This window comes from Rattus norvegicus, chromosome 18, assembly GCF_036323735.1.
Source record: "Rattus norvegicus strain BN/NHsdMcwi chromosome 18, GRCr8, whole genome shotgun sequence".
NCBI classification, from domain to species: Eukaryota; Metazoa; Chordata; class Mammalia; order Rodentia; family Muridae; genus Rattus; species Rattus norvegicus.
The window spans coordinates 7,230,644-7,302,732 of record NC_086036.1 but is presented as its reverse complement, the minus strand read 5'-3'; the positions used below and the strand labels follow the sequence as shown (position 1 = coordinate 7,302,732).

General features: G+C 40.1%; 1 non-coding gene and 1 pseudogene across 1 annotated transcript; both read right to left on the bottom strand.

The window, feature by feature from the left end:
* Positions 1-33,739: 33,739 nt before the first annotated feature.
* Positions 33,740-33,876, bottom strand: LOC120098389 (small nucleolar RNA SNORA17). The gene has a single exon (XR_005496572.1). It is a non-coding gene; the product is annotated as a small nucleolar RNA SNORA17 (small nucleolar RNA).
* Positions 33,877-56,403: 22,527 nt separating this feature from the next.
* On the bottom strand, positions 56,404-58,365 carry Phb1-ps12 (prohibitin 1, pseudogene 12; annotated as a pseudogene).
* Positions 58,366-72,089: the final 13,724 nt, after the last annotated feature.

Below are 72,089 nucleotides of genomic sequence, written 5' to 3'. Positions count from 1 at the left end.
GTCTAAGTGATGATTTCTGTCTTTTTGGAGCGGTTGTTTTCTTCTTTGGTTTATGTTTCATTTCTGGAATTTTGGAGAATATGACTTTGGTTTTCCTATTTTATTGACCTGCTCAACTGTTCATAGAAAATTCCTGCTCTTGTTGGAGGCTGGAATGCATTGATGAGTGGAAGTGTGTTTCTTGTATGAGGCAGAATGATGGACAATGTTTTTGCATCCATTCTGTTAGCTTTAGTCTTTCTACTGTGGAATTGAGTCCGTTGATGTTGAGAAATATTAATTACCAATGATTGTTAATTCCTATTATTTTGATGTTGGTGGGCTCGCTCTCTCTCTCTCTGTCTCTCTGTCTCTCTGTCTCTCTGTCTCTGTCTCTGTCTCTCTCTCTCTCTCTCCCTCTCTCCCTCTCTCCCTGTGTGTGTGTGTGTGTGTGTGTGTGTGTGTGTGTGTGCGTGTGTGCGTGTGTGTTTCCCTCATTTTTGTTGGTATGGAATTATCTATTTCCTGTGTTTTCTTAAATGTAGTCATCTTCATTGGGTTGGAGTTTTCCTTCTAATATTTCTGTAGGACTGAATTTTGGGATAGATATTGTTTGAATTTGAATTTGTATTAAGGTCTTTGTTTTCTCCATCTACAGGGACTGAAAGTTTTGCTGGGTATTTTATTCTATGTTAGCCTCAGTAATTTTTTATAGAGGTTACAAAATATTTGTCCAGGCCATTCTAGCTTAGTGTCTGTTGAGAAGTTGGATGTAATTCTGGTAGGTCTGCCTTTGTTAATTACCTGCCTTTTTCCCCTAATGCTTCTTAATACTCTCTCTTTGTTCTGTAGGCTTTGTGTTTTGACTATAATGTGGCAGGAATATTTTCTTCTGTGGTCCAGTTAATCAGTGCAATATAAGCTTCTTTATGTGTATAAGCATCTCTTTCTTTAGGCTGGAAACATTTTCTTCTATGATTGGGAGCTGGGACTTGTCATCTTCTTCTATTCCTACTATTCTTTGGTTAAGTCATTTCATGGTATCCCAGATTTTCTTGATGTTTTGTGTCAGAAATATTTTTAGATTAAATATTATCTTTGTCCGATATATCAATTTCTCCTATTGTATCTTCTACACCTGAGATTTTCTCTTCCAGGTCCTGAATTCTGTTGATGATGCTTGCATCTGTTGTACCGGTTCCCTTCCTTGGGTATTCCATCTTTAGGATATTCTCAGTTTGTGTTTTCTTTATCACTTCTATTTCCACTTTCTGGTCCTGAACAGTTTTATTTATTTATGGCACCTGTTTAATTGTATTTTTCTCTATATCTTTAAGGGATTTACCTGTTTCCTTTTTAAAGACCTCTACCTATTTGATTGTATTTTCCTGTATTTCTTTAATGAGCTTATTCATTTTTTTCAAGACTGCTATCCTCTTTATAAGACAGGATTTAAGGTCATTTCCTTGTTCATTGGTTATGGTAGGGTACCCAGAGCTTGCTATTGTAGGGTAGCTGTGCTCTGAAGGTGTCATATTGCCCTGGCTTTTGCTGATTATGTTCTTTCAAGGGCCTTTAGTGATCTGGATGGCTTTGATCCCTGGATGTTCTTGTTGTAGTAGGTATTAGGCCAGGGGCTAGCTTTGATGTCCTGGTGTGACAGGCCTCTGATGGATAACCAATGGTTGTATGGTTTCAGATCTGCAGGTTTGTATAGCTAAGGATCTTCAGGTTTCACATGGTTCAAGATCTGCAGATCTGATGAAGGTAGGCAGGGAGGTGGTGGTTGAATGGAGTTGTGACTGTTATAGCAGTGTAGCTTGGCCTGTACAGAATACTCAGCCAGCAGTGAAGGATGGATGGAGCAATGGCGGCTTGCCTGTATGGTTTAGGCTCAGGAGGTCTGATGAAGGTGGGGTGGGGAAAAGGTGGAGGGAGAACCCAGGTCCCCATAGGCTGCTAAGAGCAGGTCTACCTGCTCCAGAGGACTCAGCAAACAGGGAAGATGTGTTTCCCTTTCTACTAGTGAGAAAGTCCTATTTGTTATACTGGAATGTTAAGTCACTCAGTTAAAGTCTCAAGTAATTAATACTTTCGTTGAAATAATAAACTGGGCATATAGATTCATCTCTTCAAACTTGCTCCTATTGAATTTTTTTAATAATCAACATACGTAAGTTAGAATGATAAAAATACATGGTAATCTCTAGAGAAACAAGAATATTGTTAAATATTGTAGGACAATATTTAAAGGATAGTAACTGTTTTAACACTTGTTTAACACCAAAAGCAGGAGAGGTAAACTTAGGCAAATTACATAATTAAAGGAGTTTTGGGAAATATGTACAAAATCTTTAATAGAATCACAAGCACCACTTTTAGAAGATTTGTATTTCATGTTGATATTAGCTAAAATACTTTACAACTACCTGTAAGTATAACAATTATCGTCAAACTTTCAAAACATAATTTAAAAAAAACCCTGGATGGATCTTAAGAATATTGTGAGTCAGGTAACCCAGTTCCAAAAGGGCAGCATCATATGTACTCACTTATAAATGGATTTTGGGCACAAAATAATATACAGCATACACATATCATACTCTACAAACCCCAAGAAAAGCTAAACAAGGAGGAAGGCATAAGTTAGGATGCTTGAATCTCACTTAGAATGAGTAATAAAATAGTCATAAGAGACCGATAGAAGGAGAAAGTTGGGAGGGAGTGGAGATAAGGTATGATGGGGGGTCAAGATCTCATATGGAGAAGGACAACAGGGATGACCAGATGGCCATCAATAGGTCTACAGCTAACAGAGGTAGGTAGGTTAAGGGCATCTCCAGGGTGAGAGAGAGACCTTGGATAAGAGAGGCATCCAAGAATCAATGGAGGTGTCCTTAGCTGTGACTCACAGCATTGAGTAAATGGAATCTGAAGAGGCCACCTCCTGTGGCCAGGTAGGAGCTGCAATGGAGCTATAGGGACACTAACCCAACTATAAAAGTTTCAACCCAAAATTTAACCTGTCTACAAGAAATGCAGGAACAGGAAATGGAGCAAAGACTAAGGGAGTGGCCAATCAATACTAGCCAAACTTTAGACATATCCCATGGGCAAGCACCAATCTTAGACTGATACTCGGTTATGCTTGCAAACAGGAGTCTAACATGTCTTCCCTATGAGAGACTCTAGCCAGCAGCTGACTCAGATAAATATGGATACCCACAGCCAAGCAGTAGATGGAGTTTGGGAACTCTTACGGAAGAATAGGAGGAAGTATTACAGCCTCTGGAGGGGATAAGAACTCTACAGGAAGACCAACAGTGTCACCTATCCTGGACCCTTGGTGCTCTCAGAGACTGAACCATCAACCAAAGAATATACACGGCTGGACCTAGCTCTCACTACACAGATGTGCAGCTTGGTGTTCCTGTCTGTCCTAAACAACTGAAGCAGGAGCTATCCCAAAAGCTGTTGCCTGCCCATGGGATATTCTCTTCTAGCTGAGTTGCTTTGTCTGACCTCAGTGGGATAGGATGCTCCTAGTCTCACAAAGCCTTGAAGTGCCAGGGTGGAGGGATCCCCAGGGGGCTCTACCCACTCAGAGGAGAAGAGGAAGGGAGATGGGAAGGGATTGTGGTAGGGGGTGACTGGGAGTGACGCAATGAGCTGTATGTAAACTGAATAAGGAAGGAATAAATAAATAAATAAATAAATAAACAAATAAATAAAGCATTTTTAAAAATCTCTTAAGCCAGGCATAGTGTTGTGGGAGGATCTATGTGAATTTGAGTTCATCCTGACGTACATAGTCAATTCCAGGTCTACATAGTGAGACCCTGTACCCCCACACACACCAAGTCCTCCCGTTAATAAAACAACTTTACTATCACTCTAGTAAAGTAATATTTAATTAGAAACTGGTTTGGGATATTTCCTTTCTCCAAAGTTAATGATAATAAGCACTAACTCAGAAAAGTTCAGTGATATTACTAAGCATGGATTTACTAAGAAAAGAACGTCTAAATATAATTCTCTTGGGAAATGAATTCAGTCATCATATACCATCCCCCATCCTTTACTTTCCTTTTTTCATTTACCCCATAGCTTTTATTTTCATCTACTCTAGAGGAAAGCAGAGATTCCCCATTTATGACTCAATTTTCTGATAGACAATATTTTATAGGGCATTATATGTTTGTAGTAAGATTCAGTGAAAAATGTATTGCTCATGTCATGCTTACACCACAGCAGCATGGTCTCTCTCAGACCCGCAGTGACGCTCTGCTCACAACATTCCTGCACCACACATGCATGGTCTGAGAGACCCACAGTGATGCTCTGGCTACCAACACTGACCTCCCTATTGATGCCAACTTGTACCTAGGTTTTTATCTTAGTTCCTTAGCAATCATTTTGTTTTGTTTTGATACGTTTTTATTATGAATTACCATGCATAATTTAAGAAAATATAATTTTCAATGTCTCATAGCTAAGTAAGGACATGTGACTCAAACATGGAGAGCAAATTGAAAGGTATTATTTTGTCCTTTCCAGGAGTTTAACTTGGGAGACACAGCACACTTGTACCATCCTTCTTCCTCTTCTTCAATCCATCTTTCTTTTTGGTCCCCAAATCCCAAAAACTCATTTCATTTTTCAAAGTCTTGCACTGTTGAGGAAGAACATGAAAGAACCTGGGTCTTTGAAAGTTTTACGAAATATACTAAACACTGCCAGCTCCAAATACATCGAAACAAAGATGTGTTTGATAATATTGAAATGAGCACTAATTTTGTAATTTGACAGAGCAAATAACTACAACAAATGAGTATAGTATTCCCTCTCCACCTTTCTAGAGAAAAATAAGCCTGAGAAATGATTAAACAAGTACATGTCCCACAGATGTTATAGAGTTCAAAAAAAATTAAGAAAAATCAAAACAGGAGGCTGCAGAGATAGCTCTGGGGATAAGAACACTTGTTCATGCAGAGGACCTTTTCAAAGGGTGACTCATCACCATCTGTAATTCCATGTCCAGGGCCCTGGACCTCCTCTTCCTACCTCCATTGGCATCAGGCCCATACATGATGGACAGACATGTATTCAGGCAAAATACTCTCATGTATAAAAGAAAAGCAAATAAAATTTCAAAATTAAGTAAAAAGAAAAGAATGACTTCAAAGATGGGATGATAAATGTTTTATGTCCATTGGTGATTTGAGAAAGAAAAGAATTCAATATTTGCCAAAGATGGTGAATTACCACACAGCCAAAGGAGGGTATTGGAGAGAACACAAAGTGACCTGCTTTGACCAGACAGGCATGGAAAATGAGCAGTACCGAGACGTCTTAAAGAAAGCAATATTAGGCAAACAAATGTGGATTTAGTATTTAAAAATTAGGATTCATTTAAATTTAAATTAGAAAAAGTAACTTGCTCTATTCCCAGAGAAGGCAGACAACAGGCAATGAAAAGGACTGAATAGTGTCTCCCTGGCTTCAGCATGACAGGATAAAAGGGGACAAAGGAAAGAAGGATGAGAAGATGTGGGAAAAGAACCATTTCTCAGTCTTGGCAGACTACATAAGGAATGTGAAGGAGGTGAGAGATAAATAGAATATTCCAGATTTTCAACCATATGATAGCTCCTGGTTTGGTCCATTAGCTGAAAGTGGCAGTTGGAGACAGGAAGCTGTCTGATGGAATGAGTGTGCTAAATCCTGCCGGATGCACACTGAAAGATGCTTGAGGAGGGTGGGCACGTGGAACAGTTAGAAATGGGAACCTTGGGATAGGAGACAGCTCCCCACTAAAACTGCTCATTCCATGCTCATTCCAGAGGAAGAAAAGCATAGCACAGAGCAAATGGGTTAGAGACAATGAGGAGGAGAAAAGTAAAGATTAAGATTGGATCTTGAATCATCATTCCCTAGTGGGTAAGGAAAGGTTAGCCCAGGAGTTACTGTAGACATGAGAGAGGCTTCCAGAAAGTGTGATGGAGAAAAGGACTCTGAGCCCAAAGTGGAGATTAAGAATGCAGAATGGTTTTGTGAAGTAAAATATCATAAATGCTAATGAAAGTCTCTTCCTATGCTAATAAGCAGTGCATAAATGTTCAGGATGCTTGTAATGATTTTAGGAACAAAAGCAATTACTTTGGTTGGAAGAAATGGGGGTAGTACAGGAGCCCAAAGCTATGTGTGAGCTGTTTGTTCTAACCCACAGAAAGCATGATTAAAGACACACGGGGACAGATGCAGGATTTCTGAAAGGAAAAAAATAAATTTAAAATGATGATCTATGTTTATATTCATCAGATTCTCTTTTCCTTTTTGGTTTGTAAACTTCAGACTTTTATCATTAAGAACGCCCTGCGATTACGCACGGAAACTTGAGCTGCTCACCTGGGCAGTTCTGCTCCAGTGTGTGTGCATGCGTGTGTGCATGCATGTGTGTTCATGCCATGGTGTGTAGAGGCCAGAAAACCTCCCTGCTTTTTTCACATCGTTTAAAATAGGGTCCATCTCGTCTTGGTTGCTGCTGTGTACACGAGCCTGCCTAGGCTCGTAGTTTCTAGGAAATTTTCATGTCTCCACCTCCCACTTTACCTGGTATCTCATGGGAACCCTGGGATTGCATCTCCAAACTGCACAACCGCAGCTAGATATGCATGGGTTTTGGGGGCTTTCACATGATCTGTGTTTTACCCACTGAGTCACGGAGTTGTTATCTTCTCAGTGGTCATGGCATGGAAGAGTAGTAGAGAAAAGGGGAAAAATCGTGTGGAATGGTGTTTGCGGGCAGGGAAGTCCTTCCAGAATGATAGTAACATTCTAAAGTTAAACACACTGGAGATTTCATAACTCAGGAAAATATAGTAAGGACCACTGGAATTCACAGTTGGAAAGGACTGATGCCCTAATAAGTGAATTAGAAAAGGAAAAATATTTTGTCTTTTAAATAACTAAACTATGTGACACAGACTTGGAACTCTAATACTTCAGTTGACTCATTTCTGAAACATAGCAAAGATTTCTCTTTAACTTTCCATTTGCACCTCAGAGACTTGGTGCAACTTTGAGTAACCGACATACCCCCCCCACTTCTGCATTTGTTTGCCTTTATAGTTTAGTGAGTTTCATTTTAAAATGTCAACAAGTTCATCTGGGGAGATGGCTCAGCTGTTAAGAGTAGTTTTTGCTCTGGCGAAGAACCAAGGGTCATTTCTCAGTACCCACAGGGCAGCCCACAACTGTCTGATTTCAGTTGATCTGTTCCAAGTGATCATACTTTTTATTCAGGCAGTAGGGCATTGGACACATACCATGAACAGACATATACATGTAGACAAAACACTGATCCACATGTAAATACATAAATCTTCTTAAAAACTCAACAAAGTAAAATTGATTTGCAATTTTAATTAACATTACTTTGTTAGCAAAACTGGTGAGAAAGTGCCTCAGTGGTTAAGAATTTTACTATGCAAGTGTGAGGACCAGAGTCTGGATCTCAGCACATACACATAAATGCCATGTAGACATGGCAGCCGCCTATACCTGTACGACTAAGAAGGCACAGACAAGAGATTCCAAAGCTAGCCAGATAGTAACGCTAGCAGAAACCAGGAGCTTCACATTCAGAAAAAGACCTTGTCTCAATAGATAATGTGGAGAGTGATTGAGGAAGTCTTCTGATGTCAATTTTGACTTTCAATATATATGAGCACACGTGTACATGTATACCCAAACACATACCTGCACCTATATATGTGAAAACTCATACAAACATGAGCACATACCATACCCCTACACGTGAGTGAGAAAAATGTGTTAGTTGAGTGTGATTTCGACAGGTCTCCTTGTCTTGGAGTCATTGTCCTCTTCCACAAATGGCATACAGTCATAACACAGGCAGCCCTTGAACAGCACAACATAAGGAATTTGCTATTGACATGTCTGCAATAAGAAACACACATTCCAAACATCTTCTTGGGCTGAGGTTTTTATTTCCACAGAATGTGAAAGATGCCATTCAAAAGAATTTGTACCTAAAAGTGGAATAAAATGACTTTTACAGACACTACCAAGTAAGACGGGGGGGCTTCAAATTGATCAAGTGTAGAGAAAACTTCTGGAATAGGCAAGGCGGGTGATGAAGACTGAAGGTTGAGAAACTGAGAACACGTGCAGAATACCAGCAGCTACCTTGAAGGCTATAGTGAACATTCTCTTGTTTCTGCTGAAACACACTGGCAGAAGGCTTGGGGCCTGGGAATTACAGTTCTCTTAAAAAGGAAAAATCCAGTCAGACTGTGCTGGTCCCATATTTCAGAATGTCTGCCTGCATATGTCTGTGTATACGTGAGTGTGTGCGTGAGAGAGACAGAAGCAGAGTGATAGTGTGTGTGTATGTACACGTAGTTTAAAATTGAGCCTTTGTTCTAAAATAAATGCTCTTCTTAAAAGTGCCCCTCCCCACAGTAGAACAGGACAGACAGCATCTGAGCTCCTGTCATATCAGAGGACTAAGGAACCTTCGTGAAGTCACCAGCTGGTTCACTCTTTGAGATCCTTCAGTCCTAGGCTACCTCCCTGTTCTCATGCACCTTTAATAATTCCAGCCACCCTCCTCAGATAATCCCAAGGACCCACAATTCCAATTTATGCAATCTTAATTTCTTGTTGCCACTCAGAAAGAATGTATAAGTGTCCTCATTACACTGACTCCTCAAAGATTCTTCTAAAATGATCTGCACATAGCTGAACTTCCACACAAAACTTATTCCTTATTTTCCACCATTTAATCACATGACACATTTTATTTCACATGTATCTTTGACTCCTCTGGTCATCTTAGTTTTGCATGCTAACTGTTTCTAAAATCTTTCTTTTCTTTCGTCCATAGGCCATGGCATCACCCACTGCCATCCCCATAAGAATTCTCAGAATGGCTCCTGACTGGTTTAATCTCTTCTGCCTTTACTTTCGGCCATACTCCTCTGAGAAATGCAGCCTGAGTATTCCTGTTAAAAAATCCAGGTCTGGTCGTGTCATGTCTCCCTCGTAATAAGTATTTCCCAATAGTTTTCCACCATGTGGGGATAGAAAGGACACACAATACGTAATTCATCCCTTGGGGGTCTGTACTTGAGGCGGCCTCCCACGTGTTTAGCTTTAGCTTGAGCTCGCCTGCACTTCAGTATTATGGGCCTTAAAAGGCTCCTCTGATGGGTCATTCTCTCATTCTTACACCAGGCCCGGTGTACACACTGTCATATAATTTTCCCTCCCTCCCATTTACCCAGCCCTTACTTATCTAATACCTCTTTTATGGTCAACACAAATTTCATTTCCTCGGGGAAGTATTTCTGGCCTCCACAGTGCAATTTCCTCCTTCCATGCTTCCACAGAACATTTCTTCTACTCACAACCCAATAAAATTGTTTGATGACTCTCTTCCCAACCAGGCTGCAATCTGTCTTGTTCAGCGCTGTGTATCTAGCAACTGGCAAAACAAAATGTGAACGAGGGGAGAAATGCTTTGAGGGAAACGATCACTGGCTTCAGTTAAAATTTCAAAACCACACTTTTCCCTTCTGGCAGAGCAATGATTATCAACTACCTCAACTTAAATATGTCTACCGGATTAGCCAAAGGAAAGCTTAAAGGGGGAGGAACAGCAGCAAATGCCACATGCCTGGAAAGTGAAATACAAAAGAATGCTCTGAGCAGAGAGCAGAAAAGAGAAAAAAAAGTTGATACTGTCTTAGAAATAACATGGGCTTTAGACATAGAAAGGCCTTCATCCAAATCACAGCCCTGCCGTTCATCAGCTGATGGTGACTTTTATGCAGTACTGCATAGAACGAGTGTGAAGAAACCTTTTTCAGTGGGATGAAATTCTTCCCCAACGTGATCCCTTAGTTTCCTCTTATGTTAAGGGGGTGTACTTTCTTCTTCCATTTGTTTTCCACTCCATTTGTCTAGCAAGAAAATTTGTGGTAGATAAACTGAATGCAAATTACGTATCAATCAGAATGCAGCCCAGAGTGTGCGAGCCATACCCATAGTTTCAGAATGCTTTGTTACACAAGGAATCCTTCAAAATGATAATGAGTCATTCAAAATAGTTAACCATCCATATGCTACATTTGGAGTCTGCATTTGGAGCGTTAACAAGTCCCAGATCACAACTATTCAAGGAAAAAATATGCTTCTTTGTTGAGCATATACATATGATTTCTTATTATTCTCTAAACAATATAGCATAAAAGCTACTTGCATAACATTAGTGTGGTATTATGTATCATGAGTCATGTAGAAATGATTTAAAATAGTGAGAGAATGTAAATAGGTCATATGCAAGTTCCACATAATTTTATATAAGATCTGTGAGTTTCTATATTCATGAGGGACCCTTGAGCCAGTCATTATTTTATATCAATATAAATTATAAACAAGGTTTAGGGGGTAGTTTTTCCAGTCCAGACAAACTGAAATCATCTGGGAGGAGCCTCAACTTTAGAATTTTACCTCCATCATATCCTGGGGGCATGTCTGTGTGACATTCTCTTGATTGTTAATTGAAGTGTGAGTGCTCAGTCCACTGTGGGTGGGTACATCCCCTAGGCCGGTAGCCCTGGGAGTTATAAGACTCAGCTGAACATGAAGCTGTGAGCAGTCCAGTAAACTGAATTGCTCTATGGTCTCAGCTTCAGTTCCCTCAGTGATGGACTGTAACCTGTAAGATGCAATAAATGCTTTCATTACCAAGTTTGTTTTGGTCCTAGTATTTTATCACAGCAAAAAGGAAGCAAAACAATGCACTGTGTATGGTGATACGCATCTATAATTCCAGAACCATAGAGGCTAAGGCTGGGAGATCACAAGTTAGAAGACAGTCACAGGTTGGAACTCAGTGCAGTCCACACAGAAAAGTGAACTAAAAAGGAGAGGACAGGAGCTGCTGCTGCAAATTTTAGGCTAGAGTAGTAGTTCCCAACCTTCCTAAGGCTGCGGCCCTTTAACACAGGTCTACATGTTGTGCTGACCGCAACCACAAAATTAGTTTTTTTTTCTACTTCATAAATGTAACTTTGCTACTTTTATGAATTGTAATGTAAATATCTTTGTTTTTGATGGTCTTAAGCAACCCTGAAGTGGTCAAGACCCACAGGTTGAGAACCTTTAGGCTAGAGATGGAAGGAAGCAAGGAACAGCCTTGGATCAGAGTTACAAGGGCAGAAGAAGAAGAGCTGGAGTGCATAGCAGGAGAGTGGCTGATAGAAGGGCTGCCACTATTGCAAGAAGAGAAGGGGAGTCAAAACTACCCTGACTTCTCTCTTCCTCCTTTCTTTTAAATCCTCCTATGGACCACACTCATCTAGAAGCCAATGTGCAAAGTCTTCTGGGAAGTGTAGTTTCCAGACTCAGTCATAAACAGCAAAGCCAGCAAGGGCAGGGTTTATAGAAACACAAATGTCTAGCACAAAGAAGGGTAATTGCGGTGATTTGGGGGAACTCCTGTGAGACCCTGCTCCATCAGAACAACAGAGGGAAGATTGCAGTTAATATCAGCTCTTTCCTGTGTTTTACAAAGCATTTTCAAAGGGTAACAGAACATAGTGGGAAAAAAGTAGCATGGAAGGAAGAAAACCACCTAGATGTATAAACAAATTTGTACCAAGTAGATATCAACAAAGAAAGAAAACTACTATAATCTATTCGTTCACACCCCCCTCCAGATAATCACTATTATTGAACCAATCAAAGTCTTCTAGGAAGCATGGAATGTGTCAGATCTAGAGCTGTCTGGCAGTATCTCTTTGCTCCTGGGGTTCCCAGATATTAAGCTGAAGATTCTCCATCAGTATTAGCATAGACCCTAAGAGCATCCCACCACATGTTTTCACTCATCTCTTGATGACTTACAACATTGAGTACAATGTAAATGCAATGCATATAGTCATACTGAACTGTTCAGGGACAGACGCTAAGAAGTCTTCGTGTGCAGGCCAAGAAGAGAGCAGCACCTTCTTCAGTCATCATTAGATAAGCTTCCTCCTGCAGCAGAGACTCTCAGTGAGACCATATACAGGGAGTGACAGCCTTTGGCACACTCACTCCTAAACAAGAGGTCTCCATCAAATCTCTCCCCTCAAGGCTCAGGTGACCCTGAGTGTGAAGCCAGAGGAGATAGAAGACACCAAAATAAATAAGACCTTCTAAACACAGCAGGACCAACGAGCTTATAAGCCAGAGTGTGGCAGCATGCACGGGCTATGAGCCAGATGGTATTCTAGAGCTGAAAGGGGACGTGGACTCCATCCCTAGCCCAGAAGCTATCTGCAATTGATAAACACTTGCTGATGAAAATGTATTTTCTTCCACCAAGTGTGTCTCACTGGGGAAACAAGCTACTCTTAAGGGTAGGCTGCATGCCCAATAGTAAATGCCCATTAGAAAACCAATGGCATGTTTGGAAGATTTTTGTCTTAGAATGTCATGTCAAGAATCTTTCTTCCTTTCTTTCCTTCCTTCTTTCTTTTCTTGTTCTTCCTTCTCCCCCTCATTCTCCTCCTCTTTGTTCTCTCTCTCCCCTTACCCAGGTCCTTTGTGTATCTATATATGGCTTCCAGTTCTGCATTTTTATAGGATCTCTAAAAATGTATTTGAACAAGTGGGTCACTGAATCTCTATCTTTTTCTTGCATCTTTTCTTAGACTACTTTCTTACGTTTGCTTGTTTGTTTTTGTCCTATTTCAACTTGCTTGTTTTTGTTTATTTAATTTTAGTATTAAATCCTGAGATGCCTCTTTACTCTCTCTCTCTCTATCTCTCTCTTTCTCTCTCCCTCCCTCCCCCCTCTCTCTCCTCTCTCTCTCTTCTCTCTCTCTCCTCTCTCTCTCTCTCTCTCTCTCTCTCTCTCTCTCTCTCTCTCTCTCTCTCTCTCTCTCTCTCTCTCTCTCTCTCTCTCTCTCCCTCTCTCCCTAAGGAAAAAAATGTTATATCCAGAGAAGTCACACCTTGAATATGAATAGCCAGGACCAACATTACTCTACAAAGAAAGCATCTATTGTGTATTTAATATTTGTTTACTTTCTAAGAAGAGGCAGAAAGGTGGTAGGACCAGGCTGGGAGGGGAGATTGGAATGAACTGGAAGGAGTAAAAGGGAAGGAAACCATAATCAGAATATATTATATGAAAACCTAGTTGTGATTAAAAAAGTCTTTACACACTCAGGATAGAATTAGGGTTACTATATAGCAAACTTTGGAACTATGTGAACAAAGCTCAAACTGAAATACTAACCGTGGGCTGATGATATCAAACAGCAGGGAGCTAAAACGGGGTGTGCTGTGCCTTCACATCCTCTCCATGAGTGAATGCTTTTCATGCTTCAGAGCCTGTAGATATGAGGGGTTCAGTATAGAAATATACAGTGTATGTGAAGTCACAAAGTGCCACAAATAGTGTTTTGAAAATTTTCTCCACTGCAGAGTACATCTTCCATAATCTTTCCATATCATATTTGAACTTCGCAGTGTTGATGTTGTAGAATATACTACTGTATATTCAGATCAGAACTCATTTAAGCAATTCTCTATGTGGAGTCCTTTGTACTATCCCTAAATTCTTTTTTTTTCTTTTTTTTTTCTTCTTCTTTTTTTTTTATTAACTTGAGTATTTCTTATATACATTTCGAGTGTTATTCCCTTTCCCGGTTTCCGGGCAAACATCCCCCTCCCCCCTCCCCTTCCTTATGGGTGTTCCCCTCCCAACCCTCCCCCCATTGCCGCCCTCCCCCCATAGACTAGTTCACTGGGGGTTCAGTCTTAGCAGGACCCAGGGCTTCCCCTTCCACTGGTGCTCTTACTAGGATATTCATTGCTACCTATGGGGTCAGAGTCCAGGGTCAGTCCATGTATAGTCTTTAGGTAGTGGCTTAGTCCCTGGAAGCTCTGGTTGCTTGGCATTGTTGTACATATGGGGTCTCGAGCCCCTTCAAGCTCTTCCAGTTCTTTCTCTGATTCCTTCTATCCCTAAATTCTTAATGCCACAAATAGGGTTGGAAGAAATAATAGTTATATGATTACCTGCAGGGAAAAGTTCTAAAAATAAAATTGCTAGATCAGGGAGTAATGTCATGTATTTTAATATACATAATTCAAAGCCATTGTAAAATTTATTTCAAATATGCTTATTATTATACCCTTGAGAAGACATGAGGTTTCTACATATTTGAACACAAAGCAGCCATAAAAATTCATTTCAGATTGTAATTAATTTTTTTGTTTACTGGTTAGTATTATATCTATGAGTTGACAGAACCCATCCTTCATGTCCTAAGCCGGTTTTTACTGAGGAATTTAAAAACATTATTATCCATATCTACAATGCCAATGAGAAATATTACAATAATTTCTTTACTTGTCTTTGACATCAGGGATTTTAAATAATTTGTCACTTACGAAGCTTAGGAGCCTAAGAGAACTCTCTGGCCAACAACTCCAAAAGGAGTGAACCGTTTCCCTTGTTAGTTGGTCTCTTAGTGGTAGCATCACCCAGTATAAGGTAATTCAAACACTTTTCGGTGGTTGTTGTTTTGCTTTTGGCCAGATGCGGTAAATTTTATTGATGGTACTAAAATCAGTAGGGCTCCCTAAACCACTACTCCTCTTCTTGGGTCTGCAATGGAAACCATGCAGGAAGATGCTCAATTGATGCTGAGTTGGGACAGGGACGCCTCAGCATCTAAGGGCCTCTTTCTTTCTCTTGTTCTTGTAGGGCATCTTACTCTTGGAGGCCATGTAGGCCAGGAGGTCCCCCATCCTGTTGCTGTAGCCATTTTCACTGTCATACCAGAAATAAAAAATTGAGGGAAATGCCAGTCCTACCATCAAAAGTTGAAGAGTAGGCATCACTGTTAAAGTAGCAGGAGACAACCTGGTCCTCAGTGTGGTGTAGGATGTGCTTTAGTGGGCCCTCGGGTGCCCGCTTTACCACATTCTCAATGTCATCATGCTTGGCAGCTTTCTCCAGGTGGCATGTCAGATTCATGACAGGCATGGTCAGGGTGGGAGCAGACCATGCCATTGTGGGCTTCCTGTTCAGCTCTGGCATGACATTGTTTACACAGCCCTGCCAGTGGCAGGGGGTAAATTCTTATGACTGGAAACTACAAGAGGTTATGAACCACTCAACATAGGTGCTGAGAACCAAACTTGGTTCCTCTGCAAGAGCAATATGCTCTTAATGACAGCGTTCTCTCTTCAGTCCCATTTATTTATTAATTTATTTGTGCTTATTCAGTAGTGTGGTTGCTCTCTACCCCATGTTGCCTCACCCTTTTGTGCCTTCCTTTTTCCACCTCATCTTATCACTTACATTTGCAGAGTCCTGGTATTTGATCTATTATCTTTGCATGCTTTCCAGGGGCTTGGCCCTCCTGGTTTCTGATTGTTTTATGGATTCATTTGGCTTTCTCTGGCTCTTCCATATCAATTTTCACAATCCCCCTAATCTTGCTTTGAGGCCAGGGCACCATCCAAGCATGCAGTCTCTGTGCCGATCATTTGCTCCTCAATTCCTAGAGCCTGCCTCACATTTGATTACATATCTGAGAGAGTCCTAGACTCATATAATGCAGATGATGTCCATGCATGATGTCCATAAAGGTTAAAAGTAACATTAGCTTTAAAATTTAGAAATTCAGATTGTGCAAGAATCATTTGATGCATATGAGTTCGCTATGTAGAAAGGTTTGCAAATATATTTTGCTTCTGAATATTTTTAATTTTGTTATTTTTAAATATGTTTACAATTAAAATAGAATTGCATTACTCACCCCTTCACTTGGCTTCCTCTAGACCTGCCCTTGTCCCCTAACTTCAACCCCTCCCAAGCATCCATTTCAAAATGATAAGATCATTTACCTTGATTATTATTGTTACACACACATTCACATGCACACATATGCACAACTGTATAAAATATAGCAGGATGACTCCATTTTTACTGTCTGTATGCACTATGTGGCTTCAATACTAACCATACCACTTTGTATTGGAAAGCCAATCAGTGTTCTCATGCCTGGGAGAGGTAATAATCTTTTTCTCAGTAATCATTATTTTCTATAGTGTTTTCATTTTGTTTTATTTTGGTTTTGTTGTTTGCCTTTTCCTGGAAACACTTAAGAGATTTCCCAGTTCTGGGTGTGCTTGCCTATTGATAGTGTCTTTGTTCAGGCCTTGGTTATGCAGCCATTTCTAAGTGAGGCACTCACACAGGAGACTTCCTGGTCTTCCTTTAGCTCTTACAATCCTTTATCCCCCCAAGGCTTTGTGATGCAACATATATTTCCTGGGGCTTAGGTCTTCAGAATCCGTAGATATCTGAGTTGTATCCAGTTGTTTTTCCTGTAAAGATACTTTTTATTCTAGCTTCTTTGATGAAGGGTGAGAATTGTACTTATCTGTGGGTTTAAGAATAAAGTTTAGAATTTATTAAGGAGTTATGTTGACCCAGTAAAGTCTGTTCTAAACTTTACAAGACTGGGTACTATCTGTACTGGAAGAATCAAATTTCTGAATAAATTATGTCATGTTTACAGCAGTCTTCTTCAAAATATAATACATGAGATAGTCACAGATAGTAGATTAAAAAAACTAGAATTATGTCTGCAGAATTTTGAGTAATGCTGAAAGCTATCAAAGTTAGGCAGATTTCTTTTATGTAGTTTCTCTGAGCCTTTTATATGTTAATTAAATTATGAGTCTTTATGATAAGAAGTAAAGTTTTCAGAAAATCCTTAATAAATTTACTGCAGATCCCTTTTATTTATGCAACATTTCTCATATCTCACTGAATCCTAAGATTCTATAGAACATAATTTTCATAGAAATATTGCAAGATAGGCTTTCAGGAAACATTTCAATGATAAAGTGTACAGATCAAAATAGCTTTTTCTCAGAAAGAGAACTCTATCTCATTCTAGCTAGAGTTAATATGAATATGTGAGCCTGAGATAGGAACTCAGCAGGAGAGTTTGATACAGTCTTGAGAACTATAAAAGGCAGTAGAACCAACTGGGCGTTATGACAGCTTCCCAGTGGAGATGCCCACTACAGACAACCTTTCCTTCCCATTTCAAAGGCACAATGCATCCCAGAACCCTCTCTTCACTTACTGCTTTATTATAACACGAACCACTCAGGGAAACTATCCCCTTCCCACCTTTCCCTGAAGGTCCATGTGAGACTGTTTATAGATTTGCAGTTTTGCTGTTAATATATGCAATTTAAAAATTAAACATGTTAAAAGCTCAGGAACAAACTGAGGGGCCCTGGTATAAAGCCTTCAATGATTGCCAATCACAAAAACATAACACCAAATCCTTATAATAAATATGGATTAAACAATAGCTTTGCATTTTATGGAAGGAAATACTGCCTAAAAGATCACAGAGAACAGAATATCTCTTTGTCTGCAGTAGCCTTAAGGAAGTGAACAAGGAAGGGGGCAAATAAATAAAATTCTTATATTTTGGATACATTCCCTACATCAAAACTAAACAAAATCTGGTATTTTTATTTTATTACTACCAGAATTATTATTATTGTGAGGGGCGTACACACACACACCACTGTGAATATGTGGAAGTCATAGAATAACTTTGTGGAGTTGATTTTCTTTTTCCACTTTTATGTGAGTTTTAAGGATTGAACTCAAATTATTGGATATAAACAAGTATTTTACCTGCTGGAGCCCTTTCACAAAACCTGGAATTAGGCATATCTTGAAAACTAGCTCAAAGTCCTGACAATTTTGACCACAGAAAAAGAAAGAGTCCAATAGAATATGGAACAAAACAGAAGACTGTTTTGTGAGCAGAAGTCTTCTGGGTCAAGGACAAAATATTCCAAAAGTGATTAATTGCTCAGATTGGCATGAGTATCTAGGAACTGCCTCATAGGTAGATGATAGATAGATAGATAGATAGATAGATAGATAGATAGATAGATAGATAGATAGATAGATATGGATGAATAACATGTGTTACTACAGTCTTTCAGGGAAGGATTATATGTTTTCAATATTTAAATTTCATTTTAGTTAGACTGAAGAAATGATTATGAGTACTGATTGCTCTTCCAGGGAACCTGGGTTTGATTCCCAGCATTCACATGATGGCACAGAACTGTGGATAACTGCAGTTTCTGGAATCAGATGCTGTCTTCTGTCCTCCATAAGCACCTTGTATCAATGTGGTGCACAGAAATACTTGTAGGCAACACACACACAAACACACACACACACACACACACACATAAATAAAATAAATTTATATTTTTTTACTTCAAATCATTTGTAAATTTTTAAATCTCTGGCTATGTTTTTTAAACCTACTACACATATTTTTCAACTGAGGCTTCTCCAAAGACTCACTGAGATGAACCAAGGTGGAGTTTGGTTATTGCTTATATTACGTTAATTGGGTTCCCATATTACACAGGAATTTGCACATCTGCATGTAAGATGCTGTGGGGGTCCCTTCTCCCAGTTGGCTCTAATTGGTAAATAAAATTGCTGGCAACCAACAGCTGTGTAGGGAGACAGAGGCAGGACTTTAGAAAACCAAGAGAAGAAGAAAAGTATTCCAGGGTGGGGAATCAGGAGGATCAGGCTTGGGAGCTCAGGAAAGAAAGCGTACAGTCACGTAAGAGATGGGGAATAGCAGCCCCAGGGGACCCCCTGTCCCCATTTGGGTCTGGGCTAGCAAAGATGGAATATGGATTTTAGTAAGTGATAATTCAGGAGTATTGGAGGGGAGGAGTTAGCGACGTGGAAGTTTGGGAGTGCTCCAGTCATTAAGCTGCTTAGGTCATATTAAAACTAAGGTATGTATATATGAGTGTGTGTGTGCGTGTGTGTGTGCGTGTGTGTGTGTGTGTGTGTGTGTGTGTGTGTGTGTGTGTGTGTGTTTCATTCAAGAATCCACAATATTGGTGCACTGTGTAGCTACTGGTGGGGAGTTTGTGATGGTTTGTATTTGCTTGGTCCAGCTATTGACCCTATTTGATGGTGTGGCCTTGTTGAAGTAGATGTGGCCTAGTTGGAGTAGGTGCGTCACTGTGGGAGTGGGCTTTAATACCCTAATCCTGGCTGCCTGGAAGTCAGAATTCTGCTAGTAGCCTTCAGATGAAGATGTAGAACTCTCAGCTCCTTCTGCACCATACCTACCTGGATGCCACCATGTTCCCACCTTAATGTTAATGCACTGAACCTCTGAACCTGTAAGCCAGCCCCAATTAAATGTTGTCCATATAAGAGTTGCTTTGGTCATGGTGTCTGTTCACAGCAGTAAAACCCTAACTAAGACAGAGCAGATTGACTCTACCATTTCAACGCAGTATGTACTTTTATCAACAGAGATATTCTAAAGACAATAACTGTATAACAGGCTAGTTGCTTCCTTTTTCATTGGTTCTTGATGTACCTTGTCGGCCTTTGAATAAAAGTCATTATGGTCTTCAATTTAGAGCCCTAGGGTTGAATATCTTATATTACTATGGAAAACGCTTAAAGTCTATATGAAGTCATTGCTGTGAAGCATGTACTCTCAAATACACCTGATTTTTGTTCCCCTTCTTGCCTTTAAAATGGAAAGACTTTGAATCAACGAAACCTTGGCATGATCTCTTTAAGTGTTTGTGTCTGTGAGCATTTCTATTTTACTAGAGCAACTGAAAACCCCAGGGTATGTGAGATGAAACCTTTCATCTGGTGGCTTATGTCCTGAACATCCCCATATATTTTACATTTGCTTATTTAGTCCATCAATTTTCACTGATAATACTTCTTTCATGCCACGGGTATCTTTTCTTAAATGAAGATGAGAAACTACAAAAATACTATTTAAATGCCAATTTGATATTTTTGGAAGCTATCTGTTCTCAATGCACTCAAATATCCTGGGGTCTTTATCAGGACTTATACTTATTCATAAAGTTTAATTGAATGAATTTGTATATAATAAATAAATTTTATGTATGGATAAATTCCAGGCTGTTGTCTTATGCAAATGAGGAGCTGAATGGAAGATAATGCTATAAGATGTACTTAAAGAATGCCCATCACCCTTCCTTCCTTGTTTGGCCCTTCAAACTCACAGTGATTGGGGATCTTTGCCATTCAGTAAATACATCAACTTGAAACAGATTTGAAAAAGACTTTGGAAACCTAACTTTGGGTCCATGTTAACCACAACCTGTAGAAGTTAATTCTTTCCTTTTATTTATTTGATTCCCAAGGATTGAACTCTGACTCTCTATTCTCTAAACCAGGATTTGAATTTCTAAAACAACACAACAGTTTCTCCATAGTATATTCAGGAAGCTTCATTATTTTAATTTTTGGAAAAGATGAGCTTTTTAAGATCCATCATACCCCTTTAGAGAGTTATGTATTTCAAATACCATGGAGAAATGTGAAAAATGCAAATGATTTGGAAGGTTTTATGGGAAGTCATATATCACTACAAATCCTCTCAAAACATACGTATGAAAACTATAGTTACTTTTTTGATGAGTAAATTATTAAGGGGAAGCTACATATAATTCACTCATTTAAATCTTTAGATTCTACCACTTCTTTGAGAGCTTTATATAATGTATTTTGATCATATTCATACCCCCCTCCAACTCCTCCCAGACCTGTGACCCTCTTTTTATATTGGATTTTTAAATTTACATTTCAAATGTTTTCCCCTTTCCCAGTTTCCCACCCATAGACAACTTATCACATTCCCCTTTCCCTTCTTCTATGAGGGTGTTCCCCACTCAACTACCCACCCTTTCTTGCCTCTCCACCCTGATATTTCCCTACACTGGGGGGTCCAGCCTTGGCAGGACCAAGCGCTTCTCCTCCCAATGGTGCCCAACAATGCCATCATCTGCTACATATGCAGCTGGAGTCCTGAATCTGTCCATGTGTACTCTTTGGATGGTGGTTGAGTCCCTGGGAGCTCTAGTTGGTTGGTATTGTTGTTCTTATGGGGGTTACAAACCCCTTCAGCTCCTTCAATTCTTTCTCTAACTCCTCCAATGGGGACCCCATTCTCAGTTCAAAGGTTGGCTATAAGTATTTGCCTCTGTATTTGACGTGCTCTGGCAAAGCCACTCAGGAGACAGCTACATTAGGTTCCTGTCAGCATGCACTTCTTGGCATCAGCAATATTGTCTCGGTTTCGTGGCTGTATGTATATGGGCTGGATTCCCAGGTAGGGCAGGCTCTGAACAGCCATTCTTTCAGGCTCTGCTCCAAACTTTGTCATATCTCTTCCTATTAATACTTTTGTTTCCCCTTCTAAGAAGGACTGAAGCATCTGCACTTTGGCCGTCCTTCTTGAGCTTCATGTGGTCTGTGAATTGTATGTTGGGTAATCCAAACTTTTGAGCTAATATCCACTTACCAGTGAGTTCATACCATGTGTGTTTTTCTGTGACTGGGTTACCTCACTCAGGATGATATTTTCTAGTTCCATCTATTGGTCTATGGATTTCATGAAGTCATTGTTTTTAATTTGAGTAGTATGCCATTGTGTAGATGTACCACATTTTCTGTACCCATTCCTCTGTTGAAGACATCTGGGTTCTTTCCCGCTTCTTGCTATTATATATAAGGCTGCTATAAACATCGTGGAGCATGTGTCCTTGATGTATGTTGGAGCATCTTCTTTACCCAGCCAAATTTGAGCTGTCTGTTTTGTTTTTTGTTTTATATACCATTATGTCCACTATGTGTCGCCCATATACTCTTAGATATGTGACTTTCCTGAGGCATGGAAGACTTACCAGGGTCCAAGCTATAAAAAACAACTAACTCTTCCTCTCTCAGCTCTAAATCTAATCAGAAAGAGGTTGGTTAGTACCATGATGTTCATAATACTATTGCATCAGCAAATATATCTTGCTAGAATAATCACTCATAATTCACTAGGTTCACAGATTGGTAAGATTATGATAACTTTTCTTCTAGTAGTATTCAAAGTACCTATCATAATTAGGCTTTCTATTGCTGTGATAAAATACCATGACCAAATGTGTGTGTAGAGGATATGGTTTATTTGGCTTACACTTCTACACTGTAGTCTTTCATTGAAGGAAGACAGAACAGAAACTCAAACAGGGTAGGAACCTGGAGGCAGGAGCTGATACTGAGGTCATAAAAAGATGATTCTCTCTGACTTGGTCATCATGGCTTACTCTGCCTGCTTTCTTGAAGAACCTAGAACTACCAGCCCAGGAATAGCACCAACCACAATGGGTTGGGCCATCCCCCATCAATCAGTAATTTAAAAAGTGCTCAATGGTTGGATCGTATGGAGACAGTTTCTCAGTTGGAGGCTCCCTTCTTCCAGATAACTCTGGGTTGTGTCAAGTTGAAATAAAACTGTCTAGAATAGTACCTTCCAGCATAATAAAAGCTGACCAGTAGGAATCTAGCTTTCAGGTCAGTACCAGTTTGATTATCTTTGTGTTCTATAATTTAAGTATGCCGTGTCTTCAGCAATAGTCTTACTTTAAGTTCTGAAAGATAACCAAAACAATGTCCATAACCTGTAATGTTTTCATAATCAGAATGACAAAGGTTAAAATCAAATTATGACAAAAGCTGACATAGATGTGGGGAAAGGAGAACAATTATTCACTCTTGGTGGACTGCACAAACTGGTGCAACAACTATGGAAATCAGTTTGAAGGTTGCTCAAAATACTAGAAACAGATAACCCACATAATCAGCTATACAACTTTGTATATTACTATAGAGATACCTGGTTACAATCACTAGGAGATAGAAATAACCTCAATGTATATCAACCAATAGATGAATAATGAAAATGTGACATATTTACACACCGGAATTAAGAAAAAAATTAACTATGAAATTCACAGATAAATCTGGAAACAGCTATTTTGAATAAGGTAAGATACCCAGAAAGACAGATATTGTGGTTTTTTTTCTTCCATACATTAATATTAGCTTTGAATCTTTGGATGTGTGTTTTACATGGAATACCAAGAGAGGTCAAGAAAGTAAGGTGAGATTTTGGGGAGGTATTGATTCAACTGGGGAAACATAGAATCCAGTGGCATAAAGGCTTAAATGGAAAGAGTTTAGGCTCTCTGTTCCAGAGACAGCCACATCTTCTAGCTCAGAGGCAGTCTCATCTTTGAGACATGCTGGTGGAGGTCAGAGTGAATAGATTAGGCTATATTGGGCACCTGCTTACCAGGGATGCTTTCATGTCTGGCAAAGTGAATAATATTGCTACCAATAATCCCTTCAATGACCTCAACTACACAGACTACATGTTCTAGTATGTCTTTACGCATGACAAGTTCCACTGCACAGTCAAGGATAAGAATGGATATAAACCATGAGAAGTATGGCAACTCACTAAATCATTAACACTTAGCCCCACCTGGCCAAAGTCACACACGACAACTTTGTTATTGTGGAAGGACACATTTTGTGATTTCACATAATTCCATAACACCACTGTCACCCAAAAGACAGTTGATCAGCCTCTGAGAAGCTTTAGTGTGATAGCTTTGGAGCCTCCTAGTACATTATTCTGCCATGGGCACCTGCACCCATGTTCAAATACCCTCACATGAACACATGCATAAAATAATTTTACAAACTAAATAAATACTTTAAAACCTAAGCAATGCTAGAGAGATAATTCAGATAGAAATTCTTGTTGTCAAGCCTGATGACCTAAATTTGACTCCTGAGATCTACATGGTAGAAAGAGCAGACTTTCAGAGAACAGTTCTCCTCTGACCTCCCCCTAGGCACCACAGTGGATGCATCTACACAATAAGTAGTGTATTTTAATTTTTTTTAAATAGTATGAAACAAGTAATTGCAGCCTTGCTTTCCAAAGTTTAAACTCTGGTTAATGAGTGATTCATCTAGACACAGAAGGGAAAGAATGAAGACAAAGGCAACAGTTATTTGATGGTTATTTGAGTCACCTCAGTGTTTACCTGAATTTAGACAAAGACAATTTGACTAATTTATGGAACAGTCATCATTTGAGTCGTGTGTATAATAGTTACCTAGTTTTAACTTTGTATTTATGTAAAAATTCATAAGATATATTCATATGATACAAATATTGATCTCATCACATTGTCTATGCTGCATTGAGGGACAGATTACCATCCTTATTTTCCACCTTCCAAATTTTAGTGGAGTGCTACTCATTGTCAAACCCGAGCCCAGGGTCATGTAAGGAAAGGGACTCTGGGGAAGACGATGTTTGCTCAAGAATAACATGTTAGTGCACCAAACATCAGCAGAGTTAAACAAATGAAGATACTATAAAGAAAAAATAAAATACTTTGAATTTTTAACACACAGAAGACAGGCAATGATAGCCAAGGAAGTCACAAAGTCACTGACTCCTTGTAAAATCAGACTAATATTTTTAACTATTCTCTGTAAAATTCTGTTTGCAGATAATTCAACCACTGATCACAAGAGCAGCAAACAACCTCAGTATTGTAGCCCGTATGCTACCTGATGTTATAACTACTTGGTGGACCTGAGCATCACTTAGAAGGATACTGCTGATCTCTTTGCACTGAGCTCCAGGCCACAGTTTAGGTCCAGATCTGTACCATGTGAATCCATTGTAAAGAGCTATATGTGTAGGTGTAACTGACTCCCTTTTCCTCCAGAGAACATGTTCTCTGCCAGAAACTGGAAATGGGCATGATAGTGCCATGGCATAGAAGAATCAAGTTTGCGGAGAAAACGAAGGTGCCTACTAAGTAAAATTTAATCATTCTTCTAGATTATCTAGAAGCTGGTAGGAGAGGAGACAGAGATAGAACCATAATGAAAACCAGAGAAAGACAAAAATAAGACTGGGTCTGATGTTGCTGGCCTCAAAAGTACACCAGGGCACCATGTGCTATGGAGTATGAGAATCCTGTAGAAATAGGAAGGGCAAGTAAGTTTCTTCTGAGATTATCTCTAGGGCCTTCAGAAGGAGTGCAGTTTCCTGATTTGAGCATGTCCTATTTGAAACTCTGATCCAGAGGATGGTGAAGAATATGTTGCCATTGTTTTAGACCATAAAGTCTGTGATAATTTGTTATGGCAATTTCAGTCTAGTAGAAAGCACAACATGCTACCTATAGCTTATTATCCTTCTTGATTGTGACTAAGGAATGGGCTGAAACAATGAGCAAACACTCCGCATACATCATCTGTTCATCTCATCATCAAAGGAGTGAAAAAAATGGATGATACTGTTTGTGGTAGGGGATTTGAAGCTGTATGCTACAGGTATAGGTATAGGAAAGGCCACATTAAAGCAGTATGCTACAGTGAGCATCCCACTACACTGACATGGATCCAAACTTTTCTGAAGGGAAATTAACTACCACGTACCTGATAACTGGAACTGGAATTTAATTCTCCCACATTGCATACTTGGTGTGGGAAAAATCACAAATTGTTGGATTTTTTTTCAAAGGAAAGGCAGAAATGAGTATTTTAGGAAGATTTATACCAGTAGAGCCATTCCAAGGAGGAGTTTGGTGAGGCTTACCTGAAAATTTCAAAGTCTATGCTTTCTTTCCATAAGGATAAAGCAAAACAGATCCAGGTCAGAGAATATCTATGAGAGTACAGTTTAGTATTTCAGAGCACCCTCTGGTGGGAGAATAAAATATAAAATGTAACAAATGACACATACTATGCCGTAGTCAAAGGCAAAATTGGTATAAACATGGAGACAGATTATAATGTTACATTAGGTTGGGAAAAGAGCATTAGATATCTCACAGTACGAAATTATCTATACAGCAGCTAATATCTTAAGTATTGTGTGTTTTCACACACTTTTAATTACTCAAATAAACATAAAAAGAAAAATCCAAAGGTAAAAATGGTATCTATATATTAGACATGGAGGTTAGAAAGGGGAATTGGGGAAAATCAGACAGAAAGCATGAGAGTTTTAAATAGACCTAAAGAAATGGTGATCATAGAGATGGTCACAGAAGCAGGACTAGTTGACTATACATTTACACATCCAATTCTTAGCAAGTACAAGACAGAAAAGAGAGGTGGACAAACGAAAGAGAGAGAGAGAAATTTAGAGAAAGTGTAAGATTTCTCAGAGAACGTGTTTGCCCATCAAGCAAAAGCTTCATAAAGCAACAGAGTTTTTTGGGGTTTTTTTTTTTGGTTTTTTTTTATCACAGCATTTTTTTCCATTAAGTTTTATGTCTTCCAAAGGAGACAAATAGTTTCTAGCCCATCTTAATAGCTCTCCCTATATTCCTTCTACTTATAAATATATAGGACATAGGATGTTTTCATACACACATACCCACATGCATACCACACATTACACACACACCACGTATACACACATACACATACACATGCATCATATACATACCACACACCACAAACACATATACCACACACATCACACACATATAACACACACAGGAACAGTAGTTTGAAAATACTCTGTACATACCTACCCACACACATATACACACTCATTTGAGGATAATAGTTCAGTTTCACAGGCTGAAGTTACAATTTTAAAACAATTTGTTTTGTCAAGAGTAGCCCCACAAAAGTTCTAGGTTCCTGAGGTTTCTGACAATGACACCCTTGCACTGTGCTGTCTATGTGAGGCACCAGGGTTCTTTTCCAGGTTAAAGGCTAGAGAGTCTAGCTCTGTTCCCTGTGCTCAGAAGACTGAATTTATTACTCAGTTATGTCATATCTTGCATTCAGGGTAAACAGCCTCATTAAAAGCATGCAAAGGCTATTCGAACTGTCCCAACAGGGTCACAGCGGTCGCTAAGGAAACGGGGAGGCAGTCAGTGCACCGGGCCTCTGACTCCCAGTCGCATCTTTCTTGTCTCACCAACTGTCTACACACTTCTTCATTTAAGAATGGTATCATCCAAGAAAGGAGAAAAGGTTAGGTTCCAAATTCAAAGGTGAGGAGCCAAAAGTCTCTCCAGAGGTTTCGATCAGTGGTGACGTGAATGAAACTCGGTAGCAGACAGCCAGTTAAGAAACCGAAAAGCAAAAATAGCAGCCTCTTCCATGAAGAGTGAACAGTCTTTTCTAAGCCGGACCTGACCTGAGACACAGTATGGAGACAAGTCTTTTACCTGGAACACGATTTGTTTCTTTACTCATACCATTAACTCCTACCTGGAATGCTTCAGACTCAAATTTTCTGCAGAAGCATCGTATTCAAAGACCCCTTGATGTTCTCAGGCCCCTTTGGGCATTGTCTTTACCTTATGATCCTGCAGAACAGGCGCCTGCTTTAGGAAAGCAGCGGTGTATTTTTTTCCTGGCTCCCCTTCCAGGTCTTTCACTGTTTTCTTCCTAGCAGCAGAGACTCAGCTCTGCTTCTGAGCTACAGGGAGAAGCCCAGGAGAACACAGCCCACAGAAACACCTGTCTTTGCCCTCCATCAAAGATAAGAACCCAGGGGTAAATTCCTGGAAACAGCTGTTCCTTGGTGACTTGCTCTCACACTAGAATGTGTGTGTGTGTGTGTGTGTGTGTGTGTGTGTGTGTGTGTGTGTGTGTGTGTTTGTGTGGTTTTATTGTTCTTGGTATTGAATTAAGACATTGCATATGCTAGACAAATGTGGTACCATTGAGTTGCACTCCCTACTCCTACAAGGATAGAGTCATAGATATTTTAGGACGAATGAATTAGTCACATTCACAAAGGTGAACATGAACATATCTGGAGAATATGAAAAAAGAAGAAAAAGAAGGAAAAAGAAAACATGTTGAAGACTTTCTGTGTTGTGAATCACTCTTTTAGGCAAGAAGACAGCATTTCAAATGTTTTGAGTTATTAGTGGGTGTTAAAGATGGTACTGTCCTCTCCATGCCCACACAGCAGGATAATACCACCTTTCTCTTAGAAAGGAGTATGCAGTGAGTTAGGTCATAAATCTCTAACACACCAAGACTTGGGGTGATAACACTTGCTTTACTAATTGGGCAGTAGTGATATATAATGGTGCTGGGAGAAGTCTCAGGACTAGATAACTTTACTCAACTGTCTTTGTGAGTCTGCTTCAAATAACTCTGATTGCTAATATTATAAAAAAAGGGGGGGATGATCTCACATTTGCCCACTGTTAGCAACTATAATGGGGTGAGATTTTACAGAAAAGTTAGTTTGTGTAAAGATGAGGGATCATGAAATGTCACTATTAAGGAGGACATGTACACACCAGTTTCACCTCTGCTGTAGAAGCATGGCACTGAAACTAAAACATTCGTCAGTATCTACCAATCTCTCTCTCTCTCTCTCTCTCTCTCTCTCTCTCTCTCTCTCTCTCTCTCTCCCCTCTCCTCTCTCTCCTCTCTCTCTCCTTTTTCTCCTTTCTCTTCTCTCTCTCTCCTCTCTCTCTCCTTTCTCTCCTCTCTCTCTCCTTTTTCTCCTTTCTCTTCTCTCTCTCTCCTCTCTCTCCTCTCTCCTCTCTCTCTCCTCTCTCTCTCCTCTCTCTCTCTCTTTCTCTCTCTCTATCTCCCCCCCATCTATCTATTGGTGTCTATGTGTTCACACATTTTGAACTTGGTTCCCAGTAAGGCCATCTTCCTGCACATATATATTACAGTCGATCATATGCTGTACTCTCCCATGCCACATGTATCTCCCTTCTGTTCCTCAGCTTTGGTTCTACTGCCCCGTCTTCTGCAAATATATGACTTTGTACATTAAAAAGAACAACTAAACCACGCAGTCAAGAGCATTAATTAATCTTTCCACATATGATCATTTAGTTATTTTATAGTATAGAATTTGATCACATATTCCTAGAATGTTATGAATAAAATGTGTGGTAAATGCAGAAATAAAAATGAGGCAAGAAGATCAACATAGGATGGCCACTGGCCATATATGATTCTGAAGCCCTACTAGCCTAGCAAGCATTGACTGACTTTCATCCTAACTAGGTACCAATGAGTCATCCTTAACTTGTTCTGTAGGGAGATGAAAAGCAAGGGACAAAGAAAGAACATGATGATGAGAGAGAGAGGAAAATCTCCCTGCACCTGACAGCAAGCTGCTCAACTAACTACAAAGACAATGGTTAAAGGCTAGTGTGATGTACAGTGAGCTCAATAGCCAAAAAGAATAGGCAGGTGGTCTTCCCCACCAGCTCTCTCTAGCACTTCCATTGGTACTTGGCCCATTAGCACCAGCTATTCTGAATCTGCCTTTTCAGCATCCTAAGCACTGTCAATTCCTGTGGCTGTCACCTTTCCCATGCCTTATACAGAATTAGCTTTAGCTCTGGCCACGTGACAATGAGGCTGCATAGAAATAAAGACCAGAAAATTGAACAAAACAGGAAGTTATATGTATAATGTTAAGAAGTGTTCTTGGGACAAGTAAAAACACCAAATATAAAAATTGTAAGACATGTGTGGCAATCATTGTCAGTGATTAGGAAGGATTGTGTGTTCAAGGCATTGAGATCACTAGTGTGATCTCAATTCAGAAAACAAATTGTGATAGTGAGAAGTCTATTCCTGTGATAAACACCTAAGATCATAACCTGAAAAGAAGGAAACATTCTACCTCACAGTGTCAGAGAATCTGGTCATGGTCAAGCAGATAACTGCTTTAGGGCTTTCATACAGCAGTGAGCTGGTTCTGTTCTACTAGGATCTACCTCCTAACATTTCTACACACATTTCCTGGAGCATCACAGAATAGTGACCAAGCCTATGATACTGAGATCTAACCTACAAAAGTAAATCTTGTTTTAATAAACTGAAGAAGTTAGAAAAAGGTGAAACTATCTTTTACTCACCTGTATAGTTGTCTTCTCAGAGGTTTATTGCAGAATAAGCTCATCCTTTCTAGTTCTTTATGAACTTTGGTTGGCTGCTTCAACAACTGTTTGGGCTCAAAACTCTTCTCCAAGCTGACTGACTCGAACTCGGCTTCTGACTGAATTGCTGTGGTTGGCTTCAAACTAACTCTGGCCATCTGTTCTAATCCTCTGGCTCCTTCTCATCCTACGACTGCTTCTGGCTTCACCTGTGTCTAGCTTAGAGTCTTTTTAGAACATGAAGGCATAGCATGCCCAAACTTATGAGACACGATGAAATCTGTGCTAAGAGTAAAACTCATATCTCTGAGTGCCTTTATAAAGAAATTGAAGAGATAATATTCTTATTATTAAACTCCGAGACAAACTGACATTACAAGATTTGGGCTACTCCTATTGAACCAGAAAATGCAGATCCATGGAAATGTAGACAGAACAATAGAGCAAGAGACTTGAATTCCATGTTGGCCTATATAATATTTATTTTAAGATAAAAGTTATTTAACATATCATGACAACATATCTAATTATTCACAAGTGGTCCTAGGTAAATGCTTAACTTTAAAAAGCAAATTTGAGATTGTTTTAAGAAATAATGGCAAAGGATGAATTTCCCTCACTGTGAAAAGATCTCATAATCTTTTGGTACTTTTAGTGTTCCAGAATATTGTCTTAATATTTTTGTTTATTTCTGAAGGGTCTGGCATGTCACTTGTTTACTCCTGGTAACGTGCGTCTTCTCAGTTTGCAAGTCTTCGAAGGTGTTTTCTTTTTGTTTAGTTTTGCTGTTTGTTTTGTTTTATTTTGTTTTTTGCTTTTAGTTTGTAATGGTTATTATTTAATTTTTGAAATGGGGTTATTTTATTTTTATTTAGGGGATTGTGTGTGTTTAAAAGAGTCTGAGGCGGCTGTGAAAATGGTGTTGGGAGTCACACAGTAAGGGTCCTGGAAACCCAGATCCACCCTCTCTGTGAGCAGTACTGACTCTTAAGAGCCGAGCCATTTCAGCTGCTGCCATTTCTGTACCTTTAAAAAGGTGTTCCTTGCTCTGTGCTTGCTTTAGTCTGTTCTACACTCCGTCTTGGAGTCTTGAAATCAGAGCTTAGATTACTCAAGACATTCCCTCTTCCCTCATGTCTGCATCTTCCCCCGTACACTGCACTCTTCTGCCGATCTTTTTTGTTGGGTTTTCATTTTTCTTCAGTCCAGTGTGGATCTTGTCTTCCCCCGAGACATACTTGACATGCCGATCACTGATGCACATTTCCATGTTTTCGTATATTTTCTGTTATTGATTCTTAGTGTTTTCCTTGTGGTTGGATGGCACACTATGATTTCAATCTTTTAAACATGACTCAGCTTCTTTGTTGGGATACATTTTATGGATGCTTGAAAATAGCATGCAGTCTGTTGTTAACTAGAATGTTTTATCAGAAAAATCAAGAAGGGTGTAAACAATTTAGATACTATCATTTGATGGAGGTTTAAGTTTTTATTGGTTCTTTGTGTATTTCATGTTATGTGCCTCAATCCAACTCTCTCCTCCTCCTCTCGTACCAACCCCCACCCTTGCAATCTGCCCCGCAAAAGAAAAAGAATCTTGTTGTGAAGCTGTAATATATCACAGTGTGTGTTACAGTATACCCTTTGCCCACACTTTGTGCAAATGGTCATTGCAAGTATTGGTTTGGTAAAAGGCCTCTGGCTTCTGCTGCTCTGTCAACACTGGAACCTCACCAGGACTCCTTGGATATCCTGTTGTTGCCCTGTGTCATGGAGATCCTGCAGATTCAGATCTAGAAAACTCCAGATCTTCGTGTACTCCAGCAGTTCATGGATGTGGTAGGTGTGAGGGTGGGCCAACACAAAGATTCGATCTCAGTCCAAGAGGTATCTGAAGTGGTCAGCCTACCAGCTCCCCTGCCCGCATTCCTTGGGTTCAGATCAGCAGCAACCCACTGCAACCAGAGCCAACACTACCCTGCTGCCCAGGTGAGGTGCAGTGCCATTCTCCTGAGTGCTGCATCAGGTGAGGCTCTGGGACAGCTCTCCTGACATCACGGCCCCAGCACCAATCCTCCTGTCTGCCACAGGTGGCTATGGCAAAAGAGTGGAGAGTGGCCAGGTCTCCTACTCTAGTGGCCCAGTGCTAGCTCTCTCAGCTGCCATAGATGACTAAGAGTGGGGGAGGAGAAGAGGGCGTCTCTCCCTCATTGGCACCACTGCCCAACAGAAAAGAGGCAGAGCGGGCACACCCACGCCCTCAGAGGCAGTTCACCCTCAACTCCCGCATCCAGGGCCAGCTCTACTGTGATGCCCAGGTGAGGGGCAGGGCTAGGTCTTTCACTCTGATTACCTCAGAGTCAGCTCTCTTGTCCGAAGTTGTTGGCAAGAGGTGAGAGGTTGCTCCTTTCTCCTTCACCCATATCACTGCATGGCAGACAAGTTTTAGGGCCAGCTCTTCTATGCTCAAGCCCTTGGGGCTGACTCACCCACATCTCCAAAGCTCTATTCTGCTCCCCAGGTAAGGCGCAGGGCCCAGGCTGTGGAGGACTGCAGCAGTGGGGGAACAGGGGCACCTCTTCTGCTCCCATGACCGGAGGGTGAGGTCTCTGCCCGCTGAAGGTGATGAGGTATGACAGAGAAGAGGTATCTCTCCCTCATCCACACCACCACATGGTAGGGCCAGGTCTCCCATGAAGGAATCCTCAGGGCATGCTCTCCTTACTAATGCAGCTCTTTAGGATCTATATCGGTCCTCCTGCTCCCATGATCCTGTAGCAGGAAAGGTGGAGCCACCTCTATGTAAAGGCTGGAAGCTGTGCAGCCACAAAGGCGTCTCCTTCAGGAGAATCTGCCTGAGGACCGCCTGAGAGACCAAGGAGTGCTGATGAAGACAACACCAGCCAATCAGGAACTGCTGTTTAGAAGAGATGCTTCCTTGGGACCAATGGGGCACAGGTGAGGGGTATTAAAGGAGCTTGCTGCAGTGTTCAGATGAGCTTGCTGCAGCATTCCTCACCTGCTCCCAGAGTCTGTGTCCTTGACTCTGCACCAGCTCACCTCAAACCCCCAAGAGCAGGTAGGGTGGGCAGCAAGTAGTTCAGGCAGAAATGCTCCCAGGGTCACCTCCCCAATGATGCACAGGTAAGGGCTAGGGATAGTTCTGTATAGGCCTCAGACATCAACATGGCCCAGCCCAGACCAGGAATATCTGCCTGGACTTTGGCAGTAAGAGACCTCTACAGCTTCAGGACTGTGGACCCAGGCATGGTCCGGTGGCAGCATAAGCCAGGACCCCACCAGATCATCTCACCGGCTACTCACATTGAACTGATCCTCACTACCCTTGGTTCTTCATTCGTTCTCTCTCATTGTGCCCACATCCTGTTTCTCTTTCTCTTCCATTTCTCTACAACTTACTTGCTTCTCTTAGTGGTGCCCAGAGTCTCTGAGTGTCAGGAATAGTCTTAGGGGTGGTCTCAGGAAAGCTATATCCTTGTTCACTGTGGCACCAGAGTGGTGGTCATCTCATGCTATCTCCCTGTCTGGGCTCCATGGAACTGGTCTGGTGGTTTTTAGCTTGCTTCTCTCCTGGCCTGCCTGAGTGGCCCCATTCAAGAGTCATCTATCTGCCCTGGGCTCACTCCCACCCCTTTCTCTTGTTCCCAGGTAGGGTTCTTCTAAGTCTGAGACTTAATCACCCATCCTGGGAGCCTGTCTGGGCCTGTATGGCATTGGTCTGGTGGTCATCTCAGGCTAGCTCCCTGTCCAGGCACCAGGGCACTAGTCCAGTGGTCATCTCAGGCTAACTCATTTTTGGGGGAACAGTAGGCTACTAATCATCCAGATGTTCATAAATCAGAACACTGAGCATAGACAGAGCACAGTGTCACTCTTCTCTGCCACTTACTGATGCACATGTTACACAGCCGCCAAGCTTGCATCGCTTCTAGGGGCAGGTGATGGAATTGAGTCCTATACACTTATTAAGTTCCTACCTAATTGTTTGAATTTCAACAAAGAGACTGATTTAAGCACCAGTTCTGAATGTGTAACTGTAGCCTTACTGTTTGGTATATGTGCTCAGGACTGAATATCTTCTTTGCAGACTCCTCTATTATACTTAATATCCTCTGATATATGTAAGAATTCTCTTTGATCTGCAGTCTATTTCTCCTATTACTAATAAAACACTTTCGTTTTCACTAAAATAATGTTTGTATAGTATATATTCTTCAAGGTTTTACCTTTAAAGGGGCTATGTGCATGAAGTGAGTTTCTTCCAGATAGCTTACAATTGGGTCATGCTTGTAATGCACTCTTATAGTCTTAAGAATTGATTCATTTAAACAATTTGCATATAATTTAATAAAGGATGTATTTATTGTACTTAGGGTAGTTTGCATTTGCTTTCTGTGTTCTCATATGTGAGCAGGTTTTCATGTGTGTAGAGGTTATGCTACAACTTGGGGAATTACTCTGTTCCTTAAGAAGGCCTCCAACTTTGGTGTGCGTGTGTGTGTGTGTGTGTGTGTGTGTGTGTGTGTGTGTGTGTGTGTGTGTGTGTTTGGAGTGTGTTTGGAGTCAGGGTCTCTCATTATCCTGGACCATGTGGAGTTGTGTAAGCTAGAGTCCAAACAATCCAAGATACTTGTTTGTCTCAGCCAGTATTAGGATTCCAAGCATGGGCTACCACACTTAGCTTTCCTTCTAGTGTGGATTCTTGGGATTGCATCCTGTCCTGGTGCTCACATAACAAATACGTTATCTTCTAAGTTGTCCTTAACAGGCTCCATTGTACTTTCTCTGCTCTTTTCATGACCTCTGTGTGATGCTTGTATCGTTTATAGCAGTGCATTTTCTTTTTCTACAGTGTTTTTCCTGATTTATTTTTGTCTATAAGACTTCCATGGTGAGTTCACTAGAAAATATCTCCCCAATACAATGCTGCCATTGTGGCAGGGGAAACAAAATACAGAATCTTACATTTGCGTTCATTCCCTTACATTTCCTTAACCTCTTTTTAAATGACATAATAGCCTTAAAAACTCGAGGAAAATAGAAAGGCTGCTTCTCCAATCGAGAACTTTTAAATTCCTGCTTCGTTCTTGAAAGTTACAGTTCTGTTGCTGTTGTTGCTGTAGGCAAGCATTGGTTCCTGCTTTCTCTCAGAACATGAAAAATGTGGTTCCAGGAGGAAAATCTTCATCAATGGAATTGTTCACTCACAATAGATAAAACATAATTCTCCTCTTGCTGGACCAAAAGCTCTTTGAGTAGGTCCAATGCTTATCATCGCTCCTTACATGCTTCTTTTGACCCCATACCACAAAGGAGCTGGGCAGTGGTAAAAGCGCTAAATCCCTGTTAGGCCCCCACTTCTATCATCATAATGATGAGGAGGGAGGTGATTATTTCTTTCAAATGGGGATGAGGTAGGATGCCCATGCACTCCAATGATGCCCTGGGCAATGGTCTTCTGACTACAGACTGGAATGGAAGTCCATTCTCATCACTTGGTACTGTCTCTGCATGATAGCTACAGTGTGGTAATTAAACCTTGTAAGGATTGATGTCTAGATTTCCTTTCCATGCTTTGTTGGTCAGAGTGGAGCCAGGACCATAAGTAACTTGCTGTAGAGCTGTGCTTGATTAAATCTTTGTCATCTAAGCTATTATCTTACTGGTTTTATTAGAGAAATGGCAGATTTTGTCGGTGATTTTTAATATACATTTTTTTTCATTTTCAGACTAACGATGCATCCTGTTCTAACCAAAGAATAATTCAAATAAAAAGTAAACCCTTAGCATTCAGTGCTCTGTCTCAGCAACCAACGTTCAAATCCTGTTTGCCTACTTTTCTCCAACTCAAGAATCTTCCTGGGTTTGTTTTAAACACATTGGGCAGGATTTTAATCTGTATATGGGAAGGTTCATTCTTGTTTATCAGAATGGGTAGTTCTTATCAATATTTCTTTTTCTTATAGCATTAAGGGTCTTCCGCATTCTGGGCAGGTACTTTACATGGGAGCCATAACTGAAAGCCTTGCGTGATTCTGAACATAAGTCCTTATGTTTTAAAAGGTAGACAGATTGAATGCCAAGCACTGAATTCACTGCAGGAAGGCCGCGGCTTTCTGATGAAAGGGAACAGAAACCTGTTTCTAATACAGTGAACTGTTAAAAGAATTTAATACCAAGAGTGGATAAGATCAGAGAGAGAGAGAGAGAGAGAGAGAGAGAGAGAGAGACAGAAAGACAGAGAGACAGAGACAGAAAGAGACAGAGAGAGAGAGAGAGAGAGAGAGAGAGAGAGAGAGAGAGAGAGAGGAACTGATGGGTAGAACGTTCCCTGAAGAAAACATAGAGGATGAGGAGGTGGAAGAGGATGTTATACTTACCGTTCAGTTATAAGATAGTAAGGCCCCTATTGCAAGGGACATCTGTTAGAAGGTGAATGAAGAGAGTGGATTTCATCAGAAACGACCAATAATAAGAGTTGGGTGCTGGAGAACTGTGGTGAGATCAGACTCTTCTATATTTTCATGCACCATTAACATTTCTCTAATGATGGTTCTGCCTCTCTTGCTCTTTAGGGAGGATTCTGGGGATTCAGCTATAAATACACAGCTGTTGTGTTACATATACTTAAGCAATTCATTGTGGTCAGGATACCACCACTTTTTCCTGGCCTGATATGAGATTCTGCTATTGTTTTAACTTCCATAGCGAGTTCTAAAAGAGTCACTTCTTGTCATCTCAGACATGGAGCTATCAACCCTGCTCAGAGCCAATGAGCTCCAATGTTTTGTGAGAAAGGCCTGAGCAACAGGGTCCACTCCTGAAACATAGGTTGAGATTCTCTGACTCGGTATGCAGAGAGTCACTCTTACATAGATTTGGGATTACATAAACCTAAATGAAAATTAGCAGCATGAACTTAACATTAGGTACATTTAAAGATATTGAGGAAGGTGATAATTATCAAAACTGCAACAGGCAAGGTATAACGTGAAACCAATTGCTGAATAACTTGAGTTGTGCCCAAAAGACAAATTAAAAATGAAGATGATGAGATTCATTGAAATTACATACTACAATGGGGCACAATTTTTCTCCCTTTTAAAATGGGTAGCACATTACTGTTTCACTTAGCTCATACATAAAACACATCGTAGAAGGCATGAATAAATAAAGGGTCATGATTTCCAAAGATGGATCTCAAGAGCTGAGGAAAAGAAGCAATGGTAAGGATCAAACTCCTGGAATAAAGAGCGTCCGACCTTTTCACTATAAATAATCCTGATAACCAGCAGCTTTCAAAGCTGCCCTCTTCCTCTTTCACAGAGCAGCACATACTTTAGAATCATATTGGTTTTTGATATAAAATAGAACTGATCACTCTCCATCTAATTCGAAAAGCTGAAGCTACAGAGAGCCTACTGGACATTTTACGGCTCTTTTCTAATATGAAAACTGAACTAGCTTTGTGTGGACTAAATAATCCGTGTGCATGAAGAAGTCAGGGATTTTTCATAGATTCAGATAATGTACATTGTTGTTAGAATTCACAGAATCATCACAGCAGGGAGAGGATAGAGAATAAAATATAACATAGACACACTTGGGGAGTATTCTTAACCTCAGAGTGAGGACAACAGGAAAACAAATGGGACAACATAGGTATTGGCACTAAGGAAATAGGAAATCGATTAAATTTTTATAATGCAAGTGTTGTGTCAAATCACAGCTGCATCATGCGTCCTGTATGTAGAACTTACTTATAACCCTCAAGACAGAGCGTGGGCTCCTCCATTTGTGCTTTGTGTTCTCTTTCTTCAACTTCCTGAAGATTGTTAGATAAAACTCTTCCCACTGTTTCCTTTAAGAAAGTCATCTGAGAGACTGGATCTACAAACTGACAGCAGGCAGACCAGACATAACAATGTAACTTCAACTCAAAAGTCTGCAGCAACCAGTCCAGTACTCAGTTCACCACTACTGCCCCATGAGCTCCCATGACCTTGGCAATGACTATTCATCTCTCCCTTTATTGCCTCACTTCTACTTCAGGATTAACAAAAGAAGGACAGGGGCCAAGTGTGTGCTCCCCTAATTAATCACACGGATAACTCGTCCTCCTCCTTCAAAACAGAGTTTGTCTGTGTAGCCTTTGTTGTTTTGGGACTCAGTCTGTAGACAAGGCTGACCACAAACTCAGAAATCCACCTACCTCTGCCTGCTGAGCGCTGGGATTAAAATCATGTGGCACCACTTCCTGGCCGACTTCTCACTTCTACCCACTCCACAATAACACTCTTTGTCAGAGGAGCTACAAAGCTCTCCCCATTTTCACTTCTGGCCCTGCCTTCAAATTGCTATCATAAATAACCAACTGACAGGTTCTGGCCATGCTGCTACAAGAAGTTCTAAATAAACCCCAAATTTGTTTCTTCCTTTACTGTGCGTTCCTTTGTTTCCCAAAATTCTTGCTTCTCTTCTATGTGGAATCAGTTAGTGTTAAGTCAGATTCATGAGAACCATGTCTCTCAACATAATTGTCTAAAATTTCATTGAAAGCCCAATAGAACCCATGGCAGTATGGCCTTCATCAATGACAGCATTTAGTTCTAAGGATAAAATCCTGCGTGTACTTTTTCTGGACACACCCTTGTACTTCAGTTCTCTGTGCTGTCCCATGTAGTATTCTATTGCAATTTCAATGCTCAGTTCCTCCCTGTCATTTTGTAGGAGCCAAAGATTTGTTTATGTATTTGTATCCTGTGACCATAATGGACTCGTAAATCTTTGGATTTTATAAGATATTATTGGAAAATGTTAAAGTGACACAAAGTACAAAGGTGCAAACAGAGTATTTGTCTCCATATGAACAAGGTCTTTGGAGCTGATCCTCAACACGGGGAAACAAAGAGGGATCCTAGACTGATTTTAATTTGCTGATGTCATTCTTACTGATTTCCAAATGAGATAAAGGGTAAACTGCTTTAGCAGATCAGTTCCACATACTAATATAATTATTAATGTGTAAGAAAAGTTTTTTTACCTTTCTTTTTTCCTTCAAATCCCTTTTCCTTCTAGCCTGCATTTTAAAGATGTGCATGGTTATATAATGGAAAACTCAATTTTATTAAGATATCAACTCATCCTAATCTACAGAATAAACTTAATGCTAACTAGGTTCTGAAGGATTATTTTGTGATCAGCAAGCTTATTCAAAACCATATGGCAGATATCTAATGAATTAGAATAGTTGAAGTAACTTTCATAGCAAAAGGACAGAACATCTGATTTCACGCTTAACATTGGTATCAGAACTCGTTATTGAAATGACAAGCACACAGATTAAAGAATATACTGGAAAGCACAAATATGTATCATGGCAAAAATGTCCACTTGATCAGTAATTAAAGCACAAAAGCAAGTCCAGGTACTAAACACATACACACACACACACACACACACACACACACACACACACACACACACACATATGCCCTTCATTTTTTAATTTTCTGAAGTTTATAACTTATGTGAAGATTATCTCTAAATAGATTACTGTATAGCCTAACAAAAATTGGAAGTATAGAATTTTTCTGAGACAAATACCACTTCAATTATTAATTAAGAGACTGCTGGATGCCATGTTACAACAACTCTCAGAACTCTGTGGAGTACAGGTGTTAAGGTTAGGTCTTCCTTTTCTCCTACGTAACTAAAGAGTATTTGTCATATTGTTCAAGGATTTCATATATATGTACAGAATGTGTTTTAGTCAACCCACCTCCACTCCTTCCTCTCTAATCCCTCCCTATCTCCTTTAGACAATACATGTAAGGAAATCTTCAAAAACCCAAAGTTGTCCAGAAAGTTCTTTGATGTTTCTTTATCTGTGATTCTCTAGTTTTGATGTCCCAACTTGTCAATTTTTATCTTAATTCTTGGGCAAATTGAGTGCTATTCAATGAGTCCTTTCCTATACCTACACCACATACAGCACTTCCTATATTTCCTTCTAATACTTCCAGGTTTCGGGTTTACATCTGTGATACATATTCCATTCTTTTGCAACTGAACTTCCGGCTTTCCCAACACTGTGTATTTAAGATGCTTCCCCCGCCCCCTACAGCTATGTTATTGTCTTTGCCAAATGTTAAGTGGCTGAAATTATGTGTCCTCAGGCTGGGAGCTTTCAATTTTGCTCCATTGGTCTACATATCTACTTTTGTTCCAATAATATATTGTTTTTTATTGCTATGGCTCTGTAATATATCTTAATTTCTAGAGTATAACCCTCCCCCAGCATTGTTCTTTTTGGTCAGAAATATTTCTGTTATCTGGTGTCTTTGTGATTACATATCAGTTTTGGAATAGATTTTGCTATTTCAGTGAAGACTGAGATGGGGATTTTGATTGGAATTGCATTGAATTTATAAATAGCTTTTGTTACAGTGGTAGGTTTCACAATGTTAATCTACAAATTCATAAGCATGCAATGTCTTTCTATGTTTCTAGTGTCTTTATCTCTTTTTACAGAGGTTTAAAGTTTTCATTGAAGAGGTCCTTTACTTCTTTTGATTGGTTTTATTCCTAGATACTTTATTTTCTTTGAGGCTGTTGTAAATGAGATTAGATCCATGCTTTCTCTCTCTGCATGTTTGGTGTCTCCACTAATGTCAAAAGCTACACCCATAACGTCTCATGAACTTCAATGTGTGAACAGGAGTTGAAAAAGGATAACACAGTAGACACGCTAAAGTGAACTTGGGAAAGCCCATGAGGTCTCATCTCTACACAAAGAACTAGATGCAACTAAGAAATACTAAGTGTGCAAGAAATAGTCATCTCCAGGGAGACCACAACAGTTGGTTATCCAACACCAACTAGTCAGTCTTGAAAACAAACATACAAGTAACATTGGACAGTCTGAGCAAATTGTGTTTCTGTGTTTAGAAATAAGCATGTATGCTAATACACATTAATGTCTTTAGCAATAATTAGTGAAAAACAGGCTATGGATGTAAAAGAGAGCAAGGAGGGTTATACAGGAGAATTTGGAGGTAAGAAAGTGAAGGGAAAATGGTGGAACTATATTATATCTCATAAAAGAAATCCTTTTTTAAAAGAATTATTAAACATGATTCAAAAATCATGACCCAGAATTAAAAGTCACTAAATTTGTTCTCACCAATGATATAATTTAAAGTTTCACTGTTAAAATCTTAATGAAATAAAATGACAAACCAGAGGAGAAAATATTCAGAATTTCTCTGTGTTGCTCCACTCACATCTAGGACCCAGGATATACAGAAATACAATTGTAAGACTTCAAACAAGCCACTTTTTAAAAAGAACAGAAGATGTTATTGTTTATTTAACAGAAGAAGAAAGATTCCCAAACACCAATACCACTTCCATGGAATTTAAATCATAGCTTCAAATACTCATCTACAGAATTAGCTAAAATAAAAAAGAGAAACAATGATAGCTACTTCCAGAGTATTGAATGACTGCTACTCTTGCATCCTGCTGATGGGGATGACCAATAGGAACACTTTGAAGATTAACTTGCTTGTTAGTTATAAGACGTAATGCATGACTGCTGTGCAAGCCAGTACCCCAACTTTCCAGTGCATCCTTTAGATTTAAAAGCAAATAGATGTTCAGAGGAAAACCTGCACATAAATACTTGTACATAACGTCCATGTTTGTTATGTATGCAATGCATCTGCCACTCCTTTTATTATTGGAAAATAACGACCCGTAACCTGAAAGCTTTCCACCTGGTGAAGGCGCTCATGAGGAGATACAAAGGAAGACTGTATAGCTTTTAAAAAGATCAAGCACCCAAACTACATACCGTACGCAGTGCTCCATTCCACACCCACAACTCTGCCTGCTTTTCGGGAGGCCTGCTAGCATCAAGGACACCAGGTAAGCCTCTCCCGCTACAATCCCTTGCCTGCCAACTCACCTGAAAGGGCACCCAACCGTGGCAAACTGCACCGAACACTGCACCCCACTTGCTGCTCTACAACTCTGCCTTATTTTCTAGAGGCTTCTCAGTGCCAGAGACGCCAAGTAAGTACCTGCCTAGCCCCTGTCCATAAACCTGTCTGAAAGTAAATCACTAGCAGTAACCGTAACCTATACCCTGTGCTCCATTTCCTGTGCCACAAACTCAGCCTGAATGGAGGCAGCACCATGGACAATAAGGTCAGATCCTGCCCCAAGCCCTTGCCTTCCATATTCCTCTAAAACACACCCATCAGACCTCAGCTTTACCCCAGCCCCAGGACTCTATTTTCTAGCCTACAACCAGATCTGCTTTCCTGGAGGTCGAAAAAAATTGTTAAATATAAAAAGTTCATGAAATCTAGGACACTATGAAAAGATCAAATCTAAATAATGATAGGAATAGAAGATTCCAAGCTCCAAGGTCCAGGAAATGTTTTTAAAAAAATAATAGAAAAAAAACTTCCTCAACCTAAGAGAGTTTTAAGTAAAAGAATACTTGAATCTCAATGGGACATCTATTGATGGGACATGGGATTTAAAAGGAGAGCGCAAAAGCAGATATGATTAAAGAAGTGTTTTATATACCTATGAAATTTTCAAAGTGTAAAAACTAACAGTAAATATAGAGAAACTAAATTAATATTTTAAAGGTTTGAGAAAAGACTTTGTATTATGCATATATATTTTCATTGGCATTTTATAAGTGCTTTCACATTAGTCCACTGTTACTAGACTGAACTGTTATTTTTAGAATTACTTGAGTTTTTTTCTTACAATTATCTTAGTTTAGTTGACCAAAATAACCAATCCCCATCCTAAGTACGAATAATCAAAGTCCATAGATGAATAAGAATCACACTCCTTCTAAGTGAGGTTTCTCCCATGCCTAGAATGGGTTAAAAGATTTATCAGATAGAATAGAACATACATAGCCATGAACGCATACATTCTTCAAATGTCTGCCCATTATTAATTTTTCTTTGACTTTCTAATGAATGCCATGAAATTGATCAGTATTCTACCAACATATACTTCATTAAATTAAATCTTGACTTGGAAGTTTGGTTATTCTACTTTCAGATATGTTCTAACTAAATGGGGTTTTTTTTTTCTCTTTAATAGCAGCAAAGCTCTCCATGTAAGTACATACTAAAGTATTTCCGAGTACACTACATAAGCAGTGCAGAAGACTTAGAAAACACAAAAAGAAAAGGAGGGCAGCTCGGTGACAGAGTGTGTTAGTAACATCCATCCAGATAGAATCAAGAGAATGGAAGTGAAGGGGAGGGAAGAATAGGGAAGAGAAAGAGAAATGGGAAGAAAAGATGGGGAGAAAGGGAGAGAGGAAACAATGGAGGGAGGTAAAGATGGAGGGAGGTCATTAAAGCTATGCCGTTTATGCAGACAAACAGAGGCACATCCGGATTTAGCTCACATTCTTCTGAACCAAGTCAGCAGCAGCAAAATATATGCATGGACATTTAAAATCCAGACATGAGATTCATCAAAGTTCTAAGGTGAGAACTCTTTAAAAATATGAAGGACAAAGAAAAGGGAACCCAGTCACTGTAGCATAAGGATTCGAAATGAAATTGTTGGAAATGGCTTATTCTGCACCTGATCTGAAATTCAGAAACATTATCATTAAAGAGTCTAATTCACTCTGGTATATACTGCTTTAAACATGATTATTAAAAAAAAGAAAAGAAAAGAAACGTAGAGTGGGGTTGAAAGAGAAACCTTGGTGACAGTCACTTCAAAGTGTTCTCTTCTCTGTTGAGACACAATGGTCTTATTTTACAGGGTCTCTAGGTCAGCCATTTAGAATGAATCTTCCTGGTTAATCAGCCCTCTGATTGCTTGATTATTGTTATTGTTTCTGTTGCAGTCTTTTACTCCAACAAGTAGGATGGCATTCCCCTTCTCTCTTGGCACTGGTGTAGCCCTTCTGTAGGAGACTGCCGTCCCAGCAGTCAGTGCTACCCATCACTGTGACATTTGTAAGGGAACTCTCAATGCAGGACAGCACTTCCAAATTGCCCACCATCTGGGTGGAACATGAATAAAACTGCAATAAATCACTCATCACATTGTGAGATTTTATGGAAATTCATATAATTTTAAAAAATGTATCACATGGCTATTCCCCCATAGATTTATAGCAAGCAGGTTTATTTGCTAATAATCTCATGATTGTGGCTTCGTTTGTTAGTTGCTTTATGCTTTGTGTAAAAATGTCATCGTTTTATCACTAGCAAGGGAGCCTTGATTCAAAACCTTTTAATACATTGCCTTTTGTACAGATGGGTTTTTGGCTATTCACTGTGCTTCATCAAGACTGAGTCTATGTTGATAGCATTGTTCTGTGATAAAGAAAAATATTTAGCATTGTGTTTTGATTGAGTTTTACTTTTATAGAACTGTAACATATACATTTATGTACAATAAAACTGTATTTTGGAGTAAAAGAGAAAACAAGGTTGACTAAAGAGAACTGTGTGTAATTTTCCCAATGCTTTCCAAGGCAAACACAGCATTATGACATGAACAGAACTGGTGAGCAAGCTCATGGGCAGGGAAACAATTGATGGGGTGGCAGCAAAGTAACGTCCAACTCTGTTGAACTGGAAAAGACTGGAGTAGGTTTCACTGCAGTGGGAGAGATGGTTCTGTGGTTATAGGACCCTGGTTCAGTTCCCACTACTCACATGGTGGTCTATGACTGCTTGTAGTTCAAAGGAACCTCACTCCTCTTCCTGCCTCTGGGGGTAACAGGCATGCACACAGGGCATGTGCATACAAGTCTCATGCACATATAATAAAAGGAAATAAACCTCTGACATTGACTTTGGTATTTCCTTCACATCTCTGGCAATCTTACCTTTACAAAAAGCACTAAACACTGCAGGATCCTGGTGGAATTCAAATGTGAATGGATTGAAAAGTAGATTGTGCAATCCCAGTGCTGGGTACATGGAGACAAGAGGAGTCTTGACTTACTGGCTGAGCCACCTAGCCAATTGAAGAGCTACTTCAGTGAGATCAGTGTCTCAAAAACTTAAGTGGAATGAATTGAGAAATATATCAATATCAAGTTCACATGTTTCAGAGGAGACATAAAGCCCTTTATCACATAGGTTCAACCTGTCATATTCCTGTGAAAACCTCATTCTCTCAGTAAAATTATGAAATTATAAAGAAAAGGAATTTTGGTTTATCATATAAAATATTTTAGAATTCTATATTTACCCATGTATAAACTATTATCTACATTCTTTCCAAAGAAACTGACTTTTTAAGAGGGATGATCCTCAAGTGCAGTTTCTAAGACTTCTAGAATGCCTTAGATCTTTTTCCATCTACTTACTGAGCTTGCTGTTTCAAATACGGACACACACACACACACACACAGATGCGTGCATGTGTACGCACATGTGCACACGCGTGGAAAGAAAGTGAGGGAGGGAGAGAAACTGAGAGAAATAGAGACAGAGACAGAGATAAACAGAGACAGAGAACCAGAGAGTGTCAGGGAGAGAGAACAGCTGATAAGACATGATGGGTGTCCCACTGAATTCTGTCCCACACCAAGTATGTAAAAATATAGCTTCTGTTTTAATAGGCCTTTGTCACTGGTTGCAGAAGATAGTGATTCAGATCTTTGAGGCCTGCAGACATGAACATAATGACTTCCTGATTTGCTGATTACTAGCAGAATTTCAAAACACCTAACTAAAACCACACATGCACATGTAAAGATACATGAGCTGGGTGTGGTTATTGAATATGCATGGTCCACTTGAAGTGGCATTATTAGGAGGCGTAGCCTTATTTGAATAGGTGTGGCCTGTGGGAGGACATGTGTCACTGTGTAAGTGGGATTGGTCTCCTAGTGCTCAAGTTCAGTCCAGTGAAGAAACGAGTCTCCTTCTGGCTGCTTTCAGATCAAGAAGTAGAACTCTCAAATCTTACCAGCACCATGTCTGCTTGGATGCTGCCATGTTTCCCACCATCATGATGATGGACTTATAAAACTGTAAGCCAGCCCCAGTTAAATGCTTTCCTTTAGAAGAGTTCCCTTGCTCCTGGTGTCTCTTTACCTGGATGGAACACTAACCAAGATACAAAAAAACAAAAACAAAAAACCAAACCAAAACAAAACAAAAACAAAAAACTCTAAGACAGGGCATTAGCTTTCTTTATTTTTTTTTATTTTTTTTTTTTCTTACAAAGACAACATTTAATCGGAGTTGGCTTACAGGTTCAGAGGTTCAGTCCATTATCACAAAGTTAGGAACATGGCAGCATCCAGGCAGGCATGAAGGCTGCTAGGGCATTAGCTTTCTTATAAGACTTAGTATGGAAAGGCATTGAATTCATTTAATGCTCACTTTTGAAACTATGAGATGAGTGAAGGGAATAAAACCAATGCATCTCTTACAAGTGTGGGGCTTGAGAAACTCTGAAAGTTCATTAAGGAGAGAGAACTTATAGTAGGAACTATGTCACAGCAGAACTTTACACTGAAACAAACCCAAACTGAAGGAGGCCTTAACCACAATGTGATCCATTAGTAAATGTCCACTGCATTGTGGAAGTAATGAGAATCTAAATGTGAATTCACTCCAGAAGAGTCTATGCCCTGGCTGAGCAAACACGCACACACACACACACACACACACACACACACACACACACACACACACACACCACTTTAATCTATGTCTTCTCAGTGCTCAGGATTTTAGAAGTAGTGTCTTTCTAATAACTAGGTCATAGTGGGTAGATTGAGCCCTCTATCTGGTGACCGTAAGAGACTGATATGGAGAGATGCAGAGGATGCCTCATGAGAACACACGGAAGTAAACAGATGACAAGGGAGACAAAAGAAAAGTGATGCATTGACAAATTATGGCTTGACAACAGCAGTTAGCAGTCACCAAGAATTAAGAGAAGACCATATAGTGTCCTCTTCTGGGTGAGCAGAGTACAGGGCTCTGCTGACATTTGAGTTCACATTCATGGCCTCTAGAACTCTAAAGGAAGAAGTGCTGTAGTGTTAAGTTACACTGTTTGTGCTCTTCACTCGATAATCCCAACAAAACAAAATTGACTTTGGAAGATTTTTTTTTGTTTTTTTCATTTCTGTACATGTATATGTGCATATCTGTATGTCTGTCTATCTGTCTGTCTGTCTGTCTGTCGGTGTACATAAGAGCAGGTGCCAACAGCAGACATCAGATCTCAGGGAGCTGGAGCTGTGAGCATTGTGAGGTACTAAGTGTAGGTGCTGGAAAGTGAATTCCAGTTCTCTAGAAGAAGAGTACATACGATCTACTGCCGAGCCATATCTTCACCTCCAAAACAGGAAAAGCAATACTACTTAAGATATAATAAGCCTTATCTCCTTCACTTGGGCTAGTTGGTCTCATGCTTCCTACTGCTGTGACCCTTTAATTCAGTTCCTCATGTTGTGGTGACCCCCAACAATAATAACTGGATTTGGTTCTCTGGAATCTAACTTCTTGAGTTCTTTGAATATTGGATATTAGCCATCTATCAGATGTAGGACTGGTAAAGATCTTTTCCCAATCTGTTGGTTGCCATTTTGTCCTAATGACAGTGTCCTTTGCCTTACAGAAGCTTTGCAGTTTTATGAGTTCCATTTGATAATTGTTGATCTTGAGATTCACCTCATACCAGTCAGAATAGCTAAGATCAAAAATTTCAATAACAGCAGATGCTGGTGAAGATGTGGAGAAAGAGGAAGACTCGTCCATTGCTGGTGGGATTGCAAGCTGGTACAACCACTCTGGAAATCAGTCTGGTGGTTCCTTAGAAAATTGGATATAGTACTACCTGAGGACCCAGCTATACCACTCCTGGGCATATACCTAAAAGATGTTCCAATACATAACAAGGACACATCCTCTGCCATGTTTATAGCAGCCTTATTTATAATAGCCAGAAGCTGGAAAGAACCCAGGTATCCTTCAACAGAATGGATACAGAAAATGACCATATTTACACATTTACACAATGGAATACTATTCAGCTATTAAAAACAATAACTTCATGAAATCCTTAGGCAAATGGATGGAACTAGAAAATATCTTCCTGTGTGAGGTAACCCAGTCACACAAAACACACATGGTGTACACTCACTGATAAGTGGATATTAGGCAAAAAGTTCGGAATACCCATGATAGATCTCACAGACAATATAAAGCTCAAGAAGAAGGAAAACAAAAGTATGGATGCTTCATTCCTTCTTAGAAGGGGAAACAAAGTACTCACAGGAGGTAGAGGATAGGAGGAGCTTGGGAGAAGAGAGAAGGGGAAATGAGGCAGTCAAGTATGGGAGGAGACAGAGATGACATACAGAGGGTCAGGAAATTGAACAAAGTTGAGTAACAATGGGGAATGGGGAACTGAGGGTCGCCACCAGAAAGTCCCGGATACCAGGGAAGCAAGAGGTTCCCAGGACCGAGTGGGGATGAGATTAGCTGAAATTTCAACAAAGGGGAGGGAGAACCTGTATCAAACATATCCAGAGGTTAGACAAGGTCCCAGGTTGAGGGATGGAACTACTCACTCATCTCCAAAATTTTAACCCAGAATTGCTCCTGTCTAAAGGAAATACGGGGAAAAAGTGTGACACAAAGACTGACAGAAAGGCCATCCAGAGACTGTCTCATCTGCAGATCCATCTCATAACAGATAGCAAACCCAGACACTATTGCTGATGCTAAGAAGTGCTTGCTGACAGGAGCCTGATATAGCTGTCTCCTGAGGGGCTCTGCCAGAGCCTGACAAATACAGAGGTGATACTGGCAGCCAATCATTGGAGTGAGAACAGAGACCCCAATGGAGGAGTTAGGGAAAGGACTAAAGGAGCTGAAGGGGTTGGCAACCCCATAGGAAGAACAGCAATATCAACCAACCAGACCACCAGAGCTCCCAGGGAATAAACCACTAACTAAAGAATATACATGGAGTAACCCATGGCTCTAGCTACATATGTAGCAGGGGATGGCCTTATCTGGCATCCATAGGCAGAGAGACAATTGGTCTTGTGAAGGCTTGATTGCCCCTACACTGGTAGGGGAATGGCAGGGCGGTGAGGTGGGATTGGGTGGGTGAGAGGGTGAGCACCCTCATAGAAGCAGGGGGAGCAGGGATGGAATAGGAGGTTTCTAGAGGGGAAACCAGGAAAGTGGATAACATTTGAAATGTAAATAAATAAAATAATCAAAAAAAAGTCACCACAAGAAGAAGAAGATGAAGAAGAGGAGGAAGAAGAGGAGGAAGAAGAGGAGGAAGAAGAGGAGGAAGAAGAGGAGGAAGAGGGGGGAGAGGAAGAAGAGGAAGAAGAGGGAGGAGAGGAAGAAGAGGAAGAAAAGAAAGCACCTGACTTAGATTCATGGTCGATATCTCATGGGTAGGTATCTACCCCTGAATATTTAATTTATTTTTATTTCCTGCTATACTTTCTGAGTCAATTCGTAAACCTCTAATTTAACATATAAATTGAATTTAGTAACCCAAACATGATAGTGCCATTTTCCAAGTATTTAATTTTCTTAGCTCCTTGATTTGTTTCCACTGAGAGGGTCTGAGTCATTTACTTGTGTGAGTGAAATGATATATTTACATACAACATCTTATGCATTTGCATATATTAGGGAATATTTTGCACAGCAATATGATTTACATGTTTCCAGATTCAACAATATTCTAATGCATTAGAGTGTCCAATAAGACAGGAACCATCAGTTATACAAGCCATTAAGTGGAGAAGGATTAAGTTAAGCTAAAATTTACTGGTTTATGGAGCACCGAAGGACATTATCTGTTGCATAAATGCTATACTATAATTCATGATTTCTACACTAGACGAAAACAAAGTAAGTTCATGCTAAGAATCTTGCTTGAAAGGGTGAGAATATTCTGTTACAAGGGCATTAGATAAATTTCCATTGTTGGTACAGGACTTTTACTACAATATGTCTTCATTTTCTGTAATACTCTCTCAGAAGTCCTCTCTAAGTTTGTAAGATATGGGCATTTCTCTTTGTGTAATTATGGATTTAGTGATAGTTTCACTAGAGAAATAAAATGATCTGATAAGATTAATGATTCAATCAATTTTTTGTATTGATTTCCATCAAAAATATAGGACTACATGTGGAGGTGTGACACAGAGGAAACTTGAAATAATATTGAAAATCCAGACTTTTCTGGTATCTTCAGCACACAGTTTCTCATCATCAGAAATTTTAAACCATTTGGACCATGTTTCTTCTAGGGACTGTTCTCTATATTATGGAATGTTCAACAACCTCTTTGTTTTTTTCCAAAAGATGCCAATAGCTGTGTTCTAGATGTGAAAATGAAAATATTGCCCTTATAAGTTGTTACACATCTCATAGGAGTAACACTGTTCCAAGCTGGTAAATGCCCAGGATGTCCTGAAGTTCACTCCTTTTATCTCCTCTTCCTGAAGGACTCTGTGGAATGTAGTGAGAGAATTTCAGTGTCCAACACAAGAAATGTAAGAACATGAACGTAGAAGTGGCTTAGGCTATCCCTGTTGGGGTCTGAAAAGATTTTGGCATAGAACAGTGGACCGCACAGAATGTCAGGAGATAGGAAGGTCAAAGGGCACTGTGTGGGAAAGAAAGTAGCTCATGCACCTGAGACTGAAGAAAGATTGGAGATAGTTGGACAGTCTGGTGCTGATTGTCACTCATGGCTGTAAGTAGAAAAGTACATGGCTTTAAGAGAGTTTTCTAACTTATGAACTAATGGCTCTAGATTTCTGGAGACATCCTACAATGACACAGAAGAGGGTTGAAGGGATTTCCATTGGTCAAATGTTTGAGTAATTTGAGCACCAAAACAAAAAATAATAGTAAATACTATAATCCCTTGATACAGACAAGAATACATTAGTCCATACTAATAAAATATATAGATGATATATACATAGATATTTTATTTTGAAGTAGCCCCCACAAAATATTCTTTAGTTACTAAGTAAAAAACTCATAAAACTTGATATTATCAAAAATACACTGCATAATTATCATGTTTCAGAGAACAAAGAGGAATATGGAGAACACAGCATCACTGTGAGATATCCCTTTTAAATATGCAAAAGATAGAATCTGTGGAGTAAATAATAAACAAACCTAAAATTCCGAATGCTAGAGTTACTTCAAAAAATGAAGGAGCAGAAGTCAGGAAATGATGGAAGAAGTCATCCTCGTATCCATGCTATGTTGTAAGCTTCATTGTGTGTGGATATCATATTTCATCAAGGGTTAAAAGTCTGATATGACAACACTGATATATAGGAACCAAAGTGAATGAATGAGTATTGAGACACCACTTCCCAGCTAAAGGGCTCGCAGCTTTTGCAGAGGGCTAGAGTTCAGCTCCCAGGCCCTATGGCAGGTAGCTTATAACCTTCTGTAACTCCACTCCAGGTAATCTAATACCTGGATACTACAAGAAAGTGCACATAAGCACATGTGCCCACGCACAGAGAGGGACACAATTAGAAATAAAATGGATCTTTAAAACAAAATGAACATTGAAGAAAGCATTATTGTAAGAGTGCATTTGAAATATTACTTATTTATACATATCTGACCTTTCAAAAGAATTGAATGATTCTACTTTACGGTTTATCAATTTATTCATTTACATTTCAAATGATATCCCCCTTCCCAGTTACCTCTCCACCAACTCCCTCACCCCTTCCCCCTCTATGAGTGTGCTCCTCCACTTTAAATGTTTTAATGTATAATGGACACCTGTAGCTGATACATTTTAAACTACAGTACTTTTTTTTTCCTATTAAAAAAATCTCTCCATTTTTTGCCTCTTGAAAACTTGGTGTTAGATCCTCTGTTTTCCCTCAGTGCATGAATTCTATTCTCCTTACTGAGCTAAAAGAAAGGAGGGTAGGAAAGGTAGTGTCAGAGAGCTGAAAGATGAGGACAAGCCTCCTCCTGATTGGATACAGCTCATTCGTGCAGCATTGTTCTTGGGCCACACACAGAACAATGCAGGCTCTTTCAAGCTTTCCAGGAGATCACCTCGTCAACAAGATGAGCAATTTAACCAGCACTCAAGTTCAGTACCTGGTGGATTTGGCTCAATCACTTTCATTCCCTTCAAAATACTAATGAGACTCCAGGTCATGTGAACAATCTGCCCTTTGCTTTTGGCAGGGCCACAGTTCCCAGTGTCGCCTATCAAATGGGTTTTAAGGCAAAAGGGACCTCCCCCTCCTTTCCCATCATACAAATAAGAACATCTGGGAAAAGCAGCTGAGACTCTGACAAGAGAAACGATATTACAGGAGTGTTATTCTCCCAACCCACCTTCACCCTCTTTGCATCCGGCAAATAGTAGTTGTTAATCACGTCATTGACACTCATGGCATTAATTAATATCACCTCAGGCCAGCTCTAAGCTCTATGCCTTGCAATTGGTATTGGCTGGGGGCAGAAAGTAACATCTGCCAAGAAATATTTATTTATTCACTAGACTCTCTAGAACCCATCACTATAATACTTACCCTCAAAAAGTGAAACCCTGCAATAACACAAATCATTGGCAGGCTGTGACACGCCATGACTGATTGCTCCTGCTGCAGAAATAAGAACTACCTGATTACTGGGACAGGCTTCAAGTAAACAGCAAAACAGAAACCCCCTTTCCTTAGTCCTGATACCCACCTCCTGCACGCAAACCACAGAAGCCCTTTATAGGTTTAAAGCACACATCAAAGGTGATTCGTCCAACTGTGCTACATGCCAGCATACTTCTGGCTTGTCATTGTCCCCAAAGGAAAGACATTCTCTAAATGAATTATATAAATAAATGTAATGCTGTAAGCAGAATATCAACCAGGTGATTTCATTTTTCTTCGGCTTTTAGGTATTTCTCCCCCCATTACAATTTATAATAATTTCCCACCATGAATATTGCATAGCCTTTCATTAATTATGTATGCCAGTGAAACATGGCACTCACTCTGCCTTTCCCATATTCCAAGTTGAACAGACTTCTCCGTTTTATACAGAGACCAATGAGAGATCACATGGGGCTTTAAGGGTGGAGAATCTACTACAACTTCTTTTAACAAAATATTTCCATATTCACTTTTTTATCTACAAAGCAAATCAGGATGGAACTTTGATTCATTTTTTCTAGATGGTATTTCATGTATTTATAAATTTCTCCCCTCACCTTTTGCAAAAGAGGTTAAAATTCAAATTTCAAAAAGTTTAAACAAGCTTCTGGTTTCTGCCTGGGCCCGCAGCTGACCGGTCCCATAGCTCTTTATACTCAAACCCTGTGAGGGCAAGAGCTGGTAACCCAGAAGTGCCAATAATCCTGAGAGCTCAGGGGAGACCACCACTTCTGCTCACATTCCTGACCTAAGAGGAACATGACTAGAGGCCTCTGGATACAGGAACCTAGGAGCAGTGAGGGACAGGTTCCTTCTGATCTCTGCCTGAACCCAGAGCTGAAAGCCAGTCTCCAGGAGCTCTGACATACCTGAGAGCTGAGATAAAAAACCACATCTGCTCCAAAGGACCAACCTGGAGCAGTCAGGACACAGGTACCAAGGATCAGGGAAAGGATCTTTTCAGTTTCTGCCAGTGCCTGGAGCTGACCTGTGACATAACTCTCTGTACCCAGATCCCCCTGGGAGAAAGCTGGTCTCTAGGATTACTGACACACAGGCTTACAGGAAGGTCAAGCCACTGTCAGAGACAGAAAGACCAGCTAACACCAGAGACAACCAGATGGAGAGAGGCAAGTGCAGGAACCTAAGCAACAGAAAACAAAATTACTTGTCAGCATCAGAGCCCAGTTCTCCCACAAAAGCAAATACTGGATATTTGAACAAACTGGAAAAGCAAGATTCAGATATAAAATCACATCTCATGATGATGTTAGGGGACTTTAAGAAGGACACAAAAAACTCCCTTAAAGAATTACAGGACAACATCCCTTAAAGAATTAAAGGAAAACACAACCAAACAGGTGAACGAATTGAACAAAACCATCCAGGATCTAAAACTGGAAATAAAAACAATAAAGAAATCACAAAGGGAGAGAACCCTGGAAATAGAAAAACATGGGAAAGAGATGAGGAGTCATAGATGCAAACATTGCCAGGAGAATACAAGAAATAGAAGAGAAAATCTCAGCTGCAGAAGATACCATAAAAGATATCCATCTTTGACACAACCATCAAAGAAAATGTAAAACGCAAAAAGTTCCTAACCCCAAAATCCTAAAAAATCCAGGACACAATGAGAAGATCAATCCTAAGGATAATGGGTATAGAAAAGAGCAAAGATTCCCAACTTAAAGTAAATATCTTCAAAAATTATAAAAGAAAACTTCCCCAACCTAAAGAAAGAGAAGACCATGAATATACAAGAAGCCTACAGAACTACAAATAGATAGAACCAGAAAAGAAATTCCTCCCATTACATAATAGTCAAAACACCAAATGCACAAAGAAAGAATATTAAAAGCAGTAAGGGAGAAAGGTCAACTAACATAAAAAGGCAGACCTAACAGAATTCTCACCAGAGACAATGAAAGCCAGAAGATCATGGGCCAATGTCAAACAGACCCTAAGAGAGCACAAATGCCATCCCAGGCTACTATATTCAGCAAAACACTCAGTTAACATAGATGAAAAACTAAGACATTACATGACAAAACAAAAATTGCACAATATCTTTCTATAAAATCCAGTGCTAAAAAGAATAGTAGATGTAAAACTCCAACACAAGTGTGAAAACTACACCCTAGAAAAAGCAAGACAGTAATGTAATCTTCTTGCAACAAACCCTAAAGAAGAGAGCCACACAAACCTAATTCTACCTCTAACAACAAAAATAACAGGAAGCAACAATCACTGTTCCTTAATATCTCTTAACATCAACGGACTCAATTCCCCAACAAAAAGACATAGACTAACAAGCTGGATATGTAAAGAGGACCCAGAATTTTTCTGCATACAGGAAACACACTTCAGTGACAAAGACAGACACTACCTGAGGGTAAAAGGCTGGAAAACTATTTTATAAGCAATTGGTCCCAAGAAACAAGCTGGAGTAGCCATTGTAACATTGAATAAAATTGACGTTCAACTAAAAGTTATCAGAAACGATAAGGAATGATACTTCATATTAATCAAAGGAAAAATCAAGCAAGGTGAACTCTCAATCCTGAATATTTATGCTCCAAATGCAAGGGCACCTACATTCATGAAAGAAACTTTACTAAAGCTCAAAGGACACATTGCACTTCACACAGTAATAGTGGGAGACTTCACTGCCCCACTCTAAGCAATGGATGGATCATGGAAACAGAAACTAAACAGAGACACAGAGAAATTAACAGAAGTTATAAACGAAATGGATTTAACAGATAGTTACAGAACATTTCATCCTAAAACAAAAGAATATATCTTCTTCTCAGCACTTCATGGTACCTTCTCCAAAACTGACCATATACTAGGCCACAAAACAGGTCTCAACAGGTATAAGAAGATTGAAATGATCCCATGCGTCGCATCAGATCACCAGAGACTAAGACTAGACTTCAGTAACAAGAAAAACAACAGGAAGCCCACATATACATGGAAGTTAAACAACACTCCATTCAATGATAAATTAGTCAAGGCAGAAATAAAGAAAGAAATTAAGCTAAACAAAACATTCTCAACTGAGGATTATCGAATGGCCAAAAAGCACCTAAAGAAATGTTCAACATCCTTAGTCATCAGGGAAATGCAAATCAAAACCACCCTGAGATTCCACCTCACACCAGTCAGAATGGCTAAGATCAAAAACTCAGGTGACAGGAAATGCTGGCAAAGATGTGGAGAAAGAGGAACACTCCTCCATTGTTGGTGGGATTGCAGACTGGTACAACCATTCTGGAAATCAGTCTGGAGATTCCTCAGAAAATTGGACATTGAACTACCTGAGGACCCAGCTATACCTCTCTTGGGCATATACCCAAAAGATGCTCCAAAAACCGGGAAGGGGAATAACAATCGAAATGTAAATAAGAACTCAAGTTAATAAAGATAAAAAAAAATTTAAAAATAAAATAAAATGAAAACTCCATAATACTTATGAATATAAAAAATAATTCCATTTTTGGAAACAATAATTCAAAACATAAGAATAAGAGAGTATTTCAATTACAGAAACTTGTTATAATAAAATATAAATGCAGAAAATAAAAAAGCTATAATGACATGTGATATTAATTTAAATAAAAAGAATGATAAAATATATTTTAAAAAGTCAACAAACATTACAAGAAGGCACACATTGTACTAATTAATATCCTGAAAATCTCTGTATTCCTAGTTTTAGTTATTTTGTGGCTATGTGCTCTGTATACAAGGTTTTGGTTTTTTTTTTTTTTTTTTTTTTTTTTTTTTTTTTTTTTTTTTTGAGGGTCTGGGTGCCATTTATTGACAACAGCTTACTTTGTGTTTTCTTTCCTTGATTGCTTCCTTCCGAGCACTGGCCCACAGCCCTTGCGAAGGAAGGGCAATCTCGGAGAGAGGGAGCAGGAAGGCAGGCACACATGTCCTTGGCAGGTGTGCTCAGTCCCGGCAGGATGCAATCCTTCAAGCTAGAATCCCATTGGGTATTTGAGAGGACCGATGTGGGGGCGTGGACAGGAAGTCTACCACAGGATTCACATCTCCGTTTAGGCCTCTTGTCCTATCCAAGTCTATCCAAGGTTTGGGTCTCTGGTGGGGACAGCAAAATTAGGCCCACCCACCTTGATGGGCAGATTCTTCACTCCGTACCCTAGTCTCTCTCTCTCTCTCTCTCTCTCTCTCTCTCTCTCTCTCTCTCTCTCTCTCTCTCTCTCTCTCTCTCCCTCTCTCTCTCTCTCACACACACACACACACACACACACACACACACACACACCCCTACTTCCGCTGGTCACTGTTAAGAGGGAATGGCCTTGCAGTTAAGACAGACCATTTCCTCCTGCCCTCCTCAGCTGCATCTGTCCGGGTTCATATGGCTGGAAAAATGAAGGGCTTGCCTTTTGGTTCATGTGTGTGCGCCACTGACTGTAAATCTTCAATATATGGCAGAATGGAGTCTCTAGGTCTACGCAGGCTGCCAGCTGGCTCCCCGTCCACACACACTGCCCTGCCTTTCTTCTGCCAACTGCCAGCACCCAGGGTGGAAGGCCAGTCTGCATAGGCACTTGGCAATATTGGATATGAAAGTGGGTAAAAAGTGTAACAATAAAAGCTTCATTTGATAATTAGAGATCTGAAGTGATTTTACCTTTATTTCCTTCACGTTAAGCCAATCATTAAATTTCACGGTGATTTCCGGGGTGGGACAGAAGGAAGGCGTCATTCAGAGCGATGGAGGCTGTGGCCTGGTTGGCCTCACTGGGGGAGCTGGAGGAGCACGACTGCCCTGCTGGCAGGTAGGTGATGTTCTGAGAGCGGGAGAGCTGGAAGCAGCTTCCAGCTTTCGCAGCTCGATCAGGCCATCACCGGCGGTGGCCAGTGAGTTGGCGATCAGCTCAGCCGCCTTGGAGTCCCCCTCAGCAGAGATGATGGCCGCCTTCTTCTGCTGCTCAGCCTTTTCCACTACAAATCTGGCTCTCTCTGCTTCCTGCTGAGCCAACTGTTTGGCTTCCACGCCTCTGTGAACTCCTTCCCGAAGGTCAGATGTTTCTGGGACACGTCATCCAGGATGAGCCCAAATGTTGCTGCTCGCTCTGTGAGGTCACCGCTCACCTGCCTGGAGACCAGCTCTCGCTGGGTAATCAATTCTCCAGCATTGAATCGAGCCACCCACCAACTTGAGGATCTCTGTGGTGATAGAGGGCAGCACCCGCTCATCATAGTCCTTGCCAATGCTGGTGTAGATACGAGGAAGCTGGCTGGCCGCTGGCCGGAAGAGGATGCGTAGTGCGATGTTGGCATTCTGCAAGTCTTTGCTGCCAGTGATGACCCGCACATTCCGTGGTCGAGAGCCGCGGTCAAAGATGATTGGCTATATACAATATAGAACTCATATACATTAAATAAATAAATCTTAAAAAAAAAAGACAGCAAATAATTACAAAGATGATTGGCTTTTGTACCCAAGGGATAAGAGAGTGAGTCCCTTCCTCTACCACAATATCCTGCATGCCACGGAATTGGTCAAAGATGGCAGCTCTGTGTCGGCCTCCACGTTATATAAAGCAGAGTTCACCACGCCTCCTGCAACTGCTAACGCCAGGCCGAACTCTCCGAGGGACTCAAACACTTTGGCAGCCATGACACCTTCTGTTGCTTCCACTCACACCTGCTTCCACTCTGACCTCCACGTGAATTCCCCCTACAAGTGGTTTTTAATGGGTTAATTTGGGTTTGTCAAGAGCATCTGAATTATTGATATTCAGAAATGTTTTATTCTTTCATATTTCCAATGTATTTTATGATGGTTATCAAATTAGTTAAAACTAATAAATGTCACATATTGACATACAAATACGCACACACACACGTGCACAGACATGAACATAAGATTAGTTAGAATTTCCCCAAATTTCTGCTCTTGCTCATTATATACCTACTTTGTTATCCAGACTTCTGCTGTATAGAGTGGAGCAACAGCTACTGACTAGACCTACAGGAGCCCCGGCGGTATTGGCTTCATTAAGAACACAGACCACCTCTAAACAGAGACTGAAGGAACACCCATTCAGAGCCTGCCCCACATGTGGCCCATACATATACAGCCACCCAATTAAACAAGATGGATGAAGCAAAGAAGTGCAGACTGACAGGAGCCGGATGTAGATCTCTCCTGAGAGACACAGCCAGAATACAGCAAATACAGAGGCGAATGCCAGCAGCAAACCACTGAACTGAGAACGGGACCCCCGTTGAAGGAATCAGAGAAAGAACTGGAAGAGCTTGAAGGGGCTCGAGACCCCATATGAACAACAATGCCAAGCAACCAGAGCTTCCAGGGACTAAGCCACTACCTAAAGACTATACATGGACTGACCCTGGACTCTGACCTCATAGGTAGCAATGAATATCCTAGTAAGAGCACCAGTGGAAGGGGAAGCCCTGGGTCCTGCTAAGACTGAACCCCCAGTGAACTAGACTGGTGGGGGGAGGGCGGCAATGGGGGGAGGGTGGGGAGGGGAACACCCATAAGGAAGGGGAGGGGAGAGGGGATGTTTGCCCGGAAACCAGGAAAGGGAATAACACTCGAAATGTATATAAGAAATACTCAAGTTAATAATAATAATAATAATAATAATAATAATAATAATAATAATAAGAAGAAGAAGAAGAAGAAGAAGAAGAAGAAGAAGAAGAAGAAGAAGAAGAAGAAGAAGAAGAACACAGACCACCCTGGGCTGCCAAGACACAGCCCACACACAGTGGTCAAGTGACCACTTGAACTCCTGCACGTCTTAAATTTTACTTTTCTCTCTGTCTTTTAAATCTCTGGGGGCAGAAACAGGTCTACTTCATACTAAACATCCACTCTTGGGAGGAAAGCCAGCCTGTTTTGTGCTAAGAACTGTCTATGGCTCAGGAAGCCACTTCTCAGTCCCCAGCTGCACTTGCATTTCATGAGACTCCCGTTTCTGCAGGCACCGAGACTCCATGTGGCTGAAAGGCATGAATCTCGGCACTTTACTGCCTTGGTTGTAAATGATTCCTCCCTGGATAGAAAAATAACACAGATATTAATTAACGTCAACAAAATGTGAATACTCTACTGTAAATCTGGCTGTCTGTAGGACTAGTTCGAGGGATGCTACTCTAGTCAACATTTGAAACTTAATAAATACTATGTGAATAACTGAGGATGAAGGCTATTTTTAGATGTATTTCATTAAGCCAATACTGAGAGGCACGGCACATTCACCGTTTCTGAATTTCCAGGTGAGCTATAGGACTCACTTAATCTACTCAGAAGACAGGGTGCATAATTTCAGTGTCCAGATGAGGTGGGTGAATATAAAAGCTGAACTCGTGGTGAAGCAGGCTTGGTTCCGCGTCGACGGAAATGCTGTGTGGTCTTACACAGACTCCGCCCGAGCCATAACTTGGACAGAGCCTATGCCTAAAAGACGCCCCACAAGTTCTTTAAACTTGATTCCTCTGTACTGCAGACTGGCTGCTTTCCATTTTGTGTCAGCTTCTTCTTCTGTCAAGATAGAAGGTACTGGGGTTGGGGATTTAGCTCAGTGGTAGAGCGCTTACCTAGGAAGCGCAAAGCCCTGGGTTCGGTCCCCAGCTCCAAAAAAAAAAAAAAAAAAAAAAAAGATGGAAGGTACTCCTGGAGGGCTACAGGACGGTGGTGTCCTTTTAATGACTTTAAACATGGACTTCAAGCATAATTAACAGTTTTCAGCTCTTGGGAACCAAGCAGCTTGCCGCGCTTGTCTGCTCAGTGATTACCGCAAACTGCTTTAGGCTTAGCGGTTTCACATTGCAAGGAGTGGACACAGGTATGGGGTTTATCTTCTTTTAAAAGGGGTGGGAGAACATTTCTCAGGCTTAAAGAAAATACAGCCAATGAAGTGCACTGTCTTGGGCAAGTCCTGTCATCATTACTCAACAATGTGGGTGAAGGTTTTTGTTCTGTCCTTGATTTCGGTTTGTTGGTTTTTGTCTTTGTTTGTTTGTCTGTTTTGTGCCCTAGGGAATTCCACATTAGTAGTAAATTTAAGGGCAAAGTTGGATGATCTGGAAGAACTTATTTTCAACACTTATAAGATGTTTTTGTTTATTTCCTATTTGAAATTGGATTTTAATATCCAATACATTCTCGATGGTAAGATAAGATGACTTCTTGTTTCTAAGGATATTAAACAAAGGAAAAATCAGTTCAGGTTTCTCAACATTTACATTTGCAAGCAAATTAACATAAAGCACACAGCTTCTTACATTCAGACCTATAAAGACTCTATATAATTAATGGGCCATTTTACAAGACAAAAATAAAAGACTTTTTTAAAAATAAATTCTATGGCCATAGTGTGAAGTAACTTGGAATTTATAGGATTTAAAAATAATTATTAACACTTGGCCTAAATTTTACAGCTTTCCACGCTTCGCTTCAGCTGAGAGAATGATTTATTTCTGAAGTATAGAAATGAGATGGAAAACTTCCCGGGTGCATTTCCTTGTGTTCCCGGGGACCAGCTAGCTTCACTTGCAGTGAATTATGCTGGTAAGTATGCGGATGCATTCATAAAATACGCAAACGCTGTTTCTAAACAAGGCAGAGGTGTGCAAAATAAGAGCAATCACCAGCTTTCCCCCCTAAAGCCAGAGGAGCCGGGAAATTGAAGGCAGGAATGTTCTTCCTAGCTTTGAAAGTAGTTAAGTTCGCCCTGATTAGATTAGGAGAAGCTATGAATACATCAGTTTCATCTAAAGTAATATTTTGTCAGGTGACGAAAGAACAATAATTTTAAAATAAATTCTTCTATACTAGGAAACCTAAATGCTCTTCTTGTCCCTTAAGACCTGAAAATTCCTCTTCTTCCTCTTTTTCCTCTCTTTCTTTCTGTCTCTCAGTCTTTCTGCCTCTCCTCGTGTTTCTCTGTGCGTGTCTCTCTCTGTCTCATTCTATCTTTATCTTTGTCAGTCTCTGTCTCTTCCCGTTGTGCCTCTCACTCTTTGGCTCTCTCCCTGTCTTCATGCTTCTTCCCCCAGCATTCCAAGCAGTTTCCTCAGTTAACTGTAAGGGAATGATGCTTGGGCCAGCGAAATGGGAGTCCCTAGACTGCATTTACCCTATTTGCTGTTGGGCGCTGTGCTTGTGGGAGGCACCAATGCACTGTTCAGGGGTGGGAGAATGCAATACAGGCTGGAGGCCCAAAGCTGCAGTTCCCTAACTCCCAGGCATCCAGTCCAGCTGGAAACTGAGTAGAGTGGCAATGAAAGGGGTCCAAGGGCCTGCAAGAAGGACCCTGGAGATGGGGGTTCCCAAACTCCTGGATAACCAGACATTGCTGGAAGTCATGGGGGGGTGGAGTGGGGTGGAAGGGTGGGTGGGAACAGAGAGGGCCCATGGGCTGAGGATGAGCCTGGGGTCAGGGGGAGGGGAACTCCAGCTTAGCTCATAGGTGATTGTCCTGAGCTTAGCAGTGATTGTCTAAGAGCACAGAGGGACCTTCTGTGGAAGACTCAGGCAGAGGCTCTGTAGACAAAGGCTTTCTCCATGCTTGCCATGGAAGTTCTTGATAAGAGAGACGGTCCTTGGTTCTAAACTCATTATTGATGTTCTTCATGGAATATGGGTGCATACTCCCTACTCATGGTAGACCAGAGATTAAATACCTTTTGCAAATAGGAATGTCCAAGAAGAGACAATTATTGGCTAAACCCTCAGGGCCTCTAGATACCTCACTAGCATGGAGAATTCTGTTCGGGGCTACATGACCATTGGTCATATCCAAATGTGAGGAATGTGATCACATGTTCTGGGCCAAGAATCTGGGAGCAGGAGATGCCTACCATTCTCAGATGGGTGCCAGGGTACCAGTGTCTCTGAACCTGCCCAGCCTTTTCAAGTTTCCCGGCACAGTCCACTACACCACAGCTACCAATGTTCAGTACCCTAGCTGCCTGCTTCTCTGTGGGAATCTCTACAGTGCTGGCAAAGAGTAAGAGAGACAATCTATCTGCCTTATTTATTTGTCTTTAGTTGGCAGGTACATCCCTACAGAGATCACTCACTATTTACTAAAGGACTGCTTGGATAAGGGCATGTGGAATAATAAAAGTAAAGTCATCCAGAGAGGGTAAGTGGGAGGTTTCCACATGAGGTACTTTTCATCTCTTTATAGATGCAGCTGAACATATAAAGTGATAACTGACTGCACAAGTGGTTTTTAAAACTGCTTGAAACATCCAAGGCATTTGGGAAGTTCCTACTCTCTACTGAGTTCACTTTGAGGAAAGACAACACAAACAGTAGCTATAAATTATATTGCAAACAACAAGAGTGACTGAGTGTCCCCACCCCAGGCCAGAATTGGGTGTCATTGCTTATTACTCTCGGCTCTCATCTATTTTTCAATGGAGAGACCAAAGAAAAAGAACAGAATTGAACCTTCTTATTGTCAAATAATTTCTAAGTCCATCCCTGCTACTTTAACAGAATACTCAAAAGTGAATATTTTAAAAAGAGGACCACGTCATTTACTATGGAAGCGTGGAAGTCAAGGTCAAGAGGTCCACTTGCTGAGGGAATTCACTCATACTCTGATATCCTATGGTAGAAGGCAGAAGGGCAAGAGAGCATCTCAGCGTAAGCCAGGAGAGTGAAACACATCCTTTAATCACTAACTTATGTCTATGATTAATCCATCCCTAAGGTCTTTGACCCATGACCTAATCATCTTTTCAAGGCACTACTTCTTATTGCTTTGTTGGGGATTGGATTATGTTTCCAACACAGGAAGTTTGCAGGACAGATACAAAGCCCTGACAGCAGAAAGTGCAAGAGCTCATGGCTAGGTTCGTTCTCTCTCTCTCTCTCTCTCTCTCTCTCTCTCTCTCTCTCTCTCTCTGCCTGTGTGTATGTCTGTGTGTACCTGTGTGTGCACATGCATGTATGAGCAGGTAAGCAGGCCTGAGTGCACACAGAGGCCAGAGGAGGATGTCAGGCATCCTGCTATCCCTAGCAGCCATTTTGAAACACACTGTAGGTTTAATCACTAGGCTCTATTCTACTCTATCCAAGGCAGCATTAACATTTGGCTCACAGAGTATTTTCTGAGTGTGAGCCTAAATTATTGACAATGAAACTGTATTTGGGGAAGGGAACCAGTATCTATTTTACTCATTTCCCTATGTTGACAAGTGATGTTACTGAAATAGCAGGTATCATTTGATACTGCTTTACAGCAATACAAATAATAGGTTCGTCCCACAGAACATATAAATTATAAACATTGTGCAAAGATGGAGGGTGTCTTTTGCCAAAAATGGCAAACAGATGTCAACTCTGTGTGAAGATAGTAATTCCTAGAGCTGGATGTTAAAGCCGAACCTAGAGAAGTGCTTCTCCTTAGCTGTTATGAGAACTCCCTCACATGTCCACAGAAGCCTGGTCACTGGACACAAGTTACACACTCACCACACAGCAGCAGCAGCACAGTACATTCTAGTATCATAGTATCGCGCGTGTGTGTGTGTGTGTGTGTGTGTGTGTGTGTGTGTGTGTGTGTGTGTGTGTGTTACAGTGAAGCTCATATGTGGAAATCAGAAGACAACTCTATAACATCAGTTTCTGTTTTCATCTTCTTTATTTCGGTTCTGGGGTCAAATTCAAATTGCGCCTTAGGGTGTTAACCCAAAACGGTTTGCCTGATGGGAAGCTCTTTCCTGGATGATTCTTTCTCATCGTGGTTCCCCACATGGAGGAGGTAGAGAAGTGAATGTGGACCTCCCTCATGTGGTACCAATCCCGTGGCAGGAAATCACTCATAAGTCAGTTCTTTCCCGAAGGACCGGGTTCTGACCACTTCCACTTCGGCAATCAAACTGCAGTGTGGGTCTTTCAGAGCATGCGCTCAGAGCACCTCACGCACCAGGTACAAAGGCTTGACTTGGCATCGTGCTTGGAAATGTGATTTCCTGTTTCATGCTGCAGTGCAGCTTGTTGCGCTGAAATTTTGATAGTTGGGACAAGAGTATTATCCTGAATGTAAGGATGTGATTATTAATGGAACCATCTCTATTCTTCAAACTGCTAAGGAACAAAATAAAAACAACATAAACGGAGGATATGGCTCTGTGTAGCTTTCACCTTAGTGTTGCTATCAGTCTTCTGTGTCTGATTTGTTAGCTTTGGTTAAAGGGATTAAAGAAAGCATCTGTTTACTTTGCAAACTCACTGTGTTACATTTCCAAACGGCAAAAAGTCAATTTTCCTCTGGCGAAGCCCTGCCGCTGACCGTGCTCTCGATAACGACAGAGGCACTGAAAGAGGTGGAGTTATGAGAGTGAAGCTTTGGAGAAAAAGAGAAAAATCCTGAAGAACTTTGAATGTTCCTTTTTACCACCGCATCAGAATAATAGCCTCTGAAATATTAGCATGTGAAGGGCAATTTCTGAGACCTTTGCCCCCCCTAAAATGAAGAAAGGTTGCACACATTTCTTCTTGCTGCTATGAATAATAAAAAGCCAGGGGATTCCTTGTAGCAGTGCTGGAATAATTATGAAATAGCTGATTAAGTTCAAAGTTAGTATGGAAATCTGTTCCTTTAAAAGTCTTTCATAATCTATCTCTGGAGGGAGATAATTCTATCAAATTTGAATTAATCCACAGATAATGGCAATCCTATCACACACCATTATGTATCTCTATATAGAAAATTAATAATTTATACATTCTCAGATTTCACATAAAAATAACTCAGGGCCAGATTACAGAAGGGATTAATTGTAAACACTATGAGTTATGACAGACACCCTAAGAAATGGATTAATCAACTTCAAACACATAACTTGACCTAACAATAATAGCCCAACCAGAGATAATTCTTTGGAGAATGGGGGAGGGAGGTTTGAATGCAAGTCACACAATGATCCCTTCATAGATACAATAAAACATTTTTAAAATTACACTACTGTTATCATTATAAAGTATAATCAGGTCCTCATATTACCATCATTACCAAAGCCTATAGTAGAATTAATTGTTCTTCATTTTAAGTCAAAAATAGGCCCTTTATCAGAAAGCCTAAGTGAAAGCATTCCAAAGAGTTCACATTTTGAATACTTAGACTCAAGATTAGCAGCTGGGATGTAAGAATATATCCATTTTATCTTTGATGATGTCCTGTGACTTTCTGCATCTTGGGACACTGTACATCACTTAGGAATTGCATGGAAAGTGATAATATATATGCTTTGTACTTGAAGGATAACCAAATTTAAAAAATCCCACCCCGTTCCTTTAAAAATGTGTGCTGAGGTGGACAAGATAAAATTCATCAGGGTAACCATTTTTAAATTAATGTCAAGTAATAGCCAGCTTATTCTCTCTGCTCTAAAGCAAGTTTACAGAGCTGGCTCACGCACTGGTCCCACCACACCCATACCATAGTCCATGGCACTAGCTGTGATGCTGCCTCTGTGAATTTGATTAGCAGAGGTACCTCACTAAAGAGTAGTAACGCAGTAGCTGTCATATCTCAGGGACTAAACCACTACCCAAAGACTACACATGGACAGACCCATGGCTCTAGCTGCATATATAGCAGAGGATGGCCTTGTTGGGGCACTAATGGTAGGAGGAACCTTTAGTCCTGCCAAGGCTGGACACGCCCCCCGGAGTAGGGGAATGCCAGGGTGGGGAAGTGGGAAGGGTGGGTGGTTAGGGAGGGGGAACACACTTATAGAAGAAGGGGAGGGGGGATAGGATACAGGGCTTATGGATGGAAAACCAGGAAAGGGAATAACATTTAAAATGTAAATAAAAAATATAAAATATCCAATAAAAAACTGGTTTAATTCATTTACCTTCATCGTCTCCAGGTCTCCCCTCATTTATGCCATGTGTCAGAAGTTCCGTTTCTTTTAAAGCTGAATAATAATATCATTGTGCGTTTAGACTGCATCTTGCTTATTTATCCTCCAAGGAATCACGTTGGTTGTCTCCTCTCCTTGGAAATACTATAATGGATAAGGTAACCATAAACATTAAAGGGCAACATTTCTTCTGACAATCTGCTTTCATTGCATTGGTGTCTATGTCCCAAGAGGTGAGATTCCTGGTCATAAAATAATTCCACTGTCATCACTGTAGAAATCCCCACCCAACCTGTTTTGCACAGTGGTGCAGCATTTTACATTCGATACCAAGCAAAAATATGCAAGTTTCTAATTGCTCTGTATCCGCACCCACATAGGTTGTGTAATGATTTTATAAGCATCAAGATTATAATTAATAACCTTTCTCTTGAGAAACTATGGTTTCTCAAAAGTTCTTCCTAGTATGTATTGTGGGGTTCATTCTGAACTTGTTGCTTTCCAGAGAAGAAAGATGTTAAAATTGAGGATGTAGAAAATAATATTTTCTGAGAACCCGTGTGCTAGCTGGCATCTCTCACTGCTTTCTCCCACATACCTGATGTGAGCCTTTTCACAAAGTTAGACTCCTGGACGTGTTTCCACACACTTTTAATCTTAACAATGAGGAGAGACTAACATAGGATTATAAGTTTATGCCAGTTTGCACCACAGAGACACTGTCCTTGTCCTCAAAACTACCAGAAGTCAGTCTTGAAAACATACATACAAGGAACATTATATAAATTGAATAGATTATATAAATGTATACACATTTATGTTTGTAAATATAATCTGCTTCTTTTTTTTCTGTGGACTATCTCCTCCTCTTGGAAATACCATAATGGATAAGCTAACCATATACTTAGGAATGTTGTTAATAACTAATAACTAATTGTTATTTCATGCATGTACATGTATTTATATATATGCATGCATACAAACACATGTATGTATATAAATACATATATATGCATGAAATAACTAGTGAGAAAAGAGGCCATGAATTTGAAGAAGATCAGGAAGAGATATACTGAAAAAAAGTGAAGGGAAATTTGTCATTATGTTAAAAATCTCAAAAAAATGCAAGCAAATGCTGATAAAGGAAAAGTATAGTCTTAATAGTTTTGAATAAATGAGATAAATCACTTAACCTTCGTAGAGTTTTAAGCTGTATGTAAATCACAAGCTTCCTAGGATCCGGGATGGAAACTGCTCATAGTGCTCCTCTCCTCACATCTAGATGATGTACATTGAATCGCACGGTTGCTGGGTGATTCCATGCAAGGTACACAAAGAACTGTTCATTGTAAATGTATCATGTTGGCTAGCTGATTTTTATGATTTCAGCATTGTAAAAGGCAAGCCACAAGCAAGAATTATTAAATGCATGTCAGCAACATCACTACAGTATCAAGTGTTGCCAAAGTAAAAATGATGACCCCTCCCCGCATCCTCATGACATTGGAAGGAGAGCTCAACTCTAGAGAAAAGATAACTGAAGGAGATAGAGGGTTGGGCCAAACCCTTCTGTCAAGAATGCCCTTCTCTTAGCATCTGTAGGATTTTTGCTTGTCTAATCTCATGTTTCACAGAGGTTCACTCTCAAGCACACTTGGTCCTCCATCTTCTAATAATCTCTCTGTACACATTCTATCCCTTTGCTGACTTTACCAGCTTTTGTCACATCTTCGGAGGCATGGTCACACTGGAATGGCTGTCTTTCAATGTTGCTTACTTAGCTCTGAAGAGCAATGAGTGAGTGTGTCGTTCAAAGGTGAATCTAAGTCTATAGCGCCTGCTTAGTAGTTGATAATGGTCTAAGCGATGGAACACAGAAATGCTTTCAGTAATTGATAAAATAAATATAGTGGAAAGTATTCACAGTGTGACTTCAATTATTTTAACTTAATTTTTATACTGTGTGTGTTTGCATGTACACATATTCATCAAAATGAAAATGTGGAGGTCAATTCTTTCTTTCTGAAATATAGGTCTTGAAGATCAAATCCCAATCATTAGATTTCCAAACCAAGTGCCTTTACCTACTGTGCCATGTGGCCAGCTCCTAACTTTAAATTTATAGGGATTTGCAATTTTCTATAGTTTAATTTTTGCACTATTCAGTTTGAACTTCCCTAGTTACATTCCAAACTAACAAAACCCAAAAATATATGTAGTTATGTTTAAAGAACATACAATTCTTTCCTGCATGCCTTGAATTTGCTTAATCTCTAAATTGGCTATTTCTTCATTTCCATGTTCTTCATGGAGTTCTCATATACTGAAATCTGACTCAGACCCAGGTGATTCCATCCTACCAGAGGGAATGTCCCTTATCCTGGCCAAGGCTCCCACACTTCTCAGCAGACCCTGTCATTGTCTCCGGTTCTCCAGGCATCTGTTCTTGCTGCCTCTTACCTGGACACAAGCTCCTGATTACAACCATGCTTCTTGGCTCAGCTTTGCATCATGTGAGGACAGAGATGCTAGCTGTTTCTCCATGCGACTGTAGACACAAAATAAGACCATGCTCACATAATAGCTTAAAATGGGCTTTACCTACTCACAACTCAGGCCCTCTGTGATTAGCCCCAGTCCTGCACTCCACTGTAGCCCCTTGTATGTGATAAGCACTGCCTAAAGTCTTCCCTCACTCAGCCCAGTTTGACAGGTTAGATCTATAACTACTGTGACCCTGAAAGCTAAGCCCTCTAGGAACCTCTTAAACAAACAAAAAACTTGGTGCCGGATTCTTTAACTTACTAAGTCTTTGAAAAACACTAAAGTTACGATTAAAGTTGACATAAAAACATGGTATCTTAAAAGACGCCAAGGCATTTAATGAAGCCAGGAAAATAAGAGAATGAAAACTAACCAAGACTTCCAAACTAAAAGCAAACAAGTAAAACATTAAAATTGATCTACTCATTTGTTTGCTACAACAAAAGATATTAACAGTATGAAGTGGTTCATTTGAATAATGTTTCTCAAAGTCTGATGTGCATCAGATGTGGGTGAAGGGATTAGTCTAAAAGTGTAAATCTCACCTTCTCCCAGACCTGGCGAGCCACAACCTATTGTCCTGTATGTAGTGTCTGTACTTTAGAATCTGAAATAATTTTTATATGGACAAAGTAAAAACTGATACACTCTGTATATCAAACACATAGTACTTTTAGCAAGACAAACACATAGCTTATATCAAGATTTATATATAATAGTTTATATCAAAACATCTCATGGTATAAATGTTTACTTGCATAAACCCTCTAAAACTCTCCAAAGGATATATGCTGAAAATACAGTAAATCAGAATGTTAGATATACTCTTAATTTTTTAAGGATGATAAAAGCACCTTTCAAAGGATGCATATCAAAAGTAATAGACACTAAGCACTTTAAAATAATTCTATATTGTGAAAAGCAGGTCTTGCATGTAAACACTCTTTAAAATAGAAAACAATAGAAACTTTTTTGTCCATACACTGAACAAGGGCACCAGATGTTCCTGTGTTACCCAATAGAGTTATGAAATTCTCGTGTAGACTTTAGGGCATGCATATAAAAACCTGTTTCACCAATGGACAAAGGAAAACAAAATTACAATTATTCTCCGAAACTGTAATCTTACTTCTGAAAACATAAGAGTTTGTAAAAGAAAATGCATTCTTACAGTGATAATGAAAGTACTCTGAACCACCCCAAATATTTCCACACTAAAAATGACAAGTGTGAACTGTCCTTTACTCCATAAGCACTGAAAATCAAGAAAAGCATTAATTGTGGTTGAAAGCTGGCTCAATAGTTAAGAGGGCTAGCTGCTCTTGCAGAGGACTGGAGTTTGGTTCTAATAACTTGTTGGGTGGGGTCAGAGTCATCTGTAACTCCAGTTCCAGAGGATCTAGCACCCTCTTCTAAACTCTGCAGGAGGGGTTGGGGATTTAGCTCAGTGGTAGAGCGCTTGCCTAGGAAGCGCAAGGCCCTGGGTTCGGTCCCCAGCTCCGAAAAAAAAAAAAAGAAAAAAAAGAAAAAACAAACAAAATATTCTTGATAAACTCTGCAGGAACTTAGAGGTGCATATATATATATATACATATATATACATATATGCACATACATATATACATATATATGTAAAAATATGATAATAAAAAAACCACCTAGGACTGGAGAAATGGTTCAACAGATGAGAGTATTTACTGTACATTCATGAGTATATAATGTCAAATCCAGAGCCCTCAACAAAATCACAGCATAGTTGTGCCTACCTATAATCTAGTCTTTGGACAGGGGTCAAATAGAGGAGGATTCCTGGTGTTTGATGGCTGCCAGCCTGCCTGTTGATTCAGTGAAAGACCAAGTCTCAAAGGAATAACATGTAGAGTGATAAAGCAGGATACCTGAGATATTTCTCTCATCTCTGAGCTCCAAAATGTCATGTGCACCCACACTCATGTGATGATACACTATAAATAGATCACACGCACACGCACACACACACACACACACACACACACACACAGAGAGAGAGAGAGAGAGAGAGAGAGAGAGATAGTAGCTTAAAAATAACACATAAATAACAGATAAAAAATTAAAGTAACAGTGTGTATACGGAGCTTCTGCAATGGCTATTTTAGTGATAGATGGATGACCTTGGAATGACCTTAAAGTTATGGAGAGATAACTTTGAACTAATTTTGTCTCCTCCTGCCAAAGGCCAACATGGCTCAGCAAATTCCCACCAACAAAGCAAATGCAGCTAGATTATTATAACCTGCCCTTTGTCTTTAAACATTTGGGTTGGATGTTTATGATGCTTTTGACAAAGGAAGCCTTTAAATTTTTAATTAGTCATATCTTTAAATCTTTTTAATGTGTTTGTCTCCTGGCACAAGTCTCCATCTCTCCTTGGAACCTTCTCTTTCTGGCTCCAATCCTGGCGTATTTTCTCTTGTTAGGGATCAGAAAATCTTTATTTGCCCATTCATTCTTCTCAGCAGAAGATTTCAACACTTATTCCACTAACAGAGATGTAAATTTGCACCGTGATTCCTTACAGAGAAAAGTTTGAAGTTGAATGAGACACTGAATCAAGTATTTCCTGTTTACTAACACTATCTCTCTCTCTCTCTCTCTCTCTCTCTCTCTCTCTCTCTCTCTCTCTCTCCCCCTCGTGTGTGTGCGTGTGCGTGCACACTCACACACACAAACACACACACACACACACACACACACACACACACACACACACACACCTATGCACAGTGGCATATTGTCCTGAGCTTCTCTTTCACATTTATGTCTATTATATTAATATAAACTATAAATCTTGTAAAATAGATCTGTTTTTTGAAAGAAGACAAAGTAAAAATGAATAATTACATCAAAATATTCATTCTGGAAAAAAGAAGCATATTCAAGGAATAACCTTAAAAATTCTGACTTTCAATCACTTCCAAGTCTTGGTTTATCAAGAAGTCCA